This window comes from Gymnogyps californianus, unplaced genomic scaffold, assembly GCF_018139145.2.
Source record: "Gymnogyps californianus isolate 813 unplaced genomic scaffold, ASM1813914v2 HiC_scaffold_37, whole genome shotgun sequence".
Taxonomy (NCBI): domain Eukaryota; kingdom Metazoa; phylum Chordata; class Aves; order Accipitriformes; family Cathartidae; genus Gymnogyps; species Gymnogyps californianus.
Genome location: NW_026114257.1, coordinates 20,981 through 93,069, shown reverse-complemented (window position 1 = coordinate 93,069; position 72,089 = coordinate 20,981). Strand labels below are relative to the sequence as shown.

General features: G+C 42.2%; 1 protein-coding gene across 2 annotated transcripts; it reads left to right on the top strand.

The window, feature by feature from the left end:
- Positions 1-37,811: 37,811 nt before the first annotated feature.
- LOC127028617 (AN1-type zinc finger protein 5-like) lies at positions 37,812-63,513 on the top strand. 2 transcript variants are annotated; one of them, XM_050914339.1, is made up of 6 exons: positions 37,812-37,853; positions 43,076-43,233; positions 43,643-43,754; positions 44,571-44,668; positions 62,011-62,136; positions 62,418-63,513. In XM_050914339.1, the coding sequence occupies exons 2-6, from the start codon at positions 43,083-43,085 to the stop codon at positions 62,564-62,566; spliced, it is 636 nt and encodes a 211-aa protein (XP_050770296.1). In that variant the 5' UTR covers positions 37,812-37,853; positions 43,076-43,082; the 3' UTR covers positions 62,567-63,513. The 2 variants fall into 2 exon arrangements, with proteins under 2 accessions (XP_050770296.1, XP_050770295.1); XM_050914338.1 differs by having other exon boundaries at positions 43,076-43,239.
- The last annotated feature ends 8,576 nt before the right edge of the window (positions 63,514-72,089 follow it).

Sequence of the window (72,089 nt, the reverse complement as noted above, 5' to 3'; positions counted from 1 at the left end):
TGCTTATCACCCATAAGGTGAGGTGGATTAAGGTTTTCGCTTTGCTTTACTATGTAACACTGGTTTATGGTACGATAAAATTATCGGTCATGGGACTAATCCGTATTTGTACTCAGCATTGCCATTATCTCCGTACTTCGGGTGCCATCTAGCAGAAACTATTAATAATTACACCCTTTACCTTTTCTCCTCAGAGAGCCAATCTATGGGGGAGACACCTTCCTTCACCTTCCCCTCCTCCTCCAGGCTAATTACAGTAGCGTTTGAGAATTTTGAAAATTTTGAATATCCTTGGAATGTTGAAACTAACATGGTCCTATTGCTAGCAACTAGCTTGTTCCTGAATGTGGTTCAGGTCTTGTTCAGGGTTAAACAACTATTTAAGAGGATCACCCAGAGATCTGCCCCAAGGCTGGAGAGTTATGAGTGGCAGGGTGTGTGGGGTAGCATGGGCAAATGCCTAGGACGGTGGGCACCTCCAGTGTTTTGGAACTTCACCCTTGAACAAGTGCCAAATCCTGAAAAACTAGGAGAACATTTGGAAAAAGTATGCTGTCACCCCGACAATTCCCGGGAGACACAAATCACTGCAATGTGCTGGGGCCTGGCCCATGCCTGCGAGCCCTGTTCAACACTATCCAGGACCCTCAAAGGGAAGCGAAGGTCTCTGGATCCGACAACAAAAGGACAGGCACTGCAGCCACTCCAAACCCGGTGACAGGCACTGCGGTTACTCCAACCCCCGTGACAGGCACTGCGGCTACTCCGACCCCGGCGACAGGCACTGCAGCTGAACCAGAGAACCAACCCATGTCGGTATCAGTCGCTCCTATACAGAAGAAGAAATATATAAAAAAATCAGTTCGCTTAGTAAGGGATGAAGATGAATGAGGGCCATCACGAGAACAGGAGGAAGAGGCAGAACCAGAGGTAATCACCCGATCCCTATCCCTGAGTGAGCTGCGAGATGTGCAAAAAGATTTCAGACATCGTCCAGGTGAGCACATTATCACCTGGCTGCTCCGATGCTGGGATAATGGGGCAAGTAGCTTGGAATTAGAGGGTAGGGAAGCCAAGCAATTGGGATCCCTTTCTAGGGAAGGGGGCATTGACAAGGCGATTGGAAAAAAGACACAAGCCCTCAGCCTCTGGAGGCGACTTCTGTCAGGCATGAGGGCAAGGTACCCCTTCAAGGAAGATGTTGTATGTCAGCCAGGCAAGTGGACCACCATGGAAAGAGGTATCCAGTACCTGAGGGAATTAGCTGTGCGGGAGATGGTTTATTATGACCCAGACGATGGGCAGTTACCCACAGATCCAGATGAAGTCCACTGCACATGACCCATGTGGCAGAAGTTTACACGGAGTGCACCATCGTCTTAAGCCAAGTCATTGGCAGTAACGGACAGGAAAGACAAGGAGGGACCAACAGTGGATGAATTGGCTGGCCGACTCCGGCAATACGAAGAAAGTCTCTCTTCCTCCCTCGTCGCGGCTGTGGAGGAACTGCCAGAAAATGAGAGGCAATATGCCCTGTTCACTGATGGGTCCTGTCACATTGTAGGAAAGCATCGGAGGTGGAAGGCGGCTATATGGAGTCCTATACGACAAGTTGCAGAAACTGCAGAAGGAGAAGGTGAATCGAGTCAGTTTGCAGAGGTGAAAGCCATCCAGCTGGCTTTAGACATTGCTGAACAAGAAAAATGGCCAATACTTTATCTCTATACTGACTCATGGATGGTGGCAAATGCTGTGTGGGGGTGGTTGCAGCAATGGAAGCGGAGTAACTGGCAACGCAGAGGTAAACCCATCTGGGCTGCCGCATTGTGGCAAGATATTGCTGCCTGGCTAGAGAACCTGGTTGTGAAAGTACATCATGTAGATGCCCATGTACCCAAGAGTTGGGCCACTGAAGAACATCAAAACAACCAGCAGGTAGACAAGGCTGCTAAGACTGAAATGGCTCAGGTGGATCTGGATTGGCAGCATAAAGGTGAATTATTTCTGGCTCGGTGGGCCCATGACACCTCAGGCCATCAGGGAAGAGATGCAACATATAGATGGGCTCGTGATCGAGGGGTGGACCTGACCATGGACACTATCGCACAGGTTATCCATGAATGTGAAACATGTGCTGCAATCAAGCAAGCCAAGCGGTTAAAGCCCCTTTGCTATGGAGGACAATGGCTGAAATATAAATATGGGGAGGCCTGGCAGATTGACTATATCACACTCCCACAAACCCGCCAAGGCAAGTGCCATGTGCTTACAATGGTGGAAGCAACCACCGGATGGCTGGAAACATATCCCGTGCCCCATGCCACTGCCCGGAACACTATCCTGGGCCTCGAGAAGCAAATCTTATGGCGACATGGAACCCCAGAAAGAATTGAGTCAGACAATGGGACTCATTTCTGGAACAATCTCATAGACACCTGTGCCAAAGAGCATGGCATTGAGTGGGTGTATCACATCCCCTATCATGCACCAGCCTCTGGGAATATCGAGCGATACAGTGGATTGTTAAAGGCTACGTTGAGAGCAATGGGTGGTGGGACCTTCAAACATTGGGATACACATCTAGCAAAGGCCACCTGGTTAGTCAACACTAGAGGATCTGCCAATCAAGCTGGCCCCGCCCAATCAGAACTTTTACATACTGCAGAAGGGGATAAAGTTCCTGTAGTGCACATAAAAAATATGCTAGGGAAGACAGTCTGGGTTACTCCTGCCTCAGGCAAAGGCAAACCCATTCGTGGGATTGCTTTTGCTCAAGGACCTGGGTGCACTTGGTGGGTGATGTGGAAGGATGGGGAAGTCCGATGTGTGCCTCAAGGGGATTTGATTTTAGGTGAGAACAGCCAGTGAATTAAATTGTATGATGTTAATTGCTATATAATTTTGGCACTGTATGTTATTATTGTTGTAATTGTTATATGCTATATTAATGGTATTACAGTAAGAATTACTTAGATTAATGAAGAATGAACTTTGACAAAACTGAGTGAAGTGCAGTAGTGATGGAACCAGGACTGACTTCAGCATGCAACAATCCAACACTACACACCATCCTCCTGCTGCGCCCAATGTCACCTGCCCACCGCACCACACCAAAGCCCGATCCTGCTCTGCCAACTTTGCCCCATCCCTCCTGTCCAGACAGACTGTTATGACAGATGGAGCCCAAAGTCATGGACTGAATGAACTCAGCAGACATTTGATAGAGACTGTGGGAATGATATCTGTGTTTATATATTAAAAGACAGGAAAAGTGTGGGATCTGGGCATGACATAAATGGTATAGAATAAGGGGTGGATATTGTCCTGGTTTCGGCTGGGATAGAGTTAACTTTCTTTTTAGTAGCTGGTACAGTGCTGTGTTTTGGATTCAGTGTGAGAATACTGTTGATATAACACTCTGTTGTTTTAGTTGTTGCGAAGTAGCACTTATCCTAAGTTAAGGACTTTTCAGTTTCCCATGCTCTGCCAGCAAGCAGGTGTACAAGAAGCTGGGAGGGAGCATAGCCGGGGCAGCTGACCTGAACTAGCCAAAGGGGTATTCCATACCATGGAATGTCATGCCCAGTATATAAACTGGGGGGAGTTGGCTGGGCAGGGCAGATCGCTGCTCGGGCATCAGTCAGCGGGTGGTGAGCAATTGCATTGTGCATCACTTGTCTTTTCTTGGGTTTTATTTCTCTTTCTTTTTGTTATATTCCTTTTCATTACTATTATTATTATTACATTTTTTATTATTATCATTATTATATTTTATTTTAGTTTAGTTATTACACTGTTCTTATCTCAACCCGTGATTTTTACTTTTTTTTTCCCGATTGTCCTCCCCATCCCACTGGGAGGGGGGAGGAGTGAGCGGCTGCGTGGTGCTTAGTTGCTGGCTGGGGTTAAACCACGACAGGGAGGAAAGATGATCTTTAGTTATATAACTATCCACTGAGTCAATAAATGCAGAGATTAATCTTCAAAATACAACCAGTGGTTTTATTATCAATAATACATATAATGCCACGTCTTGATGAACATGTATGATAAATGATCAAAACTGGACTACCTGATGAGACAGTTCATGTCCTATCACCATGGATACCCAAAGTTTCTTAAAAGCTGAAGATGTTTTTGGATCATAAAGCAGAGAAGTGTCTCTGTAGGTAGCCAGGCCCCAGTTTTCCATAGCTCCTGATTGAAAGTCGGGGACAGCAACAAGATCTGAAAAAAACACAGTTAGTTACTTTCATGTGTAGGAATCCAGCATCATTGCCTAGTTCTAGTAAATAACTGAATAAAAATATCCCCACTAATGGTCTGATTTAGTGCCTCTTGAAATCAGCAGGAGTCATAACAGGAATGGAGCTGGACCAGGTCCACTGTGGTTAGGTAATGAGTAAAACAATCACCTATAGAGATCATTTCTATGAGACAAACATCAAGCATCAAGTCACTCTAATCATTTTCAGTAATCAAAAGAAACTGATTTTAACAGGAGGAATTAACTCTTTATAGTGTATTTTCCATCAAAAATGATCAAAACCAAAGTATTTTCCTCTATTGTGCAGTATCTCTATGATTACAAACAAGTAAGAGTTGTGCCAAAAGAAGCAGCTGTTTCTCTGAGAAACTAACAGATCCAAAAGCAGGTTATCTCCAACCTCTTTCTAACTACTTGTATTTGTTAAATTCTTAATGGATTCACCAACCTGTCAAAGATGTTGATTGGCAATTTTTTAAAGAATCCCCATGATAACTTATTCCTTAAGGATATCATTTGCCTTCTGTCCCACTTTTAGTCACTGACCACACACTAGCAAGACCCTCTGAAAAAATCCTTTTAAATAATAATAGTGGGAGTATGAGGATATAAATTATATATTTTACTTCATCACTTCCTTCATATTTCTTCTCTGTTTTGTCTCATTTTAGCAAAGAATAAATTCTTTTAGCAAAGAATTTATTCTTATATACTATATAAATAACAAATAGCAATAACGGTTTCAATATACTCCATCTCCCACAACTTCCTTTACTTCATATCAGGCATGCTGCTCATAGAACTGTACTATCTTTACAGTAACTTCCAGTGCATAGTAGACTTGAGTCAGCTTCTCTGGATTAGCATATACAGACACCTGTTATATAAACAGTTTCAACAGGGGCTAAAACACAGCACTGTAAAAGTTGTCCAGATGCTTTTCAACTAGTTTAACAGAAGGAAGAATATTGTTATCTCCCTATAGCCAGATGAAGAGCATCTCCAGATCTCACAAAGTAATGAGAACATGCCTATAAATAAACATGTTTCTGTTGATTCCCGTTCACGTTCTCCATTTTCAGTAATGCAGTTAAGCACCTATGTGACCTGCTGCTTACAGCCTGCATTTCTATAAAGGAAACTATTGGTTTGTCTCCAAAATTTTCACGAAAGAGACTGATTACTTTGGAAAGATGTCCTTTAGATTTTCATCATATGATCTAATTTTCTCTCACATTCCTGATTCTTTCCAACCCATCTTTCCATTTGTAGACAGGATACTCTATCACTTTCTGGCTAAGGAGGAAGGAAATAACTTTTTTTTCTGCTACTGCTGAAAATGTTCCTTGACAGCAGTGTACAATAGGATGTCCTGATACAAAGATTTCATTTAATGTCTCAGTTGTTAATGAAACAGGGTCATGGAATTTAATAAAGAAAATGGTAACTGACATCTAGCTGATTATAGTTACAAATTTACAAATTTTGTAGATACAAAATTATGAAGCAAAGAAGACATTCTCTAACAAATTGTATCAATTTTACAGTCATTTCTATGGAGCCTTAATGCTTTCATCCCTAGTAACATCTATGGGACATCTTTCTAAGTGAAAGCTCCCAGGTGCATTCAGAGCTGTTCTTCCATTCTAATTTAAACTTATAATTCCATAATAATGATATAGTACACAGCAGATTTGCCTCACTTCACAAATTTTTAAGTACATTTTTTGGCCTGACTTCTCTCAACACTGTGTAACTGCATTGATTTCAATGGGGATATTTCTGATTTACCTTAGTTTACAAAAGTGTAAAATGCAGTTCCCATATATTTACTTAAGTTCCTGACCCAAAATAATTTCTTGACTAAAAATAACCAATATTTTGGAAACTATTATAAAAAAGCTACAGAAGGGAAAAGATGTTGATAAAAGTGGATATATAGGATATATACAATTTCACATGTGATTTTTCTGAAAGTTTTATAAATAAATGTCATTAATCTTTACACCTATCATAATTCCTTCCTTCAGGAAGGCTTTTGACGCTGTCTCCCATAAGATCTTCATGGAGAATCTGATGAAGACAGTGAGGTGGACTGAAAAGTGGCTGAATGGCTGAGCCCACAGGGTGGTGATCAGTGACACGAAGTCTAGTTGGAGGCCAGTAAGTAGGGGTATACCCCAGAGGTCAATGCTGGGTCCAATCCTGTTCAACATCTTCATTAATGATCTGGATGCTGGGGCAGAGCGTACCCTCAGCAAGTTTGCTGATGACCCAAAACTGGGAGGAGTGGCTGATACACCAGAGGGTCATGCTGCCATCCAGAGGGACCTGGGCAGGCTGGAGAAATGGGCTGACAGGAACCTGATGAAGTTCAACAAGGGGAAGTGCCAAGTCCTGCACCTGGGGAGGAACAACCCCAGGCACCAGTACATGCTGGGGGCCGCCTGGCTGGAAAGCAGCTTTGCAGAAAAGGACCTGGGGGTCCTGGTGGGCACCGAGTTGAACATGAGCCAGCAATGTGCCCTTGCGGCCAAGAAGGCTGATGGTATCCTGGGCTGCATTAGGAAGACTGTTGTAAGCAGTTTGAGGGAGGTGATCCTTCCCCTCTACTGAGTGCTGGTGAGGCCACACCTGGAGTCCTGTGTCCAGTTCTGGGCTCCTCAGTACAAGAGAGACATGGACATACTGGAGAGAGTCCAGTGAAGGGCCACTAAGATGATTAAGGGACAGGAGGAGCATCTGTTATACAAGGAAAGGCTGAGCGAGCTGGGACTGTTTAGCCTAGAGAAGAGAAGGCTCGGGGGGATCTCATCAACTTATAGAAATATCTGAAGGGAAGGTGCAAAGAAGAAGGAGCCAGGCCCTTTTCAGTGGTGCCCAGTGGCAGGACAAGAGGCAATGGGCACAAACGGAAACACAGGAGGTTCCATGTGAACATCAGGAAACACTTTATTACTGTGAGGGTGACTGAGCAGTGGAGCAGGTTTCCCAGGGAGGTTGTGGAGTCGCCATCCTTAGAGATATTCAAAAGCCATCTGGACATGGTAACTGGCTCTAGGTGATCCTGCTTGAGCAGGGGGGTTGGATCAGATGACCTCAAGAGGTCCCTTCCAACCTGAACCATTCTATGATTCTATGAAAACCCCAAGACGAACTTTGTAAGACAGGAGCAGGTTTACCATTTCATTCACTCTCTTGCAAGTTTTTTATGTGCTTAAAAGAAAAACAAAGAGAAAATTAAACATGTTTTGACATGTTGGATCATTAGAATAGAATAGAATAGAATAGGAATCGTTCAGTTGGAAGGGACCTACAACGATCATCTAGTCCAACTGCCTGACCAATTCAGGGCTGACCGAAAGTTAAAGCATGTTATTAAGGGCATTGTCCAAATGCCTCTTAAACACTGACAGGCATGGGGCATCAACCACCTCTCTAGGAAGCCTGTTCCAGTGTTTGACCACCCTCTCGGTAAAGAAATGCTTCCTAATCTTCAGTCTAAACCTCCCCTGACATAGCTTTGAACCATTCCCATGCATCCTGTCACTGGATACCAGGGAGAAGAGATCAGCCCCTCCCTCTCCACTTCCCCTCCTCAGGAAGCTGTAGAGAGCAATGAGGTCGCCCCTCAGCCTCCTTCTCTCCAAACTAGACAAACCCAGAGTCCTCAGCTGCTCCTCATAGGACATGCCTTCCAGCCCTTTCACCAGCTTTGTTGCCCTCCTCTGGATGCATTCAAGGACCTTCACATCCTTCTTAAATTGTGGGGCCCAGAACTGCACACAGCACTCAAGGTGAGGCCGCACCAATGCTGAATACAGCAGGATAATCACCTCTCTTGACCAGCTGGTTATGCTGTGTTAGATGCATCCCAGGATGCAGTTTGCCCTCTTGGCTGCCAGGGCACACTGCTGACTCCTATTCAGCCTGCTGTCAACCAGCACCCCCAGATCCCTTTCTGCAGGGCTGCTCTCCAGCCACTCCTCTCCCAATTTATACTTGTGCCCAGCGTTACTCCGTCCCAGGTGCAGAATCTGGCTTTTTAACTTGTTAAATTTCATGCCATTGACAATTGCCCAATGCTCCAATCTATCTGGATCCCTCTGCAAGGCCTCTTGTCCCTCAAGAGTCAACAGCACCTCCCAGTTTAGGATCATCAGCAAACTTGCTAATGCTGCATTCAACTCCTGCATCCAGATCGTTGATAAATATATTGAACAGAACTGGCCCTAGAACTGAGCCCTGAGGAACACCGCACTGGCAACCGATCACCAGCCAGATGTAGCCCCATTCACTACAACCCTTTGAGTTCTGCCATTCAGCCAGTTCTTCACCCAGCACACCGTGAACCTGCTCATCCCACAGTTGGACAACTTGTCCAGAAGGATGCTGTGAGGGACAGTATCAAAAGCCTTACTAAAATCCAGAAAAACCACATCCACTGCCTTCCCTTCATCCACTGGGTGGGTGACCTTATCGTAGAAGGATATCAAATGAGTTAGACAGGACTTTCCCTTTGTGAACCCATGTTGACTGTGCCTGAGGATTGCATTGTCCTTTACATGCCTTTCAATAGCATCCAGTATGATCTTTTCTATAATTTTTCCAGGAACTGAGGTTAGACTAACAGGTCTGTAGTTCCCTGGGTCTTCCCTCACACCCTTCTTGTAAATTGGAATAACGTTGGTTAGCTTCCAGTCAGCGGGGACCTCCCAGGCTCCCAAGACCTTTGGTAGATGATCGAGAGGGGTCCTGCTGTAACATCTGCTAGCTCCTTCAGAACTCTGGGATGAAATCCATCAGGCCCCCTGGACTTATGAACATTCAGCTGATACAGCTGGTCCCTTACAATTTCAGTGTCCACAAATGGAAAGGCACTGTTCCTGCAGTTGGAGGTCCTCTGACTCAGGGGACCAGGCAGCCCAAGGTCTGTCAGTATTATTAAAGACTGAGGCAAAAAAAGCTTTGAACGCCTCTGCTTTTTCTTCATCCCTGTTAGTCAGGTGACCATCTTCAACAAGTATTGGTCCAATGTTTTCCTTGGACCTCCTCTTGCTATTAACATACTTAAAAAAGCCTTTCTTGTTGCCTGACACAACACTGGCCAGTTTCAACTCTAATTGAGCTTTGGCCTTTTGTGTTTTCTCCCTGCATATGTGAGGCACAGCTCTATAATCTTCCTGCAAAGCCTGACCTTGCTTCCAGAGATCATACAATTCTTTTCCTCCCGAGTTCCAAGAGGAGTTCCCTGTTCAGCCAAGCTGGTATTCTGCCCTGCTTGCTTGATTTGCAACACCATTGGATTACCTGCTCCTGTGCTTTTAAAAGGTGGTTCTTAAAAACTGACCAGCTGTGTGCGGAAGCAAAGCAAAACAAAAAGATTTATTCTCTACTTCCCATCAGCAGGTGATGTCCAGCCACTTCCTGGGAAGTAGGGCCTTAGTACATGTAGCGGTTGCTTCGGAAGACAAACGCCTTAATAACAAATGCCCCCCTCCCCTCCTCCTTTCTCTTAGCTTTTATTGCTGAGCATGACATCATATGGTATGGAATATCTCTTCGGTCAGTTTGCATCAGCTGTCTTGGCTGTGTCCCCTCCCAACCTCTTGCCCACCCCCAGCCTACTGGCCTTTGGAAGGGGAGTTTGGAGAGGCAGCCTTGATGCTGTGTGAGCATTGCTCAGCAGTAGCCTGGTTAATAACACCGGTGTGTTATTAACACCTTTCTAGCTACAAATACAAAGCACAGCACTATGAGGGCTGCTATGGGGAAAGTTAACTCCATCCCAGCCAGACCCAATACAGGAGTGTGTGTGTGTCATTCACTAGCAAACTTCAAACTGAACTAGCTGGCAAGTAGGAGGCCCTGGGTCTGGGCAGGTGTATCAGGAGGGCAGAGGTATTTGCATCTGTTTGCTAGCAAGCACCAAACTGGACTAGCTGGCGAGTAGGACACCCATGAAGCAGGTCAGAGGGCCTGGGATCTGGGCAGTGGTATTAGACAGACAGAGGGGGCCATGCTGGTACTTGAGGGATCCACGAATGTGCATGTGCTTGTGAATCTAGAGTGTTATGTGTGTGCTTTCACTAGTGACCTTCTGTCTCTACCAGCCAAAGAGGAGGAGGGGACTTGGTTGTCTATACTTATGTTTTATGTGAGTCCTGTATGTAGGTGCTGTTGAACGCAGCGCCTTGTCTGTGGCAGTCTGTGTGACTGGCTGTGTCAGTGTCCTCTGTGTGTGTGTGTGTGTGTGTGTCTCTGGAATATGTGCTCAGCTTCACTATTGGTTGAACCTGCAAACAGGAAAGCAGCAGCCGCGTCCCTGAGCCCAGGCTGGAGAGCCCAGGTCCCCAGGTGCACTGGGCTAGGCTCCAGCAGCCAGACAGGAGGAAGTCCTGAGCCCAGAGCTGCTGGAAGCAGCGTCCACTCTTAACATCCCATAACAATTATAGCTTCTGAGGAAGCTCAGTAGATGTGGACATTCAAAGTCTCTCTCTTAAAGATCTCTTGTGGGTACCCAAAGGTGCTTTCTGTACATCTTGATGCAACCTATTAAATGTCTCCTGGTCAAATTTTTGCAGGATGAGCTAATGCTAGGAGTGCATTTATGTGGAAATACTGAAGTTCAGGACTGTCATGTCTGTGTACTATTTTGCAAGTAGCTGCACTCTCTTGAGTTTAAGAAAGGAGAGCATGGAAGCTATATTTCTTATTCCTACTGGTGAGCAAGAAGGGAAGTGAGTAGGTGGTAGGGCATACCATCCCTTATTGTCCAATTCACAATATGTCATTTTTTAGAGTATGTTTTTTAGTAATCATTTTGACATGAGATGTATGGAAGAGACCTGCTAAATTCAGTGTCTCAATTGAACTGCATCTGCTTTGCATGTTGTGAGATTTCTAAAGGAAGTTTGGTATACAAGGAATACCAGATCCTACACGAGGGATTGGTGTTCATGCTGGTAGAAACCACTAGCAATTTCTCACATGACAAATTGACCTAGACTTGATTTTATTGAAATTCCTCTCTGGCAATTTCTAGGAGTTACGGGTCAGGACTTATTGCGTTAGCCAGTATATAAAGGCAAAACAAAAGATGGTCCCTGCCTCAAAAAGCTTACAGTCAAAGATGTCAGAATTACAGCCAGATGGGGTTGCTCAGTTGCCTAAGTGTTCTGATGTGTTTTGTGGACAATACAGTGAAGCAGACTTAAATGGGGACCTGAAGGAGAAGACCAATGTAGCTTTAGCTGTTTATGAAGTTCTTCCTCCTAAATATGAGGAATAGTGAGGGGGGAGCACAGGCATGCTTGCTCGGAAAAACTGAGAGATGGAAGACAACAGAAAAGACCAAAAGTCAAATTCTCATTATGAAATGATAGATGAGAAACTGTGAAGAGATTTGAAAAGGCGGGGGGGAGGGGGCAGGAACAGGTTGTGTTCAATAAAGACAAGCTAGTGGAAGGATGCCAAAGTAAAATAATAAACTGGGATAATGTTTTTGCAGCTGGAAAGATATTTGTGGCATTTGTTAGTTAGAAACAAGGGTATTACAGTAATAAAGGCATGATATGATTATGGCCATGATTAGTCTTAGTTCTGTGGATGCATTAGAAAAGGCTATGTCTTAGAGGTGTTTTGTAAACAGAATCTACGAGATTTAAGCATAGTCTGGCATTCTGATTCTCTCCCCCATCCTGCAGGGGCCAGTGAGCGAGCAATTGGGTGGGTGCTTAGTTGCTGGCCAGGGTCAACCCACCACAGAAGGTAAACCATTCAGATTAACTGTTCTGGATTTTAAAAAAATATTTGTAATTTAACTGAAATGAAATTTGGGATTAAATTTTAACATCTTAAAAGCATGATTGGTTATGAAGTATCAGGGTAATATCCTGCCTTTTCCTTGAAAAAGATTATAGCGATGATGAGTTGGATTACTCAAGGCAGAGCATTAAGTTAGTGGCAAGGAGCAGGATGGCTTTTGTTTAAGCAATGGACTTGGATCCAGCATACGAATGTGTGTCTGCCAGAGAGCTCATGTCATACTTGCCTCTGTTAATATTTGCTACCCACCTTGCAAAGTAATGAAGAAAAAAAAAAAAGAAAAAAAAAGTAAGTCTTTCCAATGAGCAAACAGAAGAAAAAAGCTGAAGGGCAGGGATAAATGTACCAATGCTCTACATCTACTACAGGCAAAATTCTCCACATTCCTGAATATCATATATGATAATCATTTTGTCTACTTACTCCACAATCTCAAACTTCTCTGTCAGCATCAAAAAACCCAGACTGGTCAGTGTGCTGATTTAAAACTCTTCAAGGGCATCCCTGACAATTTATTTTCAGAAGCTTCCTTTGTTGTCAGTCTAAAATTTCCTGGTTTAAGGCAAAACACGGGCATAAATAATGCAACCATAGTTAATATAAAATGAAAGAATATAGGGAGCAGTACTTATTTGTTTCTGTATTTAGCTCCAAACATTCATTTTAAAGCCCAATGGACTCTTTTACAGTGCATCAACAGCAACATGTTGTCCAGTGCCACAGAATGCAGAGACATTTCTGTAGAACATGGCTGCATCTCCCTTGGGGATCCACGGGACTTTAGGTACAAGTCTGTCTGAACACAGACACAGTCAGTATAAGGCTGAGAGAGAGAAAATCCAGTGACTCCCTTTGTTGTATCCTATTTGTATCTTTCTTGTACTTTGTACAAGTATTTGTACGTACTTGTACCTTGTATCATACTCATCAAAGTAAATTCTCACAAAATTTATCTAATTTTTATAATGTGTACAGTCACTGTATCCTTTGAAAGTATCTGTATACCATTAATATCAACTAATGCCTGAGGTTATATTAAGGTTTCATGATGAAGCCTTGTGATTAGAAGCACCTCTTGAAAAGAAATCAGGGAGGCAGTCTTCAACAATTCTGACAGTTAAAGGGAATGGAGTGAATTCAAGGAGTGAGTAACAATTTACAAGTTTCCAGCAGCTGCATTCCCAAGTGCTTCAAGAAAGAGGGTAGTTGCCTCCTAAACATCCGGGGGGTGGGGGGTAGTGTGTGTTGTTTGTTTGTTTGTTTGTTTTTGGTAGAAAATTAAAATGAGGCACAAACTTCTCCATGTAGGGAAAATGTTTTTACCATCAACACTTAAGCTATCATTGCTCATCCAAATGGACTGAATTTATGGTTCAGACAGGCAAACTTTGATGAATCTTGCTGAGTCACTCCAAAACCAGCTACAAGATAGCATGTCTACCTCATCCCTTGGCCTGTATCACATGCCACATGCCACATCTCTTTCAGTTTTCAATTTGGGATGTTAAAACTGCTGATGAAGGTGAGCTGTGCTAGCACGTTATGAACCAGAGCAGCCACAAAGCAGAGCAGGGGATACAAAGTCTCTTGTGTGAACTCTGCACTGAGACACTGCTGTCCTGGGTGTAGACAGCATCATTTAAATGGCCACAAGCGTTTGCTGAATGAGCAGGAACCAGATAGATTCCCATACATAGAGTCACATCTCTTAAAATTAGATTTTAAAAAATGCAATTACAAATGTAATCTTTCTCTGCTTGTGAGATGCAGCCACTATGAGACCAGTGGGAACCTTTTAAGAAAACTGTTCTCAGGTAAGCAGAAGATGGGGGCAGGAAGAATCTTCCTTCACTCACCCAAGCAAGTGAAGATTGGGTTAAAAATCACAAATTTCTTGCTGCTTTTGTTGTGTACCAATTAACAGATATTGCTCTGCTTCTTCATCAAATATTCTTTCACTTTTTTATTCAACAGGTAAAAGAATTCTTCGAGTCTCTGGATGAAAAGAGTTCACAGCTTCGTTGTGTCCAACAAGCTATTGAAACCACCAAAGACAATATACAGTGAATGGATAGAAATTTCAAGAAAGTAAAAACATGGGTGCAAAACAAAAAAATTTAATTAGGGCACCTTGTTTACATTTGTCAAAAATAACTGAAAAGCACTGAAAATTCAGGGCTGGAGGGAAAGCTCAATTTTATAAATTTGTTTCTTTAGAAAGAGTTCTAACATAGCCTAATCCTACTGCTCAGCATTTTTATATTTCATGTTTGTGGTTTGCTGGGAACAGAGCTAGACTGGTCATTGATCTCTTTCACCAGACAACAGTTTTAAGAAAAGAGAATTTGTTCACTGTACAGTGAACTAAGGAGTAGGGATGGCTGATTACTAGAAATCTAAAATTTATTTATTTATTCTGAAAAAAGCAGATGTTCATTAGAGACAAATAACCATGTGAAACTTTCCATCTGTGAATGCCTACCCTTCCTGTATTTTTTCCACAAAGGTACAACTAAACTTTAACACTGAAGTGCATTAAAGCCATGGAGCTGTGATGGGTTGACCTTGGCTAGCCGCCAGGTACCCGCCAAGCTGCTCTATTACTCCCCCTCCTCAACTGGACAGGGGGAGAAAATATGATGAAAAGCTCGTGGGTCGAGATAAGGACAGAGAGATCGCTCATCAATTACTGTCATGGGCAAAACAGACTCGACTTGGGGAAATTAATTTAATTTATTGACAATTAATAACAGAGTAGGATAGTGAGAAATAAGAACAAATCTAAAAAGCACCTTCCTCCCACCCCTCCCTTCTTCCCAGGCTCAACTTCAATCCCAACTCTTCTACCTCCTCCCCCCGAGCGGTGCAGGGGAATGGGGAATGGAGTTGCAGTCAGTTCATCACACGTCGTCTCTGCCGCTCCTTCCTCCTCACGCTCTTCCCCTGCTCCAGCGTGGGGTCCCTCCCATGGGAGACAGTCCTCCACGAACTTCTCCAATGTGAGTCCTTCCCACGGGCTGCAGTTCTTCAAAAACAGCTCCAGCATGGGTCCTTTCCACAGGGTACAGTCCTCAAGAAATGGACTGCTCCAGCATGGGCTTCTCTCCATGGGGTCACAGGTCCTGCCAGGAGCCTGCTCCAGCATGGGTTCTCCATGGGGTCACAGCTTCCTTCAGGGCACATCCACCTGCTCTAGCGTGGGGTCCTCCACAGGCTGTAGGGTGGATATCTGCTCCACTGTGGACCTCCATGGGCTGCAGGGGGACAGCCTGCCTCACCATGGTCTTTACCACGGGCTGCAGGGGAATCTCTGCTCCGGCGCCTGGAGCACCTCCTCTCCCTCCTTCTTCCCTGACCTTGGTGTCTGCAGAGTTGTTTCTCTCACATATTCTCACTCCTCTCTCCCAGCTGTTGTTGCGCAGCATTTTTTTCCCCTTCTTAAATATGTTATCACAGAGGCACTATCAATGTCACTGATTGGCTCAGCTTTAGCCAGCGGCGGGTCAGTCTTGGAGGTGGCTGGAATTGGCTCTTTCTGACATGGGGGCAGCTTATGGTGTCTTCTCACAGAAGCCACCCCTGCAGCCCCACCCCCCCACCCCCCGCTACAAAAACCTTGCTACATAAACCCAATACATCAGGTTAACATGACTAATAATGCAGGCACTGAATGCTGAATGGTTATCACATGCAACAGTGGCATACAAACCCTTTTCTGATATCTTACACACCTCGGTAAGAGGTTTAATGACTCAATATATACTGGAGAGAATCTGCAATTGCCACACTACAGAAATGTAAGTAAATAATTTCTGCTTCTATATATTACACACACACACAAATACATATATAGAGAGATTGATTACATAATGGATATGAACTTTCGGAGAGGTGGAAAGGAAAAATCACATAAGAATGTATGAAGCCTCCTACATCAAGATGGGGAACAAATGTTTTTAAACAACCTTTTTATATATTTCCACTATCACTATCAGGTAATCTGTAGGCAACAAGGTCATATTTTTCTTATTTTGCCTTATAATAGATTTTAATTTCCTTTTTTAATTTTCTATGAAATTAATCTGAATTCCTTCTAGATGATTAAGTATCTGTTCTACACCTTCATATTAGCCACCCCAATCACTATTCATTTAATAGATATATTACTATATCTTGCATAGCATTAATTTTTTGTAATTTATCTGAATCCTTCTCCCTACCTCCTCTTTGAAAACTCCTAATAAAACTTTTTCTTACAACATGCTGAAAAATTCCTTTGAAAGTTCCACTACACCACTACAACCTGTAAAGATCCACTACCACAGCACCAGCTGACAGTGTTGCCCTCATGGTTACTGTCATGGTATCACTTGGAAGGTAATCTTATTTAAGGGGATCTGTCCCATAGGAAGCTGTAGAGCTCTATATTTAGTTAAAAGCTCTCAAAGAAACCAATTTTTACTTCTTTCTATGCTACCCAGCTGAATTACTTACAACCTAGTAGTAACTGAGATGAGGAGTTTAAATGCTCCTGAAGAAAAAAAAAGAAAAGTTTGAGGACAGAAAACAGTCTAATAAATGTCTGCTGATAAGCTACTATGAGGAATGCCAAGCCATTCTCCCCTGTAAACAGTCTTTTCCTAGGGACTCAGACAGGGGAAGCAGAAAGGAGGGGCGGTGAGAGCACAGGGCATTCGCTATTGCAGCTGATCTTTAATGACTTAAAGTCATTATCCCACTCTACTCAGCGCTTGTCAGGCCACACCTGGAATACTGTGTTCAGTTTTGGTCCCCGCTATACAAAAAAGATGTGGACAGGCTGGAGAGGGTCCAGAGAAGGGCCACAAAGATGATCAAAGGACTGGGAAACCTGTCATATGAGGAAAGGCTGAGAACTGGGTTTGTTCAGCCTTGAGAAAAGAAGGCTTAGGGGAGACCTTATCACCATGTTCCAGTATTTAAAGGGTGGCTACAAAGAAGATGGAGACTCCCTTTTTACAAGGAGTCACATGGAAAAGATGAGGGGTAATGGGTACAAGTTATTCCTGGGGAGATTCTGATTGGATAAAAGAGGGCAATTTTTCACAATGAGAACAATCAGCCATTGGAATAATCTCCCCAGGGAAGTGGTGGATTCCCCAATATTGGACACTTGTAAGATTCGTCTGGACAGGGTGCTGGGCCATCTTGTCTAGACCGTGCTTTTTGCCAAGAAAGGTTGGACCAGATGATCCTTGAGGTCCCTTCCAACTTGGTATTCTATGATTCTATGACTGATTCTATGATTTATATATAAAGAAGGCAGCACAGTACTCCCTTGATTTTCTGGCTCCCTCAGAGATACAGTATGCCTTCTTTCATTATAGAACACTTTTTGCCTGAATTCCCAATATTCAGGATCTCTAACTGTCCAGAGTCTCCCCCAAAAGAGCCTCTACAAGGAGAAAGGAGGCTCCTTGTCCTTCCAAGTCCTTTAGCGCTCAAGTTCTGTAACTACACTAAACCTCAGACTGACAATACAACAAGCTTCTGACATCTACATAAGTTTTGGTAACTACCATACAAGCCTATTTTTAAAAAAAATCCACACAACCTGACTCTCATAAGTCCATTTTGGATTACTTCCTTTAACTGTGGGTTGCTTTGGTTTTCTTCTTTTGTGGGTTGAGCGAGTTAGCCAACAATACACAGCTATTAAAATCCCTGCATAATGTATTTGCTGTAGCCTGACAATCTGACTACAGAACAGGTTTCATCTCCTGATACAACACATGAATGCATGTCAGGCTTGGAGGTAAATATTAAAATGTTGCCTAGCAACTAGCATAACTGCCTGACACACAGCTCACAAAGAAGCTGGAGAGAGACTTGAACACGGGGAGGCACACCCTGTTCATATGAAAGGATGGTAAACCCCTGCCACAACTTGAGCCAAAGAAACCCTGTCAAAAAAAGGTTAAAATAATGAGATTTCAACTTGCCCTCCAGGTTGTGGGCTAGATAGAGAAAATCATCAGTCTTCTAGCAGAAAAAGCCAAGATTTTCTTGTGTTGTTAGAGATGCCCTAGAGGGCCAAACCTACAACAGATGGAAAAGTGAACATCATTAGCATTGACACTTGTTTTTCCTACACCTGCACCTGTGTGGGTTCTGCCCTGACAGAGGTACTGATGTTGGAAGAATCCACACAGGCCCTGATCTTGATTAACAAGGAAGGTGGCCTGCATGCCTTTGGAGACAGCCAGCCAAGGGTTTCCAGCAGAGAAAAGTGATAGGTGTTGTACAATTTTTAAGAAAGCAGCTTAGCAAGCTAGGAGAGGAGGCAAACTCCATGGCAAAACATCCAGGGACATAAGGAATTCACCAGCAAGAAGCAGAGAGATATTCACTACAGAGAAATCAACCAACAGCAAGAGACCCACAGAAAGACCACAGAAAGGGGAGAAAAAGAAAAGAGAGAGAAAACAGTTGTTCCCCCCCCCAATGAGACTGGCTGCCACTTCACAAAGCAGCAAGTATTCCTTCCCTACCAAAACAACTGCTGCCTAATCTAGATGAGGAGGAACTATGTTTGTTAAGAGTCTCAAAAGGCCACTCCTAAAATAAACCAGTTGCAGTCAGAGTCCCCCTTCTAAAGGGGACAGAAATAGTTCTCTGACAACTTGCTTGTCCACTTTGGAGATGCATTCCTTAAGCAGTCTACCAAAGACTGCTAAAGGCTCCTCAAGCTACCTGATGCTTATCCCATTCTGCTAATAATACTGCCAGATAACAAGCAACACAAAGCCTGCAGAGTCACAGCTGGTATTCTTATCAGACAGCATGACAAACAAACAAATGTAGGAACTGACTGAAAGACCTCTATATGCTGTTAGAGGATGCCTTTCAAGGAAGGACTGCTGAAAAGACATGGGATCTAATTTGAGAAGAAACACCCCTAGAAACTGATTTTTCAAATTAACAGGACAGTCTTTCTGCTACTGTTGAAAGAGAACAGTGACAAAAGCCAAAAAGTGGATTAATAAAATATAATAATAATAATAAAGCAATCAAAAATGGGTTACCTGATCTTACTGTTTATATCTGAGAGATGGGGGAGTAAAAGGGAAAGTGCAACAGGGGAAGAAAACAAAAGAAGTAAAAATGATAAACTTAAAAAGAAAATAATTTCAGCTATTCAGGGAATTGAATGCAGAAGCTCAGGGGGGAAGCAGGTGAAGAACTCCATAACAGCTCTCAGTTACTGAAAGCTGAAAATCATTCTAACTACACCACATGCAACACAGCAGGCTATCATCAACTAAAAATATTACTTTTGGAAATTCATGGAGGAGAAGATTCACACTACAGAAGGTCATTGCTTATCTTTAAGGAGCAGCCAGATAACAATATACCAGTCAGGTAACTTCAAAAACAGAAGAGATGCTGAAAATATTTAACAATCAATCAATATATAAACACTTAGATGATAACGAGAGAATCACAAAATGGTTGAGGCTGGAAGGGACCTCTGGAGGTCATCTGATCCAACCCCCCTGCTCAAGCAGGATCACCTAGAGCCAGTTACCCAGGGCCATGTCCAGATGGCTTTTGAATATCTCTAAGGATGGCGACTCCACAACCTCCCTGGGAAACCTGCTCCACTGCTCAGTCACCCTCACAGTAATAAAGTGTTTCCTGATGTTCACATGGAACCTCCTGTGTTTCCGTTTGTGCCCATTGCCTCTTGTCCTGCCACTGGGCACCACTGAAAAGGGCCTGGCTCCTTCTTCTTTGCACCTTCCCTTCAGATATTTCTATAAGTTGATGAGATCCCCCCGAGCCTTCTCTTCTCTAGGCTAAACAGTCCCAGCTCGCTCAGCCTTTCCTTGTATAACAGATGCTCCTCCTGTCCCTTAATCATCTTAGTGGCCCTTCACTGGACTCTCTCCAGTATGTCCATGTCTCTCTTGTACTGAGGAGCCCAGAACTGGACACAGGACTCCAGGTGTGGCCTCACCAGCACTCAGTAGAGGGGAAGGATCACCTCCCTCAAACTGCTTACAACAGTCTTCCTAATGCAGCCCAGGATACCATCAGCCTTCTTGGCCGCAAGGGCACATTGCTGGCTCATGTTCAACTCAGTACCCACCAGGACCCCCAGGTCCTTTTCTGAAAAGCTGAATAACAGATTTTTCAAGAATAAGGCCCTTTTTAGTAGGGCCTGTAGTGATAGGACAAGGGGCAATGGTTTTAAACTAATAGAGGGTAGATTCCGACTAGATATAAGGAAGAAATTTTTTACGATGAGGGTGGTGAAACACTGGAACAGGTTGCCCAGAGAGGTGGTAGATGCCCCATCCCTGGAAACATTCAAGGTCAGGTTGGATGGGGCTCTGAGCAACCTGATCTAGTTGAAGATGTCCCTGCTCATTGCAGGGGGGTTGGACTAGATGACCTTTAAAGATCCCTTCCAACCCAAACTATTCTATCATTCTATGATTCTATGAATAAAGCATGTAAAGACAATCTAACACTGATTTTTTTAATTTTATTTCTTTCAAATTAGCAACAAGCCTAATGGATAAGAAAAAAAGAAAGAATCTTGAGAGGAAACATCTTGATGTTACTGTAACTTTTTACAGTATTTTAGGTGACATTTTTCAGAAGTAAAACAGGGAAATAAGGTCTAGGTGACACTGAGTTACAAACTTGCATTTAACCTGCTTTCAAATTGGAAGAACATTTCAAGGGTGTTCCTGAAGGAATGGGCTTAGGTTAGGGCAAAGGCTGGGCTTAGGTTGTGTCGTGGTTTAACCCCAGTCAGCAACTAAGCACCACGCAGCCGCTTCCCCCTTCCCCCTCCCAGTGGGGTGAGGAGGAGGAAAGGAAAGAAAAAAAAGTAAAACTCGTGGGTTGAGATAAGAACAGTTTAATAACTAAAGTAAAATATAATACTATTAATAGTAATAATGAAATATAATAATAATAGTAATGAAAAGGAATGCAACAAAAAAAAAAGGCCCCATTTAAAATCGTTCTTCTTCCAGGTCACTTGATAGAGAGGGCTTACAATCATACTATAATTTGGAATATGCATTCTCCAAAAACCTACAACACCTAAGAAAGCTTGCGTTTCCTGTTTACTAGTCGGTGGAGACATAGCTGCTATTTTGTTGATCACATCCATTGGGATGTGACGACGTCCATCTTGCCATTTTATTCCTAAAAACTGAATCTCCTGTGCGGGTCCCTTCACCTTACTCTGTTTTATGGCAAAACCGGCTTTCAGAAGAATTTGGACTATTTTCTCCCCTTTCTCAAAAACTTCTTCTGCTGTGTTGCCCCATACGATGATGTCATCAATGTACTGCAGGTGTTCTGGAGCTCCACCTTTTTCTAGTGCATTCTGGATTAGTCCATGGCAAATGGTGGGGCTGTGTTTCCACCCCTGGGGCAGACGATTCCAGGTGTACTGGATGCCCCTCCAAGTGAAAGCAAACTGTGGCCGGCACTCTGCTGCCAAAGGGATTGAGAAAAATGCATTAGCAATATCACTTGTGGCGTACCACTTGGCTGCTTTTGACTCCAGTTCATATTGAAGTTCTAGCATGTCTGGCACAGCAGCACTCAGGGGCGGTGTGACTTCATTCAGGCCATGATAGTCTACTGGTAGTCTCCACTCTCCATTAGACTTTCACACTGGCCATATGGGGCTGTTAAAGGGTGAGCGAGTCCTGCTGATCACTCCTTGGATCTCCAGTCGACAAATCAGCTCATGGATGGGAATCAGGGAGTCTTGGTTGGTGCGATATTGCTGCCAGTGCACTGTTGTGGTAGCGATTGGCACCTGTTGTTCTTCAACCCTCAGCAACCCCACAACCGAAGGGTCCTCAGAGAGTCCGGGCAAGGTGGACAACTGTTCAATTCCCTCTGTCTCCAAGGCAGCTATACCAAAGGCCCACCGGTACCCCTTTGGGTCCTTGAAATACCCTCTCCTGAGATAATCTATGCCAAGGATGCATGGGGCCTCTGGGCCAGTCACAATGGGGTGTTTTTGCCACTCATTCCCAGTTAGGCTTATTTCAGCCTCCAATACAGTTAGCTGTTGAGATCCCCCTGTCACCCCAGAAATACAAATAGGTTCTACCCCTTTATAGCTTGATGGCATTAGAGTACACTGTGCACCAGTGTCTACTAGAGCCTTATACTCCTGTGGATCTGATGTGCCAGGCCATCGGATCCACACAGTCCAGTAAACCCGGTTGTCCCTCTCCTGCGCCTGGCTGGAGGCAGGGCCCCTCTAGTCCTGGTCATAGGATTCTCCACTCACTTTTTGTAAAAACGAATTAGTATTCCTTTTCATAGGATCGGGAGTAAGATCAGCCCTTCCACTCTGTCTGGCACACCGCTCACAGTGCTCAGCAGAGGCTGAAGCAGCATTTTTCCTGGAAGAACCCTCATTTGTGGTTGTTTTCCCTCGCAATTCCCGTACCCGTGCATCTAGGACCGAGGTAGGTTTTCCATCCCACTTCATCATATCCTCTCCGTGGTCAAGCAGGTAAAACCACAGGATACCCCGTGGTATAGACCTTCTCTCTCCTCTCTCTTGCCCAGAAGAATACCTTCTCCTAATAGCTGAGATATTGGTCCGTACAGGTGGGCGGCCAAACTTATCCTCAAATCACTGGAACTCTTGGGACAGTTTCTCAGCTAGTATGTCTGGCAGTTTCTCCACAGCCGCGACAAGGGAGGAAGAGAGACTTTCTTCGTATTGCCGAAGTCGGCGAGCCAATTCATCTCCTGTTGGTCCCTCTTCATCTTTCCAGTCCATTACTGCCAATGCATTGGCATACGATGATGGTGCGCTTCGTACAAACTTCCACCACATGGGTCATGTGCACTGGACTTCATCTGGATCTGTGGGTAACTGCCCATCGTCTGGGTCATAATAAACCATCTCCCATACGGCTAATTCCCTCAGGTACTGGATACCTCTCTCCATGGTGGTCCACTTGCCTGGCTGACATACAACATCTTCCTTGAAGGGGTACCTTTCCCTCATGCCCGATAGAAGTCACCTCCAGAGGCTGAGGGCTTGTGTCTTTTTTCCAATCGCCTTGTCAATGCCCCCTTCCCTAGAAAGGGATCCCAATTGCTTGGCTTCCTTACCCTCTAATTCCAAGCTACTTGCCCCATTATCCCAGCATCAGAGCAGCCAGGTGATAATGTGCTCACCTGGATGACGGCTGAAGTCTTTTCACATATCTCGCAGCTCACTCGGGGATAGGGATCGGGTGATTATCTCCGGTTCTGCCTCTTCCTCCTGTTCTCGTGATGACCCTGCTTCACCTTCATCCTTCGCTAAGCGAACTGATTTTTTTGTATATTTCCTCTTCTGTATAGGGGCGATTGATATTGGCACCGGTTGATTCTCTAGTTCAGCTGCATCATCCATTGCCAAGGTCTGAGTAGCCACAGTGCCTGTTGCTGGGGTTTGAGTAGCCGCAGTGCCTGTTGCCAGAGTTTGAGTAGCTGCAGTGCCTGTCACCAGGGTTGGAGTAGCTGCAGTCATGGGAGCTGATCTCTGGGTGGTATTTTTAAATAGTTGTTTAACCCTAAACAAGATCTGAATCACATTCAGGAACAGGCTGGTTCCTGGCAATAGGACCATACTAAGTTCAACATCCCAAGGATATTCAAAATTTACAAACTCCTCCAATGCTATTGCAATTAACCTGGCAGAGAAAGGGAAGATGTGGGAAGATGTCTCCCCCCATAGGTTGGCTCCCCGAGGAGAAAAGGTAGAAAGTGCAATTATTAATATTCTCTAGGAGATAGCACCCAAAGTACGGAGATGTCTCTTCCATAGATTGGTTCCCAGAGGAGAAAAGGTAAAAGGTACAATTATTAATAGTCTCCCATAGGCAGCTCCCGAAGTACAGAGGTGACCACAATGCCGAGTACAAACACCCGATTAGTTTCACGGCTTGCACTTCTATCATATCATAAACCAGTGTTACAAACAACAACAACATGATAACTCTAGCCCGGTTCCCACAGGTGATAAACAGCACAACAGGGAGCATATACTGCAAGTAGGGCATTACATAACGCAACTTCAAGAACCACACCACCAACTTTGAGAGCAAAAGAACCCACATTGTAACCAGTAACTATTAAACCAATACAATGAATGCTTATAACAAGTTTGTTTTAACACACTCTGATCAGATCCGTCGTTATCTCAACCCTTCGTGCCCCACGTTGGGCGCCAAAAAGGCTGTTGTGGTTTAACCCCAGTCAGCAACTCAGCACCACGCAGCCGTTTCCCCCTCCCCCTCCCAGTGGGGTGAGGAGGAGGAAAGCAAAGGAAAAAAAGTAAAACTCATGGGTTGAGATAAGAACAGTTTAATAACTAAAGTAAAATATAATACTAACAATAGTAATAATAAAATAGAATAATAATAGTAATGAAAAGGAATATAACAAAAAAAAAAAAGGAAGGGGGGGGAAAGGAAAAAAAACCAGTGATGCACAATGCGATTGCTCACCACCCGCTGACCAATGCCCAGTTAGTTCCCGAGCCGTGATCCGCACCTCCCAGCCAACTCCCCCCTGTTTATATACTGGGCATGACATTCCATGGTATGGAATACCCCTTTGGCTAGTTCAGGTCAGCTGTCCTGGCTATGCTCCCTCCCAGCTTCTTGTACACCTGCTTGCTGGCAGAGCACGGGAGACTGAAAAATCCTTGGCTTAAGATAAGCGCTACTTAGCAACAACTAAAACATCAGAGTGTTATCAACATCATTCTCACACTAAATCCAAAACACAGCACTGTACCAGCTACTAAAAAGAAAGTTAACTCTGTCCCAGCCGAAACCAGGACAGGTTGAAAGAGGTCAAATGCAACAACAAAGGAAATCGCAAAACAAATAACAGAAGCTAGGCAGGCAGCAAGAATAAGAAAAATACTTAAGGTTACAATACTACAGGTTGAGATATTATTGCCAAAAACAAAGAAAAAAGAATCCAAGGTAAGATTTGTTACCTTAAGTGATAAACATAAAATATGGGAATAAATTTCCTCTTGAGCAATGTTATTATTTCAATATTACTAACTTATAGAGTATATGATAGATAGGAGGGGGAAAAAATCACCTTCCACAATAAAACACTAAGGAATGATTTTATTCACATTTTTACTTATACATCCAACTGACCAGTTACTTTAAGTATGGCTGTGTACCTCAAGGCAAAACTTAGTCTACTGCCTGATTAAAGATGGTTGCTTCTTTATATTAATGGCTCTGTTCCTAACCTTTAATTAAAAGCATTTGCAAGATGCATGCAACAAATGCTCTTTGGAGAACTGTTGTGAAAAAATAATGGGTTAATTCACTTAAGTGTGAAATACCTTTTGAGTTAAATCTTTCATTTACTTTAATGGTATATTTAAAGGCTATGCAACCCTTATCTCCCTGAGTCATACAGAAGCCTTTTTACAAAGAGAAAGAGAGCCAAGAGTAGCATTTAGAGGACTAATGCATTTCACAACATTTTAAACCAGGCAATATACAATTTTCCAAATAAATTCACACCCAAGAATCAATATTATGATTTGTTGCATGAACAAAATTCCATCCATTTTCCATTACGCTAAGTGGAGTTCCAAGACACAATTTGAGCCAAAATCTGCATGTGTATACACAAATACACACACACACACTTAAAGTTACATGGTAGCTGAGGTATGCAGATTTAAAACTGGAAAAACATACCACCAAAACTGACTATTTACAGATACTGTAATAATACAATTTAGATAACAGCTGGATTAAAAATGACAAAATTGAGTGCTCCTACGGTATTTTCCATCCTAAATAATCCTGGAAATATCCTGTTACCTTTGTAACTACTGTTCTTATACATGAATAATTCAGCCATTAATTCATTAAGAAAAACAGTGACTTTTTAAATGGAAAAAAAAAAAAGATCAGTGAAGAGAACAATATTTATTTCTGAGATCTCAGACCCTCCATTAATTTTGCAGAGGTTTATATTAAAAAATTAAAATATGGAGTAGCAGGATATAAGATTCCAGTTAGTATCTGCATATTATTCAGATACTGGTATGTTTACATAAAAAGGACATAACGGACTTTTAAAGAGACTGGTCTGAACCAAGAAATGGAAGAGTCAATTAGCTCATAAAGCATTTTTTACAGCCTCAAGTGCTTCTAAATTTATTGAAGTTCACAACACATCAAGCCAGACAAATTTCATAACACTGACTTGCACTTCTTGTTTTCTTCTATTTTGATTACTAAAGTAAAATGTATGCCATTTTAGCAGAGAAAAGAAACTTGGCAATACTTAATCACTAAATTCTATATATCAATTAAAGCTGATATACCACACTGTTCAAATTTAAAGTAATAAGTTCCATTCAAACAGTGTTTTTTGAGATAACCTACTTGCACTTGAATTTGTTCACACTTTATCAAGTGTTATCAGGCACAATCTGTGATTAAGATCAATCATATTTACCACAATGAGGAAGTGAGGCTTTGTACCACCTAGAAACTAATACAACTGTCAAACCACCTTTAGGTTAGATGTTTGTTTTAAGATCTCTGGATTTCAGCAGCCTATGTCAAGTCCAAAGCTTAATACCAGTATGATGATGATGATGTCGCTATTTAGACTGAAACAGCTTTATGTTTAAACAAAAAACACCCCAAGGTGGGTGAATGACAGCTGATTTTAACTCATTTTTGTACCATTTGTCTCTTCCTAAACTTCCTACACCTCAGTTTATGCTTATATTCAGGAAGTGTGGGATAGCTGCAAGTTTTTCTACATATCACTCAAATGATGGGAAGAAGTTCTTGTCCACTCATTTCTTAATATATGCTATTATGTCTAATGTTTTCACTTTTTTTGTTGTTTGGTTGTTGATTTGTTTTGGGAAAAGTAGAAGAGAGTTTGCTAGTCGATCACAGAACACGCACAGTACCTAAGCATGAAGAACCTTAACATACACACAAATAGGCTGTTCAGTTTGATTTGTGAAGAAATTTACACTTAAGTATTTAGCATGACTTCTGCTCTATAACCTTTCTATACAAGGACAACTTCTATTTAAGGCCATTTCATGATTATTCTAAGTGATCTGGAAAGAAAGCTGGTATGTGCCTAACACAGAAAGGATAAGAGTTCATCTGATGCCTTCAGATTCTGTATGCATGCAAACAGATCACCTCTTTAATATCCCAGGCTATATGCTTTGTCTCTGTTAAATAGAGTTAAAAGCAAAGATTGCAACAAAGCTCTACTTTTGGATCCAGATTATACCTCTCCATTAAATTCAGGCTTTGTTTCATTGGGAAAGTTTTTAAACTCACAGCATCAGGCAAGTAAAAGCATTTTATTGTCAAACTTATTTTTCATTGTCAAAAATGTTCTTTTTCTTGCAATTTTGATGAAGAGTGATCACAGTATGGGTTACCTAACATGAAAGTTCACTTGGCTATGCATACAGAAATACTCAAGCCACATTTTTTTGATCATCAGATAAACCCCCCCACTGGGGATGCAGAAGTGACATGAAAAGAGTTTTCAAATAAATAATTTGTTTTAAACTCCCCATTCTCATTTCTGTTTAAAATATGATCTTTCATTATGTATTTTTGGAAAGCTATTTCCATCAAACGTATACACCAACCTGTAGAAATTCTGGAATTTTATTTCCAGTCATATTAAAATATTAGAAACAGCATATCAATACTATCATCGCTCTTCTCAGCTTCTCACTCTGCACAACAGAGCATTACAGTAACATATGTACTGATCACTGTAGCAGAGCTCTCCTTTTCATAGGTAGCTCAAAAATCCTCTTCTCAGCTCTATATTTTACTGTATAAAAATATGCTGCAGAAATAGTTAATATTTAGATGTAATTATAATAAACTGTTTTCATTTCTGTGTATTGTTTTAAACACCAGAATGTTACAAATCTATCTGCAGCAGCAAACTGCAAGCTCATAAGAAAACACTAGGAAAGCAAGCTATTAGGTGCCAGCCACATGCCACATAGAGCTGCTAAGTTCAGCTAGGATTTGTGTCACTTGGTCTCGAGCATTACCAAGGAACAGCATGCAAAGCTCTGCTTCAAGAGAACTGGAATATAAATGATGAATTACAAAAGTGTCGTGGTTTAACCACAGCCAGCAACTAAGCACCACACAGCCACTTGCTCACTCTCCCCTGGTGGGATGGGGGGAAGAGAATTGGAAGGGTAAAAGTGAGAAAACTCGTGGGTTGAGATAAAAACAGTTTACTAATTGAAATAAAATAAAATTTAAAAAAATAATAAATTGTAATGAAAAGGAAAATAACAAAGAGAGAGAAATAAAACCCAAGAAAGACAAGTGATGCAAATGAAAACAATTGCTCACCACCAACCAACCGATGCCCAGCCAGTCCCTGAGCAGTGGCCCCCCCCCAACCTTCCCTCTAGTTTTATTGCTGAGCATGATGTCATATGGTATGGAATATCCCTTTGGCCAGTTGGGGTCAGCTGTCCCAGCTGTGTCCCCTCCCAACTTCTTGTGCACCCCCAGCCTACTTGCTGGTGGGGCGGTATGAGGAGCAGAAAAGGCCTTGACTGTGTAAGCACTGCTCAGCAATAACTAAAACATCCCTGTATTATCAACACTGTTTCCAGCACAAATCCAAAACATAGTCCCATACTAGCTACTATGAAGAAAATTAACTCTATCCTAGCCAAAACCAGCACAAAAAGGAACCAGTATTCTTTAAAGAGAGGTTTAAAAAGATAAAAATGTCATTTAAAAGAGGACTTTATCATAAGACTGATGATTTCTGAGGTTATGAGCTTGATTATTTTTATTACAATAATCTAGTTAGGCAATATTCATAACAGCCAGTTAGTAGTCACAAGAACTAGTGATAGATACTCTAAATCAGAGATTGGATTTTTTTATCCCCAGTGCGCAGAAGCAAAAGGATATTATTAATAAAGCAATATGAACTGATACATACACTGTCACAATGGTGTTTGTTACCAAATGAGTGGAAAATAAGATAGGAGGATAAACAAAAAACACCAAATCAAGGCATTTCAATAGAATTTTGTTTTTAAAATAACATCTCAGGATAACACTGCATAACCTTCACTTTTTTCTTTTTTTCTTTTTTTCTTAAATTAAAAACATGCTTGTACTGGGTCTGGCTGGGATGGAGTTAATTTTCTTCATAGCAGTCTGTATGGTGCTATGTTTTAGATTTGTGACCAAAACAGTGTTAATAATAAACCAATTTTTTAGCTATTGCTGAACACTGTTTGCACAGCATCAAGGCCTTCTCCATTTCTCACTCTGCCCCACAAGGAGTAGGCTGGGGGTGGGCAAGAGGTTGGGAGGTGACACAGCTGGGACAGCTGACCCAAATTGACCAATGTGATATTCCATACCGTATGATGTCATGCTCAGCAATAAAACTGGGAGGAGTTTGCCAGGGGTTGCCATTGCTTGGGGACTGGCTGGGCATCAGTCTGCTGGTGGTGAGTGATTGCTTTTGCATCACTTGTTTTTCTTTGTGTTGGTTTGTTTTTGTTTTTTTTTACTTATTAAACTGTCTTTATCTCAATCCACAAATTTTCTCACTTTTGCCCTTCCAATTCTCTCCCCCCATCCCACCGGGAGGGGGGAGTGAGCGAGCAGCTGTGTGATGCTTAGCTGCCTACCAGGGTTAACCCACAACAATGCTCAAATCATTTTAGAAAAACCTCAACAATTTTACTGTTAAAACTTAAAAACGGATGGATTAAGGCATTTCTTATTTCAGAATCAACTCTTAACTCAGGAACTCTCAAACTTGCTGCAGAAGGGCATGCTCTGGTGGAATAAGCACATTGTCGTTCAATTCAAAGATACAAAATCTCCACCTTTTTGAGGCCTCGTCATGCCTCACAGAGATTTCTTCCTGGGGACCAAAAATTTTAGGTTTCTGGTAAGTTCAAGCATACTACTAAGCAAGGCATAAGAGTAGGCACACAGATTATTTATTCAAAAATCCATAAAGTTTTTGAGCCCTAAAGAGGTTGTGAGGGATTCACAAGGCCACAGACCTCTCTGCCTTCATACTAGGTTTTTCCTTTTGCAGTAGAGAGTCTTCAGGAAGTCCCAAGCCTCTACGAGTTCATTTTTTTCTAGCTCAGGAAAGCAACAAGAGCAGAAATATCAAATGAACATAGCACTAACTCCCAGAAAAAGGTGGTTCCTATACTTTCTGAGGAGAGGTTTGTTTCTCCTCTACCCATCCCCAGGACTCTGTGAGCCACTATCTGTAATGTAACACAACTTTACCTAGATTTGAAATTGGGAGTGTCCATTTAACATACAAAGTTACAGAACTAGCACTGTGAGAAAAGCTGGCCAAGGGACTCATGTGCAAGATAAGTCATTCTGAAACTCTAAGATCTGGATTGGAGTTTTCTGCTAGTCCTACATACCTGGCATATGCAGCAGCTTCCTTAAAAAAGAAATTTTTTTTTTTAAAGCATCATTTTACACAAGAGGCTGACTGTAACAAATATCTTAGTCTAGAAAAGAAAGTATCTTACATAGAAGAAATAATCATTCAGTATGTTTTATGTCAATTTTAAAAAAAATTGAGCAAATACAATAGCGAAAAAAGTAGTTGTCAAACAAGATCACAGATCAAGAACCAAATAGAGGTCTCTGCAATATTCAAGAACCTTTGTGTTATTTAACATAGTTTTCACTTTCTCCAAAGGGGGAAAAGGGATGATACTGATATTGCCACTTCTCACATGGAGCTAGATTTTTTTCTCAGTTTGTTTTTGAATCAAATTGAAAACACTTATGATTATGGATCAGCAGTTTTATTTTACAGTAACTATACTCAAATAATGGCATAACCTAAGCAACACCTACCTATCTAAATTTCTACTACTACAGAAACAACAATAATGGACAATTTAATGAAAAGTATGATTTTTGTTCCATGTGATTGTATGTATTTGATATTTTAAGCATCTTTTAGATATCAAATATAATAAACTCTTCTTGTTAATATGGATACTGATATCTAAACATACTTCAACCAAGAAGTTGCTCTTACAGATTACCACACTCTGACTATACAATATCCTGTATGTGCCATAGGCATACTGTTAGGAAAATCTCATTCCCTAACTATTGTACTAAGTTCTGTATTTGTATGTCAAAAAATTATATGGGTTTTTAAGGCAAGGACCACTTAGGCTGCTAGAAAAAAAAAAAATCCAGCACACCCCACAAACAAGCCTAAATGTAAATCTAAATTTTAAAATTATGCTCTTCCTTGTCCCTCTCCCCTTCAAAACTCCTCTTATGTCACATAAACCACTTTTTGTGTAACCTATAAAACATGTGCAGAAATGTTTTTCAGAAATGTTTTAGATAAGCATGATAAATACTTACACAGTTAGTATCAAAAAAGACTGTTCCCAACATGTTAAAATAATGTTAAAAGCAATTCACTACACAGTTAGTTTTGGAGTGCTTCAAGCCTCCAGATAAAAGGATCACATCAGAAGCACTGGAAGTCATCAGCTAGTGTTATTTCATCCCACAGAATTCCCATGAGAGAAAGAAAATGAGAATCAAACAAGAAATTAAATTAGCCTAAAGCAAGTAAGAATAGCTAACTTACTTGGTACACCTGGACTTTCTGTTTCCAGCAAGAATGTTATGATAAGGCTGTTTTTCAGTTTAGTGTCTGAACAGGCTATGGTTTCAGTTTTCACAAAGTGCTGACCAAACACTTTTTTGCCCTTGATGAGACAGCCATACTGAGCAGAGTACTCCCTCCACCCAGGAGGCACAGTTGCTCCACTTCCGTAACAGCCTGCTGGTGTCTGTGTCTGGGGGAGGGAAATTTAAATAAGCAGGTCCTGGTCATGAGGAATTGCCATGTCAATGACAATTGCCTTGTCAATTGCCCCCTTCCCTAGAAAGGGATCCCAACTGCTTGGCTTCCTTACCCTCTAATTCCAAGCTGCCAGCCTCATTATCCCAGCATCGGAGCAGCCAGGTGATAATGTGCTCGCCTGGACGATGGCTGAAATCTTTTCGCATATCTCGCAGCTCACTCAAGGATAGGGATCGGGTGATTATCTCCGGTTCTGCCTCTTCCTCCTGTTCTCGTGATGACCCTGGTTCACCTTCATCCTTCGCTAAGTGAGCTGTCTTTTTTGAGTATTTCTTCTTCTGTAGAGGGGCGACTGATACCGACATGGGTTGGTTCTCTGGTTCAGCTGCAGTGCCTGTCACAGGCGTTGGAGTAACCGTAGTGCCTGTCGCCAGGGTCGGAGTGGCTGCAGTGTCTGCTGCCGGGGTTGAAGTGGCTGCAGTGCCTGTCCTTTTGTTGTCAGATCCAGAGACCTTCTCTTCTCCTTGAGGGTCCTGAATGGTGTTGAACAGGGCTCGGCAGGCATGGGCCAGGCCCCAGCACATTGCAGTGATTTGTGTCTCCCGGGAATTGTCGGGGTGACAGCATACTTTTTCCAAATGTTCTAGTTTTTCAGGATTCTGCACTTGTTCAAGGGTGAAGTTCCAAAACACTGGAGGTGCCCACCGTCCTAGGCATTTGCCCATGCTACCCCACGCACCCTGCCACTCATAACTCTCCAGCCTTGGGGCAGATCTCTGGGTGATCCTCTTAAATAGTTGTTTAACCCTGAACAAGACCTGAACCACATTCAGGAACATGCTAGTTCCTAGCAATAGGACCATGTTAGTTTCAACATTCCAAGGATATTCAAAATTTTCAAAATTCTCAAACACTACTGTAATTAGCCTGGAGGAGGAGGGGAAGGTGAAGGAAGGTGTCTCCCCCATAGATTGGCTCTCTGAGGAGGAAAGGTAAAGGGTGTAATTATTAATAGTTTCTGCTAGATGGCACCCGAAGTACGGAGATAATGGCAATGCTGAGTACAAATACTGGATTAGTCCCACAACCGATAATTTTATCGTACCATAAGCCAGTGTTACATAGTAAAGCAAAGCGAAAACCTTAATCCACCTCACCTTATGGGTGATAAGCAGCAGCACAGGGACTATATACGGCAAGTGAGGTGATACATAACACAACTCTAAGAACGAGTGCCACAACTCTAAGAGCCAATAAACCAACATTGTGACCAGCGACTACTAAAGTAAAACAATGACTGCTTATAACAAATTCGTTTTAACACGCACTGGTCAGATCTGTTCTTATCTCAACCCTTCGGGCCCCACGTTGGGCGCCAAAAAGGACTGTTGTGGTTTAACCCCAGTCAGCATCCAAGCATCACGCAGCCGCTCCCTCATCCCCCCCCCCGTGCTCCCAGTGGGATGGGGAGGAGAATCAGGAAAGAAGGTAGAACTCATGGGTTGAGATAAGAACAGTTTAATAACTAAAGTAAAATATAATACTAACAATAATAATAATAATAGTAATGAAAAGGAATATAACAAAAAAAAACAGAAGAGGGGAAAAAAAAGGAAAAAAAAACCCAGTGATGCACAATGCAATTGCTCACCACCTGCTGACCGATGCCTCAGCAGCAATCTGCTCCCCCTGGCCAACCCCCCCTGTTTATATACTGGGCATGACGTTCCATGGTATGGAATATCCCTTTGGCTAGTTCGGGTCAGCTGTCCTGGCTATGCCCCCTCCCAGCTTCTTGCACACCTGCTTGCTGGCAGAGCATGGGAAACTGAAAAGTCCTTGGCTTAAGATAAGCGCTACTTAGCAACAACTAAAACATCAGAGTGTTATCAACATCATTCTCACACTAAATCCAAAACACAGCACTGTACCAGCTACTAAGAGAGTTAACTCTGTCCCAGCTGAAACCAGGACACTCGGGCTTTTGACAACCCAGCTGTCCCATCAATAGATTTCCAGTGTTGCAACAATTCATCTACTGGTGACTTCTTCACTATACTTTGTCATCCTCTCATTATTAAAAAAAATCACCTCCTTACCTCCAAACAAGATCCACACCCCACTACCCCCATGCCCGAGTATCTCGAGGTGAACTCACCCACAGGCCAGCAGGGCAGATCGTTGGGGTCTGGGCAGTAGCGAGACATTGGATCAGGCGAGTCAGCTAAGTCCCACCTGGGTTGCCAAACTGTCACAAAAATTTCACAACTGGCCAGTGCTGACCGAAGAGAGAGGCTAGGACACAAAGTATAGAATTACAAGAGTAATTCTTTATTCATGCGCATGAGGTGTCCCATTCAAATTAGGGCACCCCGAATGCGGTTTTACACATGGTTCTTATACCTTTCAAGCATTCAGGTACAACATGATTTGGCCAATCACTACTTAACACACACACACTACTATTTTGTAAAGCAACTATAATTCTATGGCATCATCATCCATCTGCTTCTTTCTTGATCTAGATATCCCTGGAGTTGGTCTTGCTACAGTTACTTATTTATGATGCCAGATAATGGGAGGGTTTCACAGAGGTGTTTGGAGGGGCTAGGATGCTGGCATTATCTCGGTAGTCCAGGGATATCCTTTCTTCTTCATGGATGGCTTTAAGATTCTGAGAAACAAAAGGTCCTTATCTTCAAGGTAGGGGCTGTCCTTCTCCTCCTTGCAGTGAGCTGGGGCCCTTAGTTATGCTGACTTAACCATGCTTATGCAGTATACAATGTAAAAATATTCATCTCTTAAAAAGCTAATACAATTTCATACTATTAGGAAAGTTCATACAATTTCATACTATAAAAACTAATTGGTACAATCGTTATGGAATGCGATTTTCCTAACAAAGCTCTTCCTGTTGCTCTTGACATTCCTTGCAAGTCTCAACTCCAGCTGAGCTTTAACTTTCCTGATATCATCCCTATATGCCTGGGCAATGTTTCTCAATTCCTCCGCTGTAGCCTGTCTCTGCTTTCATCCTCTGCATGCTGCCTTTATGTGTTGGAGCTCCATTATTAGTGCCCTATACTTCTGCAGAGCTTGCTGTCCTTCAGCACAGTATAATTCCATTTACCTGAAAGTTTTATCTATCTCTGATAGAAGCTTTTGGGTCTCAGGAGACATCCCTCTGACAAACAAGGAAAGAGGTCAGCTCTAGAAGGCATGTCAGGCAAAAAGAGTTTTTTCTAATGATTTCAGTGGTGTACTTCCCGTAAAGCCATACCTTCCAATTCTAGATGTTTTCTTCAGATTAAATGGTTTAGAGGCCCATAAATATATGCCCCAATATACTGTAGCCTCAGAAAATCAACAGAATATGGTAGAAACTGCATTTAAGCAAAGTTGAATTATCTAGACCATTTATCTAAATCAGCTCTGAATTTTACAGATCTTCTATTCCTAAGATACATGTATTCATGTAAGCATGGTATGTTTATCTTCCATTTCCTAGAAATACTACCTTACAAATATTTTAATTGCCTTTAATTTACTATGACGAAGTAATCATTCTCCTATACCTACTAACGGTGTTTTGAAACTATAAGCTACCCTGTGCGGCTCCCACAGTGAGCAAGAAGTCTGAAATAACAAGCTTTATTCTTTCCTTTGATTTCTTTTTCCTCTTCCCATACTCTCCAGGCTTGCACGCCCTTCTAACTCCCTCTCTCCACAGTGATGTAACCTGTCTCTCTTACCTATCTAGGTCAGTGTTACGTCCTCTGAACATGTAGTTTTATCAACATCCAATAGACACAAAGTCTGATCTAAAGTTTGGACATGCAAAAATATATAAATATTTAATCTTGAGGTTCAGTGACCCACAAATTTGCAAATCTGAATGCAAGTCAAGGTTTGGATTTCAAGTTCACCCTATGTTTATAGGTGGTCACAACCAATAAAGTCTGTAAGACAGCAAACCTTCAGGTAGACCATAGAACAAAGAGATTTTATCCCATATACAACAAATCCCTTCCTGTCTCAATTGTCTGGAAAACATATGTTTCAGTCTGATATCTTTGTATACTATAGAGATTCCTTTGCTTTTAGTAAATACAGTTTATAAACACTCAAAATTTAAGAATTTTAAATCAATAAAACTCACAAGAAATAGAATTTCTTTATACTATAATCTCACAGAAAAAAATCCACCATCAAGCACAGAATTATCCCATTTCTTTTAAAACTGACTTATCACTGCAGGCAATTCATTAAGTCAGATAATCTATTAAAAAAAAAAAAGTAGCCAACTAGTGCCTTAATAGTTGTTTAGGTATAAAAGTATAAGTAAACAATAGCCAATGAATCCAGAAGATAACTAAAAAAGGAGTGCAAGGTTAAAAAAACAAATGGCTGCTTGTGATGGATGTACCCACTCTGAGTGAACAGTACTTTGGTTCAGGCATCACTGACAAGTAGGCCTGACTGAAATCATCCCTGATGTGCAGACCTCGAGAATTGTGCTAAGCCATATCTTCTCAGAAACTAAGGAGTTTAGGCCATGTCTTATCAGGAGCTAACAGTACCAGCCTGAGCTGGGACTAGACAAAACTAAAACTGCTACAGCTGCACTCCTGCACATACACCAAAGGGGGGGGGTTTGACTACAAGTCAATCATTTTATGCTATAAATATCTGTAGCCCCCCCAAGCCCATTGAGCTCTCCTGTATGGCAGCAGGCTGTATGGTGGTGATCTCCTCCTTGAGCAGGGATGCCTCTTAAGGTTGAGAGGCCAGCATCTGATATCTATAACGAGGTAAGCAACATTTTACATTAGGCCTAAAAGTATATTGTATGCTAGCAACATTTATATATCCAGCTATAGCTTAATTATTAGAAGTGTAGTAAGTAGTAGAGTGTTTGACCACTGTCTAAATCATCATTTAAATAATTGTCAAATCACTGTTTAATTACCATTCAATTATTGCTTAATCACCATTTGATTACCATTTACTTTTCATTCAATCACCGATTAACTATCATTTGTTCATCGTTTAATCATTAATAAAACCCTTTTAGTTAACCCCACAACGATGACTTCTCTTAATAATTCACCTGTGACACCGCTGCACGTGCAAGTTTAAACGGAACCGTTAATTAGGGGCGGAGGTGTCTCTTATTAGGGCAAATGGATGAGGGAAGGCTTTGTTATATCTATCTCCTTGCGCATAGCCTCTTCCTATTCATGTAGGCGGGGTGAAGCCGCGCGAGACAGTTGTCACTGCTCTGGACACAGCTCCTTCCGCTTCCCCGCCCCCCTGGAGGGCAGACAACGTTCTCTGACTACGCGTGGAGTCTCTGTCCATTCCTTGTATAGTCCCCAGTCTCGGGGAGGGGGAGGTTGGTGACTCTGCAGGCGATGGCGGCGGTACCGTGAGCCACCTCGCGTGTGCCTCGTCCTCTCTTCCCCCTCCCTAGCCGTCTCTGCGTGGGAGCGCGCGGGCGTGCAGGCCTCAGCAGCAGCCAGGAGGTGGAGCTGACGCGGGCGGACCGGCGGGTTCGGGTCCCTTCTTCCTCTGCCCTTCTTCCTCAATTCTTTCTCTTTCTTGCACCTTCCTTTCGTTCTTCTCCTGCGCGTCTCGCGTCTCGTTCCGCGCTGCTGCCGCAGAAGAGAAACGGTGGTGGTGCCGCTAGCTTTGTGCCCCACGCCCTCTTGCCCTTCGCTCTCCCAGAAACAGTCCAGAGCCACCTGCAGCGCCTCCGACATCGGCCGTGGGGTTTCTCGCTCCGCTCCGCCCCCCCCCCCTCCTCCAGGAGCAGGTACGTGAGCGCTGAGGGGCGGCTGGGGGGGATGCGGGCTTGGTTTCTGAGAGCTGTTAGCGCGGTGGCGGTGTGCGCAGAGGAGCGGTGCGGGGGGCGCTTGGGCCTCCCCGCGATGTTTCCGCTGCCTTCTGCGAGGCGAGGGGTAGCAGGGCGTCCTCTCGTCTCCCCCGGTGGTCTCCTTCCTCTCCCTCTCTGACGCGGAGGGAGGCCGCGGGCCGGGCTGGTGCACACCCCACTCCCCCCTTAGTGGGGCAGACAAAGGGAGCGAGACAATGAGGCTTCCTCAGCCCTCGCTGGGAGAGGGGCGGTGGAGGGTGAGGGGAGCCGCGCGGTAGCCGGTGCCGAACATGATTCAGAGGTTTGTGGGAGGCCCCGGCGCGGCGGGGAGTGCCCCAGGCTCCACGTTTCCGGCTTGGCACCCCCTCCTATTTTTTTTTTCTTTGCTCCTTAGCTCGGCAGCCTCCGGGTCTTTTGTGTTTCTGTGTCCTGGGGGGGGGGGGGGGGGGGGCGGCGACTGAAACGTACCACTGAGCGCTTGACGGTGCCTCCCCTTTTGTCTGACTCATTGAGCTGGATTTAATTGTCATTGGGAAATGCCTGGTTTTGATCCGTGTTCTTCGTATTTACTTAGTCATTTTGCTTCACCTAGAACACTGTTAGAGAGGTGTATACCTGAAACATCCTTGCTATTTGTTTGGTTTTAGGTTTTTTTTTTTTGTGGTCCACTTCCTAGCTGAGGATATTCAGATAAATAAGTATTTATTTAACTAGCCAGTTTAGCCCCATCGCTGACTCAATTCCAAGGTTTTATTATTGATTTAAAATTAGTTTGCATTTGTATTCCCTTTATTATATTAAGTATTAGGATAACTTAAGTGCATTTTATTATGCACTTCACGCAGTGCATAAGTGTTAGGATTCAGTTGTAGTTTATTGGAAGTGCACTCTGTGCAAGACAGAGCTTATTTATATTGATCATCCAAATAATCTAAATATCTGCCGTTATTAAAGTTGACTATGCCTCAGCTCAGTTGTAATTTGGAACTAAAAAGATGTCTTAGTTATGAGACTTCATTAACTTTAATAATAATAATAAAGTATTTATGTTCCCCTTTTAGTTTAGCTGGGTAAACTTGCCAGTAACTATGAAGGTCAATGATGTAAATTACTGTTTGTGTTAACATGCTGAATAAAATAGCTCCTTTCTATATTGGGAGGTCAGGGTTAAACAGGGACATCTCTGAGGGTTAAGACTTCCTCCTTTTGGGGGTAGAAGAGATTTTTTTTTTTTTTTTTGCAAAGGTTTGGTTGTAACCACCTAACCAAAAGGTTGGGGAATGTATTTGTAAGGCTGTGAGAGAGTAATCATCTCTTAGGTCTCTGATCATGGCCAGTTGTTTTCTGTTCTTGCTGTGAAATAGAAATGAAAATGTCTATTTGAGATTACTACCTCATGATGCTGCATTTTCTTGATTGAATTTAAGTATCTGCGCTCCCTTTTCCTCTAGAAAAGAAGCTGTAGTCATGTTAATTGAATTTCATATTTTCCTCTTACAGTGGGTGTATGCTTGGCCGCTTCAGTTCCATGGGTTGTTGGAGTTGGCAGCCTTCAGAGATATAAATAGAAACTGATTTGAGAGGCCCCTGTTGACAAGGTTTTGTGTCTGAGCCTTGAGCTTAGCCTGTCACTCTGCAGCCTTGTGACAGGCAGAAGCTAATGCGCTCATGCATGTGACCCAACTTTCTGAGAAAAGTTCAGGAAAGCAGATATGTGATGGTATTGCTAGTTTTCCAGGGAAATAGAACTGAATATGTAAGGCCTTAGGTAGTTACTGATCTTAGAAAAGCTCATAGGGAAGAACTGGAGAAGTCTGTAACCTGTCTCTTCTGAAAACTTCACTTTCGCTGTTGGTTCAAAAGATTAAATGGCATATTTTAGTGTCCTGGTTAGTAGATCAAGTTCTAGAAAGTGTATTATAACATAGTCAGGTGATACATGGACCTTAAAGAGTGTGAAAAAGCACAGTTTCTTAAGCATTGGATAACAACTTGATCTGTCAATTAGGGGCATGTATTTCAAGTAGTGAAAGACTGTGATGACAAAGGAGCCATGAAGATACTTGTTTGTAATATGTTAATATCAGCATGTTGTGGTTTAACCCTAGCCAGCAACTAAGCACTGCACACTGCTCACCCCTCCCCTCTCCCAGTGGGATGGGGAGGAGGATCAGGGGGGAAAAAAAAAAAAGTAAAACTCGGGGGTTAAGAGCAGTTTAATAATTAAAGTAACTAATAAAAATATAATAATTGTAATGAAAAGGAATATAACCAAAAAAAGAGAGAAATTAGACCCAAGAAAAGACAAGTGATGCACAATGCAATTGCTCCCCACCTGCTGGCTGACTGCCTCAGCAGTGATCTGTTCCCCCTCCTGGCCAACTCCCCCCAGTTTATATACTGGGCATGATGTTCCATGGTATGGAATATACCTTTGGCTAGTTTGGGTCAGCTGCCCTGGCTATGCTCCCTCCCAGCTTCTTGCACACCTGCTTGCTGGCAGAGCATGGGAAACTGAAAAGTCCTTGGCTTAAGATAAGTGCTACTTAGCAACAACTAAAACATCAGAGTGTTCTCAACAGTATTCTCACACTAAATCCAAAACACAGCGCTACACCAGCTACTAAGAAGAAAATTAACTCTATCCAAGCTGAAACCAGGACAATAGACAAATGCTGCTGTCAATTATAGTTGTCATACTGTTGAGATATGGTTACAGCTTGTAGTGTGGCTTGAAGTTATAAAAAAATATTTCTTTATATATAGAGTCAATTAGCATTTGGTATGTTTGAGTTAGCATCAGCAGACAAATATCCCTTATTGTGGCTGCCCTTAAAGAGGAAGGCAGTAATCTAGAATTTTCACTAAAATGTCTCCAAGTGCCATAGGCAGTACTTCCACTAAATCTAAATTTTTGGAGGACAAGCGCAATATTCTTATGTCCTCAATTTGTAGTAGATTGCTTGATTACTATATTCCAGTTTTATTGCCATTGGGATCTAAGGATTTGGTTACTATATCAGTTTTTCTACTAGCCTTGTTTTGCAGAGCTTAACTACCAGTGAAGGTGAAGTATTTTTATTCCTAACTTTTGCAGTTGATGGCAGAGATGAGGGTTAGCATTATCTACCTTTGGGAGGTGCAGAAGTCTGCCTATATCTTTAAGACAAAAGATTTAACTGGCTTTTTTGAAATGTGTAGGCTGTGTAAATGAATGTGTTCAACAGTCTAAAATTGTTTTATTTTTCTTGGAAGAGTAAGATCTGGTCTAAGCTTATTCCAGAAATGCTTTTTGATAATCTGTTTTGAGGGCCTGTTGTACGCATGTTGTTGCCAGTTAATATTCAGTACTGGGCTTCGTATGCAATTTAAGCAGAGTTAGAGGTCTTGTTATGGAAACTTCTCCTAAAGATTTAAAATACAGTTTTAAAATGACTGCCCATACTTCAGTGACTTTTGTTCTGTTTAACAAATGTGTCGTGAAAGTACGAACTGCTAATAATGGGATTAGCATCAGAATGATGCAAGATCAACATTACTGAAAAAGTGGAGTTCTTTTTGGAGTTTGCAAAGATAAGCTATGCTAATTACCAGAATTGTTTAGTAGACCCAAACTTGGTCTTGCTTATTCTACCCATCTAACTGTGTGGTTGGTTTTTTTTTTCCTACCCTGTAAGTGCTCAGAGGTTGGTAATGAAGTTTTTGTTGGCTGTTGAATTCAATTTGGTCATAACCTGCACACACAGCTCAGTGTCTGACAAGTATATTACTTCTCAGTATTACTATGTATTGGGTTTGCGTGGCAAGGTTTTGGTAGCGGGGGGCCACAGGGGTGGCTTCTGTGAGAATCTGTTAGAAACTTCCCCTATGTCTGATAGAGACAATGCCAGCTGGCTCCAAGACGGACCCACGGCTGACCAAAGCTGAGCCAATCAGTGACAGTGGTAGCACCTCTGGGATAACATATTTAAGAAGGGGAAAAAAATGCTGCGCAACAACAGCTGGGAGAGAGGAGTGAGAATATGTGAGAGGAACAACTCTGCAGACACCAAGGTCAGGGAAGAAGGAGGGGGAGGAGGTGCTCCAGGTGCCGGAGCAGAGATTCCCCTGCAGCCCCTGGTGAAGACCATGGTGAGGCAGGTTGTCCCCCTGCAGCCCATGGAGGTCCACAGTGGAGCAGATATCCACCTGCAGCCCATGGAGGACCCCACACCAGAGCAGGTGGATGCGCCCGAAGGAGGCTGTGACCCTGTGGGAAGCCCTGTGCTGGAGCAGGCTCCTGGCAGGTCCTGTGACCCTGTGGAGAGAGAGGGGCCCATGCTGGAGCAGGTTTGCTGGCAGGACTTGTGACCCCGTGGGGGACCCACGCTGGAGCAGTCTGTTCCTGAAGGACTGCACTCCATGGAAAGGACCCATGCTGGAGCAGTTCATGAAGAACTGCAGCCTGTGGGAAGGACCCACATTGGAGAAGTTCATGGAGGACTGTCTCCCATGGGAGGGAGCAGGTGAAGAGTGTGAGGAGGCCCCCCCCCCCCCCCCCCCCCCCCCCCCCCCCCCCCCCCCCCCCGAGGAGGAAGGAGCGGCAGAGACAATGTGTGATGAACTGACAGCAACCCCCATTTCCTGTGCCACTCGGGGGGAGGAGGTGGAGAAATCAGGAGTGAAGTTGAGCCCAGGAAGAAGGGAGGGGTGGGGGGAAGCTGTTTTAAGATTTGGTTTTATTTCTCATCATCCTACTCTGGTTTGATTGGTAATAAATTAAATTAATTTCCCCAAGTCAAGTCTGGTTTGCCCATGATGGTAATTGGCAAGTGATCTCTCCCTGTCCTTATCTTGACCCATGAGCCTTTCATTATATTTTCTCCCCCTGTCCAGTTGAAGAGGGGGAGTGATAGAGCAGCTTTGGTGGGCACCTGGCATCCAGCCAAGGTCAACCCACTATGCTATGATAATGCTTTTTACCTCCCTTAGAAGTTCGTAACAATGTTACTTATCAATGCAATTGAAGTATTGAATTATATATTAACATCCATATAGCCATCTTTAAAAATGCTGATCCACTTTTTGTGGGCAAGGTAAGTAGACCTACTTTAATTCTATAACCCTGTAATTGATTTTGGTGAAATGCCGGTTCCTAATGCCATTCTTGGTTTTATTTACAGCATTGAAATGGCTCAGGAGACGAACCAGACCCCAGGGCCCATGCTGTGTAGTACAGGATGTGGATTTTATGGAAATCCTAGGACAAATGGGATGTGTTCCGTTTGCTACAAAGAGCATCTTCAGCGACAGCAGAATAGTGGTAGAATCAGCCCAATGGGTAAAGGTTTGAGTCTTTTTATTTTTTTTTGTCTTGAAAACATAATGTATAGGTGATGAGAGGAATCGCAGAATGTATTTCAGGAGATCTTCCGATAGCTGCATACTAAAACTATGAATATCAAAGGGAATAATACTTTAAATCACAGTAAAAATAAAAATGCATTTTTGTGTAATATATTCTGGCCCACTTGGTGTTGAACCTTAATTTGCAGTTCTACTTACCCTCTGTTGTAAGTGTGTTCTTCTGCAATCCCTGTATTTTGGTCATTAACGATATAGTCTGTCTTTTAATTAAGAAGATGCAGTAGAATGAGGAATGATTGGAAACGGTTCATAACTATGCAGAACTACTTAACTTGTGTTCTATACTTTGCTTATAATTAACGTCTCAAATTTCTGTTATATAGGGACAGCTAGTGGTTCAAACAGTCCTACCTCAGACTCTGCATCTGTACAGAGAGCAGACACTAACATAAACAACTGTGAAGGTACTGCTAGTAGCACATCTGAAAAATCAAGGTAAGATTATAGAATCATCTAGGTTGGAAAAGACCCTTAAGATCATTGAGTCCAACCGTGAACCTAACACTGCCAAGTCCACCACTAAACAGTGTCCCTAAGTGCCATGTCTACACAGTCTTTTAAATACTTCCAGGGATGGTGACTCAACCACTTCCCTGGGCAGCCTGTTCCAATGCTTGACAACCCTTTTGGTGAAGAAATTTTTCCTAATATCCAATCTAAACCTCCCCTGGTGCAACTTGAGGCTGTTTCATCTTGTCCTATCACTTTTTACTTGGGAGAAGAGACTGACACCCACCTCGCTACAACCTCCTTTCAGGTAGTTGTAGAAAGTGATAAGCATCCTTTTTTCCAGACTAAACAACTCCAGTTCCCTCAGCTGCTCCTCATAAGACTTGTGCTCTACACCTTCACCAGATGAAGGTATTATTTTGAGGTTTGAATGAACTGTGAGTGTATAGCAAGTTAAAGTAACATTGCCATAACCTTGCCCTATTACAGGCCCTATTACAGTGAGTTTCTGCAGAGGAAAAAGGGACACTGCACCTGACAGTGCTTTATGAATCTTTATAAATGAGAACTAATTAGTGTTTGGTGTTGGACTACTGCATTTACAAGGACACTTCTGGTTTATCTGGGGAAATATTTGCTACAGATTGCCTAGTTTCTTCTAGGGAAGAGAGATAGAAGTACAGGTCAGGAATGTGTATCGATAATAACTGATCAGGTAGTCTATTGATGGATTTTGACAGTTTAAGCTCTTATTATGAACTCAAAACTAATGTAATTACCCATTTCACTGTACATAAACAGAAACGTGCCTGTTGCCGCTTTGCCTGTAATGCAGCAAATGACAGAAATGAGCATTTCGAGAGAGGAAAAAGTATCACCGAAAACAGAGATTGAGCCAGGTATGTTTGCAGAGTAACACTGGGTACAACTGACTTAACAGAAGCTGACAATTTATTTACTTTCTCTTAAGTAGGCATATCCCTTTGTGGTGATGGTCTTGAGGAACTGTTAATTATGGATGCTTCTTGAGTATTAGTACCCTCAGAATCAAGAAAAATTACTAGTGCCAGAATATAGTAGATAATTTGACACTTGAGGAGCATTTTGGCTATCAAACCTTCATTTTTTAAAAGACACTTAAATTGTATCTGGGTGCAAGATGTTCAATTTTGAAGTCAGTGTTGATTCCTGTATGAAATCTAGCAGTACAGTTCCTGCTGACTCATGGCAATCAAGATGGTTTGTTGCATTTGAAGAACAGAGTTCTTAATAAATTCTATTCTACAGAAGAATGAGAGTGGGGGAGAAGGGAATACTTGATTTAAAATACTAACAAAGACTGTTAAAGGTTCTTGGACTAATTGAGTAATCAGTAGATATAACCAAAACATTGTTCTGTGGATATAGAATACTTATGGCATTAATTGCTTAGTGAGAATGTTCAATTTAAAAGTTTTACTCCTGTTCAGGAAGGTTGTAGCTGTAGCATTTAAACTTTGAAGTGTAAAGTATTTCTTGGTGAGAGGTGGGAGGGACTGCTTCCCTACCTATTAGTGAGTGATAGAATTCATGTTTTATATAGCAGTTTATTCAAATGGGTATCTTAACGTACTTGTTTGATATCTGTACTTGTTTGATATTAAAACTGCCAATAGGGATTTGTCATTTTGCCAACTGTAAAGGGCAATCTTCTGTTTCTGTTGACTCAATATCCATTTTCTCATAACAAGGCAACTAAATGGTAGTGTCACACAGCACTCTTTATTGATTAGAATGGGGGGGGGGGGGGGGAATCCCTAAAAGCAACTCAAGATGATAATCTTGCAGCTTGAAACTCAGAGTTGAAACCAGTCAAAGCTCTGTTAAAGCTCGTGTAGAGATCATTGGGAAAACTACCATGGAATTTAAATGTTTGGAAAAAAACTTCTATAACAAAATTGTCTTCCTTAGTACATATCCATAAATTCTTGAAACAGTCTTCAGCTGCTCTAAAAGTAGAAGTTCATCAAGTTGGGGGCAGATTTTAGCACAGAACAGTGTCCTTATACATGTCCTTATATACTATTCTTAGATTACAAAGGGTTTATTGGACATTTAAGATATACTAAGTGTTTGCTGTATTCACTAGTACATTGATCCTGTAAGTGTCTTGCAGTCAAGAAAAGCTGGCCTCAACTTTTTATAAATCCCTATTGTGTTTGGGCTAGTTCCATAGTTTTTTTTCTTTCTCTTTTCCAGTAGCATCCAATATGTGCTGTCTCTTGAGGAGGAGCTGAAACAATAGTAGAGTAGATAATTCATGTCACCTCATAACAACAAAGCTAATACTTTCTATGAGATGTAATTCTCTAAGATAATGCCTGTCATGATGTTGCTAATGAAAAGACTATTTAGTTTTATCTGTAGCCTCACCCTGGCAGTTGAATTTCATAACTATCTATCAGATGGTAGATCAGGAACAAACAATGTAGCCTTCAAGCAAAGTAGGTCTCTTTTTTTTAAATGTCTTCAGCACTATGAAGGCTCATTCTCTTCTGCAAGCCAGAAAGTTCTAAATAGTTAGGTCTGGACAATTGTCTTTAAGTCTGTGGACTAAAAGTATACTTTCTTGCTGTTGGGATTTAAGCATCTGATTCTAGAAAGTTCTGAAGTTGACAAAAATGAAGCTTAACAGGCTTGTTTTTTCTCTTGTTTTTCCCGGGTTGAGGTTGTAACCTGGATTCTCATTCAGAACAAATCAGGTCTGAAGGCAATTAATCATATCTTAGCATTTGAAGGAAGAAAGGCACGACAGATGTAACTGGCCTAGTTGGTTGTAATTTAGATGTCTAACATGCTATATTTTCTTGTAACTTGTAATTTCTTAGTTCAACTTTCTTGCTTGTTGTAGTTTTGTAATTGAATTGTGGCACGTGTTCAGTCCAGTTGCTTATCTGATGAACTGTTCACAAGTCAGTGAAATATAAAGACCTTTATATCAAAACTCCAATTCATAATTGGGCATTAGTTATATCATGCATTTTATAGGCTTTTGATATACTTCTACACTTTTTAATTAAGGATTGAATTCTAGTCCAGTCTTGAGCAAAGTCAGAATATACCTGAAGCTTTCTAGAGATATTGTTCATATTTGTGGGGTTTTTTCCACACTAATTTACAGGAATTAAATGCAAAAAACCTTATCTAATTCCTTTACTTTCCTTGTGTTGATTATTACATCAGAGCAATACCATTACCAAGTTGGTGAGGCATAGTAGAGGCCTTTAAGAAACCTGTTTTGTTTTAGCAGGTTTTTAAGTGGCAATAAAAGATCCATACAAGAGAGCTGACTTACATATTGAGCACTGAAACCAAACTGTTCTGAAAACAAGTATGTTTAAATAATCATATTGTATCAAGTCATAGCATATTTCTAGCATTTTTATTGCTTTTGTGGGTCACTACCTTTCTGAATGAGTCTTCCCGTCAGGTCTGTCAGTGTTTCCAGACTTAATTAGTATCAGCATGCATATCAAAAACTTTATTTTTCTTAACCCAGTAATAGCTTTGGTTTAGAGAGCAGTGTGGTGAGTTATCACTCTGAAGCCACAGCTGTGGAATAGTGCTGCCTGTAAAGAAAGTGAACTGGAACTTGAAATGCGTATGGTCTTGTGTAAAATAAGTGTTAAAAAATCTTCTCCAAATATTGTTAATTTACAGTCTTATTCTGTCCACATTGTAGGTTACCCTTTCCATTCCTGAAAGTTGACATTTAATGAAATTCATGAGATGATGGTTAGCTCACTTGTCTTTTGGCTCTGTACCAAGCCAATATGATGAGTTATTTTAATGTTAAATGCCACAGCTGTCCTACATGCAGGTTGAGACCCTGTTATGGGTTGCCCTCACTTATGTTATGGATAAAACCAGTAGCTATGATATATACAGTGTGTGTTGCAGATAATATTCTGAGTAAGATGCTGAATAGACAGCTATCTTATGAGATATTGAAGGTTCAAGATGATAAATAGATTATATTGCTTGGTTCTTGTTTTAATAACTGATTCTGATTTTTTTTCAAATATGGCTATAGTATTTAACTGTGGGTGCTATCTGTAGACAGTTCCTTTGTGGCTGTCAATAAAATCATCAGATATATCAACTTTGTCTTGTGTTCAAAATTATCTTCCTATTTCCCATGTCTGCTGTAGCTTGAGTAGATGTCCCTGATTGAAACAATTCTGAAATGGAACTAATAATCTCTTCTAAGTCTGGAAGCTGTCTACCTTGAAAAATAAGGCTGAGGACCCAACTGCTGGTCCTGTGCTTGTTGCCGATAGGCTGCTATTGTATCTTTTTGAGAGATGCGCAACAGACATCAAGTCTTGATGGTAACCAAATTAAACCATATTTCAGTGTGATACTTAAACAGGGGTATCTGTTATATTGATGTAAGAGTAAAAATATTCAGTGTGCCTGTTAGAGTTGGGCATGTGGGAGATTAGTTACATGCTGCAGAATAGTTTTATCCCAGTTCTTTGGCATCAAATTAAAAATGCAGTTTATTCTTTAGCCTCTTATCATGGGCACCTAGATCAGCATAGCAATTGCAGTTTCTGAAGAATAAAATATTTATTCTCAAGCTTGATAAAGCATAATAAATACTGTCCATCTTATTTTCAGTGACTCAAACTTTATATACAAGTCAATTGTGTTAATGTGCAGCGTAAGGATTACGTAATCTGTAGTATAGTTTTCAGTTCTGGTACTGCAGAAGTGCAGTATGTCTTTCTGATGACTTTTTGGGTGCTCTTTGTCTATTACCTTTATTCCTTCTTCTGTTTTAATTTTCCCAGTTCTTCCATGGTGGGAGTTGGGGATTACCTTCATGTAAAAGTAGTTAGAATGCTTAAAACAATTTTTTTTATGCTCTCGAGCATTTCACTCTTCACTGGCATGCTTACTGCTTCCTAGTACTGTGGAAGTCAATGCAGTTTGTTAAACTGCTAGGGTCCTATTTTGGATAATTTGTTTGGGTATAGAGGAAGCTTCCAAAAACCTTCTTGGTATTACTTTGGTAGCCCTTTCTGGTTGCTTTAAATATGGGGAGGTGTAGTGGGTTGACCTTGGCTGACTGCCAGATGTCCACCCAGCTGTTCTCTCACTCCTCAGCAGGACAGGGGAAGAAAATAAGATGGAAAAGCTTGTGGGTCGAGATAAGGACAGGGAGATCGCTTACCAATTACAGTCACAGGCAAAACAGACTCAACTGGGGGAAAATTAATTTATTGCCAATTAAAAAAATAGAGCGAGATGGTAAGAAACAAAGACAAAACTAAAAATGCCTTCCCCATGCTCCCTTCTTCCCAGGCTCAACTTCACTCCTTTATTCCAGACTCTTCTACCTCTTCCCTCTATTCTGAGTGATGCAGGGGGAATGGAAGGTTGCAGTCAGTTCATAACAGTTCCTCTCTGCTGTTCCTTCCTCCTCACACTTTTTCCCTGCTCCAGTATGGGTCCCTCCCACAGGATACAGTCTTTCATGAACTGCTCCAGCTGTATTGGTTTATGTAAGGAAAGCCACTGTCAGTTCTGAAAGTCTAGTTATTACAGTGGTTATGACTTTTTCAGAAGAAGTCTCACAGAGTCACTGTGGCTTTAATACTTTGGGGTCAGAGTAGCATTGTTCTTCCTGTTTGTAGGACCTTTCTGTGTATAGGTTGAACAGCTGTCATGCTGTGGCTTGTGGCTTCCAATCATCAGTGACCTTGCTGTTCCCCCTCTGTCTGTTTTAAAGATGCATCTTATTTTCAGACTGAGTGAAGTAAACCTTCCCAAATTTACAATGCAACACTTGTATTTGTGCTTTTTTTTCCAGGCACTTCTCGTACTAGGATTATGTTGGTCCTTATTCTAGCAGAATTATGATCATAGAATGGTTTGGGTTGGAAGGGACCTTTAAAGGTCATCTAGTCCAACCCCCCTGCAATGAGCAGGGACATCTTCAACTAGATCAGGTTGCTCAGAGCCTTGTCCAGCCTGACCTTGAATGTTTCCAGGGATGGGGCATCTACCACCTCTCTGGGCAACCTGTTCCAGTGTTTCATCACCCTCATCATAAAAAAATTTCTTCCTTATATCTAGTCTGAATCTACCCTCTATTAGTTTAAAACTGTTGCCCCTTGTCCTATCACAACAGGCCCTACTAAAAAGTCTCTCTCCAGCTTTCTTATAAGACCCCTTTAAGTATTGAAAGGCTGCAGTAAGGTCTCCCTGGAGCCTTCTCTTCTCCAGGCTAAACAACCCCAACTCTCTCAGCCTTTCCTCATAGGAGAGGTGTTCCAGCCCTCTGATCATCTTTGGCCCTCCTCTGGACCTGCTCCAACAGGTCCATGTCTTTCCTGTACTGAGGGCTCCAGAGCTAGATGCAGTTGTCGTGGACGAGTGATTTAGGATCCTTAAAGAATCTGTGAAAGTGCAACTTAATAGAGTTTGATGGCAAGGTTCACTCTATTACTTACTACATGGGAGAAACATACAAAGGAAAATCGAGTTAGAATCGATTTAGAATGATTTGCACAGAGATCGGAGATGCAAAAAGGTAAGGGAGACCCTCCCGTTGAGTCATGAGGTACAGAATGGACCCCCTTGCTTTCTAAACTCCTGATGGAGCTTAGGTGCGGCTATAGCCAAACTTAGTCTCAGACCTGGCCAACGGTTTATGGCTAAGAGATTCAAAGGGTAAGGAAAACCTCCCGTTGAGTCACGAGGTTCAGAACGGTCCCCCTTGCTTTCTAAACGCCTTCTCAGAGAGGAGTCTAGGTGTGGCTGGATCCAAACTTAGTCCCAGACTTGGTCAACGGTTTATGGCTAAAAGGGAATTATATGCACACAATCAATCCTTTATATCACTTAGTTAGGATTTCAAAGTTTAGCATGCTATTAATCACTTACCGATCCGTCCAGGTGTCCGGTGTTAGTTCGCTCCAAAGTTCGAGCCCTCGGTTTCCCAAAACAGACTCTCAGGCATCGAGTCTTATAGAAATAAATAATTTAATAGAGTGATACAGCAGCAGGGTCAGCTCGAGCTGGGTGCCCCCAAAGGGGAGGGGGCAGGGAGGAGAAGGAGAGGAAAGAAGGAAGGAAAAAGGAACCACGGAAGAGCCTGAACAAAGAAATCCCTGGGCAATTGAACCACGGAAGAGCCCGAACAAAGAAATCCCTGGGCAATTATACCCTTACAGACTATTCACCCGCCCCTCGCGCATTCTTCACACTCTCTCTGCGCATCTTCCACACACCCTTTGGTCCAATAGTGATTCTGGCCTGACACCTTCTGACTCCCTTATTGGATTCCTTCACTGTCTCCAGACAGGCCGTTTGTTGTCTTGTCGAGTTGCAGGTGCTGTTGACGGTTGTAGCCTTGAAGCCTCCTTATCTTCTGATTTACGCTGGCTCTGGAGGCCCCTGTTTTGACTAAGTAAGTACACGTTCAGTAAATCTAAGTGAAAATTTACAGCTTGCGACCCAAGATTTCAGCAAATCTAGCTACTCATGCTAGGTAAGTAAAGCTAAGCAAACAGCATACTAAATCACACAACATTATAACTCTAAGTGATTCATTCTATTTAAAACTTACTTATTTAAGCTAAACGACTAATATCTCTTAACATTGAGAGGCGTCCCTGCTCAAGGGGAGAGTTGCCTGGCGTGCAGTCCAGTTGCCGTCCAGGGAGAACTCAAATTGGGCTCATCCAACAATCTGTCGCTGGTAAAAGATCTCGTTGCTGGAGATCACCGCCATGCAGCCACGCTGCCTAGCAGGGAGAGCTCAAAGGCGGCTCACTTAGGCTGTCATATTTATGGGATAAAGTGGTTGGCTCGTAGTCAAATTGCATACAATGGGAGAGGTATGCACGAGACTCCTTGTACCCACAACTTTCACTGTGTTGCTCTGCTCCTTTGTGGGTTTCCTAGAGGAGTTCTTGGCCCAGCTACAGCTCAGGCCTTTACTTCCTTTGGAGCCTGTACCAAACTGCTGCTGGTTGGTTAAGGGGGGTCGAGTGCATCCGTCACAGCACCTCCCAGGATCGATATGATGTTCCCTTTAAGAGAAAAAGGTGCCCTGACTAACAGTGTGGATTGCATTCCTGAGGTAAATACCTTTGAGTCGGGGCTAGTGAAGGCAGGGTTGTAAATACCTTATTGAATAGCCAATTCTCTCAAATATTGCCCCCGCCCCCCCCCCCCCCCCCCCCCCCCCCATCTATATGCTTCCGTGTCACCATTCTGTCATTCCAATCAAATGGGTTTTCCATTTGCCCGAGTCCTTTTTAATCGTTGCGTCACCATTGAATGTTGGGAAACTGCTCCCAGACGCACCACTTCTTGGGGCTCAGTTGTACACTCTCCCCTACTTGGTCCCACACTCGCAGTAACCACTGTCCCATTTTCTCCCTGGAGTTCTGCCGATTATGAGTCTGCCACATTCTGCAGCTCAGCCTGAATGTAGTCCCGCGCTGATATTGTATGCTGTGGTGCCCCAGGGGGTCCTTTTGCTTTATTAATAACCAAGGGGCGCACAGGGATTGCTCTACTTGTTTTCATCCTTGGACCCTCCAGTCCATTCCTCAGCAGAGGAATCCCAGCTGCTGCTGTCCTCGTAATCACTGGGGTAACTGACTGCTCGATCCCTATGCCCCCATTGCCCAGTGTGGGCACTGTGACCCTTCCTCACTGTGTGTACTTAGATTTCCAGCATGTCCCCCTGTACCTGGGCTTCCAACCTATCCAAGCACCACTGGGTCTCCAAACTTTCGAGTTGCACTTGCCATTCCTTGTTTTTCTTTCGTTCATTTTCTAGGGTTTCCCACAGTTGCTGTAGGCAAGTTAACAATAACCAGATACTACAGAATATATTTATCAAAATCATTGCAAGAGATGCAGGTCTGGGTCTTCTGAAACATATTTTGAGTAGCTCTGGTCATGGGAAATCTCCATATTCATATTTTACAAAATGCATCACCATCTGGGCATTTTGGACTAAATCGTTAGAATACAGTTTTAAAAGTTTTTCAAAAGGTAGTCCCTTGTTACGGTCATGTAGGAAAAAGACACAGTGGTATCTGCAGGCTGTGGAGAGGGGATGCTTCAGTTGTGGACGTTTGCTGGTCTTGGAGAAACATGGGCCCTAGGGAACCAGTCACTTGAGTAAACACTTAGAAATGTTTCCTTGGCGTAGGGGTCTGCTGAAAAAAAAACAAGAAAGCTGTTCAGCGTCCATCTTCACATCTAGTCGAAGAGCATGTGTCTTCTCTGGTTTATTTCTGTCACGTTGTCAAATATACCATGCACGATCATATTAACGGTGGTGGTCAAGGCCCCTGCAAAGAGTACTTCTCCTCTCAGGTTTCCTGTTTTAATCGGGAATAGTGATCAGAACATTCTTTGTCTGGAGACAGGTCAATGGTGAACAGGGTATAGCCATGGGTGAACTCTTCCCTGTCAACCAGCAGGGAATGGTCTTTCATATGGCAGCCGATTGTCTGAACGAGCTGCATGTATAATCTCACACAGCAGCCATTCTCGAAATCAGGCTGCAGCAGTTTTGTTTGCGTTTGTTCACCATCCACAGAGGGCCACAAAATTTATATCATAATGTTTAAAGTTGTAAAGGTTCTTCACATAATTGCCACTAAAAGTGTCATTATCTACAAATTCAATCGCAACAAGCTTGGGTACCTGGCCCAGAAACAAATTTTCCTGGTTGCTGACATGACTGCTGGACGGTATGCTGAACACTTTCATGCCCACCCGGTCCACCAGCTATTTAGTGTTGGCCACAAGTAATGCCTCAGCATGCCCCAAAGGCACTCCAGGCACCACCCGCACCTTCTTCATAAACAGCTCTGGCTTATCAGTTGGTCCCCCAGCATAACGTCCAGCTGGCTGAAAATAGAGGCCAGTGGGTAATTCATGAGACCCACGGCCTCACCAGCTCTGAGGTTTGACCTTTCAGCTTTTACGGTCTTGCAGCCAAGTTACAGCAGAGTGTTGTTCAGATCTATGTAATCTTTCCCACTCCCAGCTATGAAAAAGTCCAGAGGTGCAGACTCTGCAATAGCCAAAAGTGGAGGTGCCTCAGTAAACAGGCTTTTCTCAATGCTGGTCTGTGTCAGGGACACTTCAAACAAATCCAGCTCAAATTTGGTACGTTCTTCTGAGCAGCCATGAATGGAAACCATCCGTTTTAAAATATATTTCTTTTTCTAGCGGTAACACAGGACCTCTTTCTCTGGGATTTCTGTTTCTTTTGCACGGTTTGGCCCGGCTTGTTCTTTTTCTTCTTCCTGTCCTGGTCAGACTGTTGTCTGGTGCCACACTTCCTTTGTCTTTTACAGGGGTGGGGCGGACCTTCCCTCTGGGGGCGTGACATGGCTCTCTTTCTTTTAAGGCTTTTTCTTTGAATATAAGCAAGTCCCGAGCCCTCCTCATTTGACAGCATTTCCAACTTGTCCACAACAACCTTGGAAACGTAGCCAAACACGTTTTTTGCAATATCTTGAGCAGTGCTTTTAATGTGTGGCGTAACAATTTCCAAACACCTTTTCAAAAGTGGGACGGCCTTTCTAAACAGGCTACAGACTATACCTCCAACGCCCACACCATACATCACAAGAATACATTGAAAACTACGGAGACCGTTGCCAGCCTGGGCTCTGTAATAATTCACGTACAAGGACGGGTCCCCATAATTTTTTACCACTACCATTTTGGTGTGCTTTCTTAAAATAGGCTTCTGGGGCTGAAGATGCAGCTTGACAATCACCTTCCCAAAGGAAAATGAGACGTGCTTGTTCTGGTCAGTCTTTATTTCAGTGCTGTTCATGTCTATGTGCTGGCAGTTTACCAGCAAGTAGTGTGGCTTATATGTCACCATAATGATCTCATCGTTATTACTGCCAGTCGGAACACAGCGCAATAAAGGAAGTGCAAAGTCCCTGACAAGCTGGTGCTCTACAAGGTGTCCTGGTCTTGGCTGGGACAGAGTTAAGTCTCTTCTTAGTAGCTGGTACAGTGCTGTGTTTTGGATTTAGTGTGAGAATACTGTTGATAACACTCTGATGTTTTAGTTGCTGCTAAGTAGCGCTTATCTTAAGCCAAGGACTTTTCAGTTTCCCACGCTCTGCCAGCAAGCAGGTGTGCAAGAAGCTGGGAGGGAGCATAGCCAGGACAGCTGACCTGAACTAGCCAAAGGGGTATTCCATACCATGGAATGTCATGCCCAGTATATAAACAGGGGGGGAGTTGGCTGGGAGGCGGAGAAAATTAACTCTGTCCCAGCCGAAACCAGGACAAAGGTCCATGTAGAGGTAGAGTGAGTTAAACCCTCCAGTGATGTCCACCACAGAGGGAAATTTCTTAGCAGCAGCCCCCAGAGAAGTCCCCAAAATATGTGCTAGATCCCCAGTTGTAGAAAAAAGTATAAGGCTTCTCATCCATTTTGAGCTTTCTTTTCCTTATGATGGGGTCATAGACCAGGCCCACTGCTGGAGAGTCGACAGCTGAAGCTTTGTTGTGGGGGTTAATAAGATGGTTCATGTGTTCCACTAACATGGGGAGGGATGGAGAATAGCCTTTCCGCAAAGTATACCGCCATGTCTTGCGCTGCAGCGCTATTTCAAAGATGGTGTCTTCATTGATGTTATTCCAGCTGTGTGTATTTCCAACACCCCACCTCCCACTTCCCAGAGAGCTCCAGGAGTCTCACCAGATGTATGGTGAAGTTCAAGCTGTTGTTTTGTGGGAAGATTTTGGTGCTAGCATTGCTGGGCAGCGTGATGTGGAAACCTCCGTCTGCCGTTCTTCTTTTTCCTCCTGCTCCACTTCCAGTCACTTGATGTCTTGGACTTGGGAGACTTCTATCCAACTGCTAAATTTCTGGGGCCAGCCACGGCACTTCACCAGCAGCTGTTTGCTGCTTCTATTCCCTTCTGCAGAAATGATCTTCTCAATTTTGTAGATTCTGTCCTTGTCAGCATTCACTTTTTGAAGTTCTTCAGGGTAAAATGTCCCCTTGATTGCTTTGCAACCATAGTATATTAAGCGGTGCACAGGTATCTGTCCCCTTCTCACAATTTCAGCTACTATGAAAATTCCATCTGTGAACCTCTGCTCATAACCTTTCTCAGATCTCGCTTTTGTTCTGGACACCCTGATGTGGTCTCCTTTTTTGAGCAGAGGTGCAGATTCTTTCATTTTAAGCACACCTGCATATACAGTTTTCCAAACCCTTGCAGAGTTTGAAGGGTTCACATCCACATGCCTGGCTCTGATAGTTCTGTGGAAGGTATGGTTATAGCTTTTTATAAACTCTGATAACACATCAGTGTAGCGAAAAGTGGTGTGTGCTGTAAAATATCTCCACATCTTGGGTTTGAGTGTTCTGTTAAAACACTCTATGATGGAGGCTTTTACTTCGTTATTAGTAACAAAATGGTGAACATTACACTGCTTTAAAAGCTTGTTTAAAGGCTGGTTTAAAAATTCTTTTCCCTGGTCAGTCTATAATTTCTGAGGCTTGCACCCCCTGCTAAAAATTATTTTTAAAGCCCTGGCTATTTCAGAACCTGTTTTGTCTTTTAGACCAATGGCCCAGGCAGGCTTGGACAATATGTCTGTCACCATTAAGATGTACTTAACGCCATCATTGTTTCTGGAAAACTGTTGTATATCCACCAAGTCTGCCTGCCATTGTACATCCACCTGTGCCACAATCACCCTGTTTCTTTTAAAATGCTTTCTTGCAGCCTTGTGTAAGCTGTAAGCATCCTTGCTTGCAAGCCAGGTTGCCACTTGGCTTCTGTTCAGATTGGCAATTCACCTTTTAGCAGCTTCAAAAAGGGGATTTGTACCTGTAGCGGTCACGGTCATGACCTATGAGGGTTACCCGACCCGCAGGTGTGTAAAGATTGTGACCATGGGGTTCTCTGGATTCTGCAAGGAACACACAAGGATACAGAGGTCTGGGTTTCTGAGACTTTCTTTATTACAAATTGCTACAAAACTACTATTAGTAAAAACATATATATACACGCATATATACTGCAAGTCACTACAAAATTACCACTAGGAAAGCAAGTGTGTGTGTGTATGTATATATATTACAAGAGTGAAGCAAGTATATACTTATGGACCTTTACCTGTGCGTGCCTATACATATTTTATGTGAGGTGTTACCAGTGCGACACTCACCAAACCGCTCCCAGAAGTGGGGCTAATGGACGACGGAAAAAGTCTCACTTCAAAGATGATCCGCGTCACAGAGTCTGGAGTCAGCCAGGCGTCCCCAGCGAGGGTCTGGTCTGTCTGAGAGATCTCATGCAGAGAGGCTCTTGCAGAGAAGCTCATTTTGGGTAGGTAGGTAGCGAGTTACTTTTTATACCTTTTTAGTGTAGATACGTAAGTGGGTGTAGGACATCAGTTCCCAGAATAGTTGTTGCTGACTCCTGTTTTCCTGGAAGGTCACAGTTTCTTTGTCCTGCCACCCATCAAGGTTTCTTTGTCCTGCCAAATACTCCCCATCAAGGAAGTTTCCTCTGAGCTTATCAGGGATGTCTCAGGGCTCTGGTTAAGGAGATATCCTTCTTTGTCAGTATGTTTACTGGGAACACAGCAGTACTCCAGGTGGATTCTAACAAGAGTGGAGTAGAGGGGCAGAATCACCTCCCTCGACCTGCTGGCCACGCTTCTTTTGATGCAGCCCAGGATACAATTGGCTCTCTGGGCTGCAAGCACACGTTGCCAGCTCATGTCCAATTTTTCATCCACCAGTATCCCCAAGTTGTCCTCCTCGGGGCTGCTCTCAATCCCTTCATCCCCCAGCCTATATTGATACTGGGGGTTTCCCTGACCCAGGTGCAGGACCTTGCACTTGGCCTTGTTGAACCTCATGAGGTTCACATGGGCCTACTTCTTGAGCTTGTCCAGGTCCCTCTGAATGGCATCCCCTGTGCCTGTGATGTTGTTCCTGATGGTACTGCATTTTACAATGCCTGTGGTTAACTTATTGTTGTCTTACTTTATTAATAAATTAAAAAGTCATGCCCGGTTCTGAAAACTTCTTTTGCTCCCAAGTTCTTCAACCTTGTAGCAGGAGAATTGGTCTCGTAAAATTAAAATGAAACAAACCTCATCTGGTAACCTGAGCCAATGATTGGCAAGAGAAATAACCATGATGATGGAGAGGGCTACGTGCCAAGAGGAACTCTGTTAAGGTGATAAAACATGTTCTGGTGGTAAAAGGCTTTGCTTCATATGAATAGGGTTATTGGTACTGAGGAAGCAGGTCTGCAGGTAACAGTAACAACCATTTTCCTACCATTGCTTCAGCTTTTGTCTAGTGACTTATTCCATAGCAATCACTTAGAGTACTTTGCCTGATGATTAACATAGTATGATTTCTGGCATAAAATGAATTTAATATATTGAGGAATGGCATTGTAGTTGCCCAGTTAGATTTGGCTTGTATGCTAGAGGGAGCCTTTTGTGACAAGCAGTTGTCAGGGTAATATCTGATTAATTTGGCTCCTAATGTCATGCCAGAACAACTAAAAATTATAATATTTCATTTGAGCTACAGTTTGATGAAAAAGGGGTTTTTGTTCTGATGTGTGTCCCTGTTCTAGCTGTTAATCAGAAGCTACTTTGAGGACTTCATTATTAAAACTCATTATTAGATCTAACTCTGCTGCAATAAAAGTGGGAGGATACCTCCTTTCTGCAGGTGTTATCTGTGTAGAGTAATAAATTGAACACTTTAATTCTGATTTAGGAGGCCCTGCACCATTTCCTTGTCTTGGGACCTTTTAGTTGCCCATTTCTGCACATTACCTGCTTTTCCTTTTTGGAATGTATTTTAGTTGTGGGGGAAGGATCCTGTTCAGCAGCTCTTTTGGGAAATAGACCTTTGCACTTAGGATATTATTATTGCTTTATAATTCCCATGTTGCTGGTTGTGGCAGTGAATGCTTGTCAGTTTATATGGAGGAGGAAGTACATTTGTAGTAGTTGGTAACGTTTTCCTTTAGATGGATTTGTTTTTAATCTTTGTTTTGTGACACAGAATGATCTACTAGACTATCTCTTTGCCTTGATGGTTCAGTGAGCTCAGATCAGGTCACTGCTGCACTTGCACCGCTTCTTGTGAGATTCGTCCTCCATTGGTTCAGGTGGTTCCTGCTATAGTAATTCCTATAACATGCAACTCAAATCATGGGTTACAACAGTTTAAAGGTATATCCACTACAATCTCTACCCTTGGTCCCTTTGTACCAGGCCATAGGGTTTAACATTGCAATGAACTCCTCCCCTTGCCCCTGCTCTGACTTGGATTTATCCACGGACCACAGTCCCTTAGGGGTGTACCTGCTCCAAGTGGAGCTTTATCTATGAGCCACAGTCTCTTCAGGGTATACCTGCTGCGGCACAGACTTATCCACAGCCACAGTCGCTTTGAGGTGCACCTGCTCCAGCGTGGCCTTACCCATAGCCACAGTCCCTTCAGGAGTGTACCTGCTGTGTTGCAGACTTATCCACAGCCACAGATGCTTCAAGGTGTACCTTCTCCAGTGCGGACTTATCCTTGGGCCACAATCCCTTCAGAGGTATACCTGCTTTGGCACGGACATATCCATGGCCACAGATGCTTTTGGGTGTCCTGCTTCCACGTGGACTCATCCACAGGTCACAGTCCCTTTGACTTGAGTTCACACTGGAGTTCCAGCCTGTCCAGTACAGCAGCACAGGAACAGCAGCAATGCCCTGGCCATCTGCCAGCCCATGTGCATGGCCATTGCCATTATCAAAATGTTCCCAGGCACAGCAGAGTAAGATGATAAGTAGTACAGCAAGCAGCAAAAGCAAAAAGCAGCCGCTGATGAGCACTAGACTCTAATACACAGTAAGGCAAGCAAGCCCCATAGCAAGCACAGGAGCCTGCTGATTAATAGCTAAACAGCAATAACAGCTATAAATTTGATCTAGCACATTCCAATCAAATATGTCGTTATCTTGAACCCTTCGAGCCCCACATTGGGTGCCAAAAAGGCCTGTTGTGATTTAACCCTGGTAGGCAGCTAAGCAGCACACAGCTGCTTGCTCACTCCCCCAGAGTGGGATGGGGGAGAGAATTGGAAGGTTCCCTTTTTCCATCTGCTATGGCTTACAACTAGCATTTAACTTTAAACAGACTGGCAATATAACAAATCTAAAAGGAGCTTGACCATGCTTCTTGGTTTGGGAGATGTTTAGTCAATTTCTTAATGCCATAGCTAATGCCTGTCAGCTAAGGTGTGTGGTATCCAACAGGCTTACACTGTGGTGTCAGTGTTTTTAACCTGATTTTTTTGGTCACAGGCTCTCAACTAGATTATCTGATACTGAACACTACTTTCCTTGGGTTTTAAAGACAAGTTTAAAGGATTATATCTATTCATCTAGAAAATATTAATTATCAAGACAAAAGAATTGTTATCTTTAAAAAAAAAAAAAAGCAGCTGCAGAAACTACTCTGAAAAGTATTAATAGCAGTAATGATTGTAGTGCTGTACCTTTGCTTTTTACCAATAGCATGCTTAAATATGGAAAAATTATTATATATCCAAGATTGGATGGTATTGTTATCCTCAGACTTAGCAAAATAGTGTTGACGCTGAACTCATCACACTTTCTAGAAAAATCTATAGAATATGTCAAAAAAAGTTAAAGAGTTTGAGTTGTTCCTTAGGACTGTTACGGTTATAATATTGTATAAGAAAATACTGTTTTCCTGTATAAAACTTTTTGGGTACGAGCACTGAAAATTCCTTGTTACCTCTGAAAGTTTGTCACTTCTGAATCTTGTTTACAATCTGGAATATGAACTACTGACTGGAGGCTCTCTTTGTTAACTTCTACAGTGAATTGTGAAATGGGGCTTGGATCTGTGAGGCTTTGTGTTAGTAGTAATAGGCATATGAACATAATACAAATAAAATTTTAAAAGAGCAGGTATTAATAGTAAAGATAATTTAACTATAAGGGGTTCATGTTCACTTTTTATAGAATGCAGTGCTTACTGATCCAAAAGGTTCTTCAACTAAGAAATCCTATTTGTGTGCATAAAGTTGGTTACAAATGAGTCCTTTAAGCCTATGTTCTCAATCATTAATTCTGGAGTGTATTTTATAGTTTGCTCGTTATCTTTTAAAACAATAGATATAATCATACAACTGAGTGTCCAGGAAAACTGAACAGGAACAAACTCCTTGGGTTGTATGTGTTAGTTTGTATACAAACATACCTCCCTTGACTTTCCTCTGCACTAATTTGAGTATAAAAAGGATTTTAAAAACAACTGATGAAAAATTAATTTTTCAAGGAAAACTAACAGATCCACAGAAGTTCACAGAAGGACCCATTTTTATCCTGCAGAGAACTTGAGTAAAATGTGACAAGTTTGACCAAAAGCGTTCATGACAAAGGCAATTGAAAAATAAGTCATTTTGACTCTACCTGCTTGATCATTAAGGTTGAATATAGTACAAGGATACAGATATCCAATGTAAATATGTACTTTTTTTTCTTTACTGAAAAAAGTGTCTGAAACAAGGGCTCTTTTGAGCTGTGTGGTTTGTAGTAGTATGCTTGATGTATCACAGAATCAGTGGTTTGAAGCTCAAGAATGTTAGCTGTTGTTCTGGTTGACTCTGAGGTTTTAGATCATCTGACTTGGCAAGTATAGTGGCAGAGTAACTTGGTACAATGACAAAAAAGCATTACTGTAAATGTCATTTGTTTCTAAAATATGTTCCTATTGACTATTTTCCACAAGTATCCCCTCTGTTCAACAACTTTAACTGTGACAATATTGTTATTGTCTTGGATTAATTTAAACTAGATCATATGACTTTTAATGTTGTGTGTACATGGAACTTCTGGAGTGCTTTCCAAGCTTTTACACCTATATGGGTGTATACAGGTGATAACGCTAGGTATCCTGTATTTTCTAGATGATGGAAAAGTGGGGAAAACTTGATCATTTTCTGTAGGTATTCTATTAACTTCCCTCTTATCTCTATTCTACTTAGTACTTCAGACAATAAACTTCAGGGTCTTAGTAGAGGGGAATTAACTGTTAATAAATACAAGCATGCTACTGAGTAGCTAGTGAAGTCAAGAAAAGGAAAAAATTAACCTTTATTTCTTTTGCTTGCTTTAACAGTTGTTACTCAACCAAGCCCATCAGTTTCTCAACCTAGTACTTCACAGAGTGAAGAGAAAGCTTCTGAACTGCCTAAACCAAAGAAGAACAGATGTTTCATGTGCAGAAAGAAGGTTGGCCTTACAGGTATGAGAGCACTTTGTCAATATTGAACAGATCTATATGATTAGTTGCCTCTTACTAGATTAAATTTGTTGAAATATCTGTAGCCATTAAACTTGCTTGCTGTTTCAAAATCCATAATGTTAGATCCCTTAATAGAGCTGATATTTGGAAATATTCATTTCACTTATTCTGTTCGTTAAAGTAGATACACATACCCCCTTTGTACTGACTAAGCCCTTAATTTATAGCTTGCTTAAGTCTGAAGCTTCCTAGTGATGTTGCTCTTCCTTTTCTTTGTACAGGATTTGATTGCCGATGTGGAAACTTATTTTGTGGACTTCATCGTTATTCTGACAAGCATAACTGCCCATATGATTACAAAGCAGAAGCTGCAGCAAAAATCAGGAAAGAGAATCCAGTTGTGGTGGCTGAAAAAATCCAGAGAATATAAACTAGCCTACTTGTGAAAAGACTGACTTTTATTTGTTTTATTTTAATATATCCTAGGAAAGCATTAAAGAGCAGATGCATGGCCATTTTCCTTTGTTCTCCAAAGTTTTAATTTTAGCCTTGTCTGTCTTGATATTTCAGAATGTTTGGGTGTTTGTTACAGGCAGAATTGAATAGATACAGCCCTTGAAAATGTATATGCTCTCCTCAGAATATGATTAGATGATCAGAACCTGCACAGGAATACACATGCACAGAGGACAGGCTCTAGTTCACATGCCAAACAGATGTATACTATCTGCGTGTTTGCAGCAGATCTGTCTTTTGAGATGTTCAAGGTGTATAACACTAGCCAAAGACTATGTGCCTGTTAGGGAGAAGGATATGTCAGAAAGGTTGGCGGTCTACTTCTATCATTTAAAATCTTGTTCTACTTTTAGTTTCCACACTCCATTGTTTTCCAGCAGAATGTAAGCCATGTAGAGGGCTCTACCTTCCAGTAAGATGAGTGTTGGTGCCATATTTAATAAGTTATTTAATAATTGCAGTGGGAAAAATGGAAAAAATCAGATATGTATGAAAAGAAAACTATTTTGGAACAGATTACATTAACTTTAGAATCATGAAAATATTTTCCCAAAGGAAATGTCCTGTTAGAAACTTAAGAACTGGCCTGCAACAGTTGTCTGCTTTTCCTTGCATAGCTAAAAATGTTGTGTAGCACAATATTGTGCTAAGATTGACTTACAAAACAAGCACTACATATGTGTGGGTTTTTTAGACGTACCACAGCAGCTCTATCAAGTGACACATGCATCTGTGTAAGTTGCAGAAGTATTTGAGCAGTTTATTATTCATGTACTTCTTAAATTCAGTGTGTTCTGGGCTCAAAAGAATATTAGGAGCTTTTTTAAATTAAAAAAAAAAGTTTTAAATGTAACAATTGCACATGCAACAATTGTTGGGTATGGAAAACCATACCCAACATGACTCCTGTAGACTTAAGTGGGAGCTGGAACCACTCTTGGAGGGCTGCTTTATCATTTTTAATTGTACTTGGGTGTAGGACTGTAGTGTTCTTGGGTGTATTGCATGGGCTCTGTTATCTACAGCTTTGTATAATAACTAGAAAGGGCAGTATAGTTCACTGATGCTTGTCTGGTAATATCACTTCTGTATTATAATGGAAGGGTTTTTTTGTGATGTATGAAACTTGTGGGGTTTTTTTATATAATCAAATATAGTGTAGACTAGTGTTGTAGTAATGCCTCTTCTCATCTGTAAATAGTTGTGTATGTACACAAGATGCTACTTCTGACTTTTATTGCAGTGTTCAGTCTTAGTTTTTTAGTTCACTATTAGAAGCATCAGGCTTTTGCTTTAACTTTGTTCTTTCAATTTAGTTATCAGATATGCAAACACGTACAGATAGTTCATACTTGGATATTGCACATAATCACACTATCCAGCATCTATGCTCTGTTGTATTATGTAAATAATAAAAATCATGTACAGAAGGAAATACTTTTTGTGATAGTTCATTGGTTTTAGTTACTGCTGTAACTTGAAAGTGGCCCTGTGGAGGTTGGGGTACAAAGCTAATACTAGGTTTGTATAGATTTTTTTTTTTTTTTTTTTTTTTTTGCTTAAACCTGTCTGTCTAACCTCCTTATTTCTTATTTTGACATACTGAGTTGTTTAAGAAGACTTGTTGAGGTCAGAGAAGCATGAACAGCTGGAATACAGGTAACTACTTGATGACCAGACAAAGATGTCAGCAAACAACGTGCTTAAAGGGAATGAAGGAAATATTAGCAGTGAACTTTAAATGTTTGTGGTTTGTTGTGGGTTGTTTTTTTTTTTTTTTTTTCCTTTCGGCTACAAAAGTTATTTCCAGTGGATCTGTTTTAATACAGCCAGTATACTGACTACATTGTTTTGTTCAAATCTTCACCAGCAGGCCTGGGCAGAGTTGTCAGGGTTTGTATCCAAATATGGATGTCACATACGCCAGACATACCCTTCCCAAGGAGAAACAAAAGTACGGAGCACACAGCACATGTTGACTTGGAAGAAGCTATCTTCACTGCTGAATAATACATAAAAATTGTTTGTATCAGAAATGTATAATGTGCATCCCATCAGTCAGCTAGTACTAACACTCAAGGGATAAGTTATTACTGCTGCCACTATATATACTTCTGATAAGGGATCAAGGGCGTGTTCTGGGCCTTCATGTGCCAGGATGAATTTTATTTTTTTAATCGTGGAACTGTTTTAAAGCATCAAAATTATCATTTTCCCACCTTTTTGTATTAAAGTAAAATCAACTCAACTGCATCATAAAAAGCTTGTTTGGTTTGGGGTTTTGTTTTGGGTTTTTTTGTTTTGTGAATGCACCTTGGAACTGGATATTTGAGGAGAATGTGTCCAGATTTGCAATACTGTCAGGGCAAGAGTATTTTAGGAAGGATAACCATGCTGATACCAGTACTTAATGATTCTGATGGTGTCTCTCGCATTCATTTGCTTTTTTAATCTGGACAAAGGCTTGTTTAAATAATTTATCTTAGTAGATCTGAGGAGGAAAGTATGGAATGAGAAATCCCTCACTGTTCTATAAAATCATGAACTGTATCATATGTAAATTGTCCACAGGTGGGATATGAGCCTGTATTCAAAACTAAGCTTTATGAATTATTAACACAGAATATAAGGTCTATAATCATTCAGGAGCACTAATTCCGTTGAGGCTCATTAAACATTCAAAGAGGGGGAAGGCTGTTTATTAAGAGTGGGTACTGACAAAGTGTGATAAATGGATATTTAAATTTTGGTGCAAACAGTGTGGTACATATCCCTTGGCAAAAAGAATATAAATATAGATGCAGAACTCTTTGGGTTTTGGTCATTTGGTCTTTAAATTTAAAGTGACGAATGCTTACAAACAGTATACCCATCTTCCAAGAAGGCAATGTGATTGCTTAACATGATACTAGTCCTTATTTAACATTTAGCTGTTAAACTGATATGTATTTAACTTGTATATAAATATGCTGTTATAGGAAGAATCTTCCTGTGCCCCTGGCAAGTTTACCAAACGATAGGGACTTTTTAGTTAGGGCATAAGAAAGAACATATAAACAAATGAGTAAAAAAAATAGCTAGGTGACTAAGAATTACTTACTCTTATCTCTTAAATGTCTAGCTAGGATTATGGCTGCACAATAGTGGGTTCCATAGGATTCTGTGCAAACAAACCTGAAATTTGGAGGAAGAACAACAGGCTTCCTGTGGTGTTTTCAACCAGTTGCTCTAAGGTTGATGAATTGTCAGATGATTAGGTTGGTTGTGGTGTATAAGGATGTAATGAAGTTAAGAAGCCCTGACTACATCCTGAGACCTTGCTGGTATTTGACCCTTTGAAAATGTGTTTTTGATAATCATATATTCTAAACCTAAATATTACAGCTTCACAGGCATTCTATTTCAGCTATAATTTTTTTTATTCTTAATGATTCAGAAGCAGGTTTGGCACTTCAGACAGATATATGAAGCATATTTTACTCTGTGTCTATAGAATAATAGATGAGCTTTCTTCCAGTATTTCAGGTATCTCTCACCAACTGGGAATGGAAGATGTAATGTTAAACCATGTAACTGATTTAAAACTTTACTTTTTGTTTATGCAACTGCATGACACAGAGAATTGCATGATAAAACATATATAAATTGTTATGCTCTTCTACATGCATTTCTTAAAATAAAAATCAAATTAAGATGTTTAGCTTCTAGATGTTGCTATTGACTATTTCTACTTTTTATTTGTTAACAGTGTATTTGACCACATACAATTCTTAACATGACTCAGGGTTAACAAGTTGATTGTCATTGATTAACCCCTTCTTGATTATATAAATGACTCACTTAAATGCCATGAGGCTTTCTGTGTGTGGTATATTTAATGTACTTTTATTCATAAATCAGGCAAAAGAGAATGAGGATAGAGTTTCAGTATAAAGTATGTGATGGCAAATACATGGCAAACATGCTTGTAAAGTTTTCTCTTCAGTTTCATTATTTCATTTTGCATTAAGATAATGTAACTTTTTTATATGCTTTACTGTACAGGAAATGCTAAGGAACAGATTTAAATTTCAGGCATTATCTTTAGCTTTTCTTGTTTGAATTCAGACCTAAAAGCTACAATTTGTTTTTCTTCTTTCCATAATGAAAAAAATCCCAACAAAGTAGATGGAAAATTTTCCATGGCATGCTGTTACTTCTTACAGCCAGAGAAATGGCAGGTGTGGGATCTTGCATTGCTGAAGAAGGCCCTGTAAGGATATTGGGAAGGTGGAAGTCTGCTCCATGAATGAATAACTATTACTTAGTATAAGTATTTCAGCAAGGTGTCTCTCTTCCTCCCCATAGATGCCTTAATAAAAGGGTTACTTTTGATGCGGTTACAGATATGAAGTGCCTTTTTCCAATGCGTTTCATATATGGAACAGGATCTCCCCTAACAGCATAAACATCCTCAGAGAAGGTACCAAATTACAATAGTACCTCTACATGAAATGCAAACAGTAGAACTGTGTAGGGTAGAGCTTTCTCCCTTAAAGCACCATGAAGTTGGTCTAGTGTTTGGGTTTTTTGTTGAGTCCGTTAGAAAAAAGGTGCCCACCAAGCTGCTCTCTCACTCCCCCTCCTCAGCAAGACAGGGGTAGAAAAAATGATGAAAAAGCCTGTGGGTTGAGATAAGGACAGGGAGATCACTCACCAATAACCATCATGGGCAAGACAGACTGAGGGAATATTAATTAAATTTATTGCCAATTAAAAATAGAGAAGGATAGTGAGAAACAAAAACAAAACTCAAAACACCTTCCCCCCACCCCCTTCTTCCCAGGCTCAACTTCACTCCCAACTCTTCTGCTGCCTCCCCCCATTCGGAGCAGCACAGGGGGGATGGGGAATGGGGGCTTGTGGTCAGTTCATAAAGCGTCATCTCTGCTGCTCCTTCCTCCTCACGCTCTTTCCCTGCTCCAGTATGGGGTTCCTTCCCATGGCATACAGTCCTTTATGAACTTCTCCAATGTGGGTCCTTTCCACAGGCTGCAGTTCCTGCTAGGAGCCTGCTCCTGTGTGGGGTCTTCTATGGGCTGCAGGGTGGATATCTACTCCACTGTGCATCTCCATGGGCTGCGGGGGAATCTGCTCTGGCACCTAGAGCACCTCCTCCCCTTCCTTCTTCACTGACCTTGGTGTCTGCATAGTTGCTTCTCACATTTTTCTCACTCTTCTCCCTCACAGCTGCTGCAATGTGGTTTTTACCCTTTCTTAAATATGTTATCACAGAGGTGCTACCAACATCACTGATTGGCTCAGCTTTGCCCTGCGGTGGGTCTATTTTGGAGTTGGATGGAACTGGCTCTGCCTGATATGGGGCAGCTTCTGGCGTCTTCTCACAGAAGCCACCCCTGCAGCCCCCCACTACCAAAACCTTGCCATGTAAACTCAATACATTCTACCCTTCACCTATGTGAATCACTGTTGTGGTTTAACCCCAGCCAGCAACGAAGTACCACACAGCCCCTGGCTCACTCCTCCCCCATCCCAGGGGGATGGGGAAGAGAATTGGAAAAAAAAAGTAAAACTTGTGAGTTGAGATAAGAATGGTTTAATAACTAAAATAAAATATAATAACAAAAATAATAATAAAATATAATAATTGTAATGAAAAGGAATATAACAAAAAAGAGAGAGAAATAAAACCTAAGACAAGTGATGCACAATGCAATTGCTCACCACCTGCTGACCAATGCCTCAGCAGCAATCTGCTCCCCCTGGCCAACTCCCCCCAGTTTATATACTGGGTATGACATTCCATGGTATGGAATACCCCTTTGGCTAGTTCAGGTCAGCTGTCCTGGCTATGCCCCCTCCCAGCTTCTTGCACACCTGCTTGCTGGCAGAGCATGGGAAACTGAAAAGTCCTTGGCTTAAGATAAGTGCTACTTAGCAACAACTAAAACATCAGTGTGTTATATCAACATAATTCTCACACTAAATCCAAAACACAGCACTGTACCAGCTACTAAGAAGAGACTTAACTCTGTCCCAGCCGAAACCAGGACAATATCCACCCCTTATTCTATACCATTTACGTTATGCCCAGATCCCACACTTTCTGATGCATTTCCAATTAATCACCATCCGTTTTCCCGTCGTTTAATATATACATACAGATATCATTCCTGTGGTCTATGGGCAATCTCTATCCAATGTCTGTTGAGTTCATTCAGTCCATGACTTTGAGCTCCATCTATCATAACAGTCTGTCTGGGCAGGAGGGATGATGCAAAAGTCCGCTCAGTCGGCAGAACAGGATTGGGCTTCGGTGTGATGTGGCAGGCAGGTGACACTGGGCACAGCAGGAGGATGGTGTGTGGTGTCAGATTGTTGCATGCTGCAGTCAGTCCTGGTTCCATCACTACTGCACTTCACTCAGTTTTGTCAAAGTTCATTCTTCATTAATCTAAGTAATTCTTCCTGTAATACCATTGATATAGCACATAACAATTATAATAATGATGACATACAGTGGCAAGATTACATAGCAATTAACATCATACAATTTAATCTATTGGCTGTTCTCACCTAAAATCAAATCCCCTTGAGGCACACATCGGACTTCCCCATCCTTCCGCATCACCCACCAAGTGCACCCAGGCCCTTGAGCAAAAGCAATCCCACGAATGGGTTTGCCTTTGCCTGAGGCAGGAATAACTCAAACTGGTTTTCCTAGCATATTTTTTATGTGCACCACAGGAACATTATCCCCTTCTACAGTGCATAAAAGTTCTGATTGGGCGGGGCCAGCTCGATTGACAGATCCTCTAGTGTTGACTAACCAGGTGGCCTTTGCTAGATGTGTATCCCAATGTTTGAAGGTCCCACCACCCATTGCTCTCAATGTAGTCTTTAACAATCCATTGTATCGCTCGATTTTCCCAGAGGCTGGTGCATGATAGGGGATGTGATACACCCACTCAATGCCATGCTCTTTGGCCCAGGTGTCTATGAGATTGTTCCGGAAATGAGTCCCATTGTCTGACTCAATTCTTTCTGGGGTACCGTGTCGCCATAAGATTTGCTTCTCAAGGCCCAGGATAGTGTTCCGGGCAGTGGCATGGGGCACGGGATATGTTTCCAGCCAGCCGGTGGTTGCTTCCACCATTGTAAGCACATGGTGCCTTGGCGGGTTCGTGGGAGTGTGATATAGTCAATCTGCCAGGCCTCTCCATATTTATATTTCAGCCATTGTCCTCCATACCAAAGAGGCTTTAACCGCTTGGCTTGCTTGATTGCAGCACATGTTTCACATTCATGGATAACCTGTGTGATAGTGTCCATGGTCAGGTCCACCCCTCGATCACGAGCCCATCTATATGTTGCATCTCTTCCCGGAGGGCCTGAGGTGTCATGGGCCCACCGAGCCAGAAATAATTCACCCTTATGTTGCCAGTCCAGATCTACCTGAGCCATTTCAATCTTAGCAGCCTTGTCTACCTGCTGGTTGTTTTGATGTTCTTCAGTGGCCCGACTCTTAGGTACGTGGGCATCTACATGATGTACTTTCACAACCAGGTTCTCTAGCCAGGCAGCAATATCTTGCCACCGTGCAGGAGCCCAGATGGGTTTACCTCTGCGTTGCCAGTTACTCCATTTCCATTGCTGCAACCACCCCCACAGAGCATTTGCCACCATCCATGAGTCAGTATAGAGATAAAGTATTGGCCATTTTTCTTGTTCAGCAATGTCTAAAGCCAGCTGGATGGCTTTCACCTCTGCAAACTGACTCGATTCACCTTCTCCTTCTGCAGTTTCTGCAACTTGTCGTATAGGACTCCATATAGCCGCCTTCCACCTCCGATGCTTTCCTACAATGCGACAGGACCCATCAGTGAACAGGGCATATTGCCTCTCATTTTCTGGCAGTTTCTCCACAGCCGAGACGAGGGAGGAAGTGAGACTTTCTTCGTATTGCCAAAGTCGGCGAGCCAATTCATCTACTGTTGGTCCCTCTTCGTCTGTCCAGTCCATTACTGCCAATGCATTGGCATACGATGATGGTGCACTTCATACAAACTTCCGCCACATGGGTCGTGTGCATTGGACTTCATCTGGATCTGTGGGTAACCGCCCATCGTCTGGGTCATAATAAACCATCTCCCATACGGCTAATTCCCTCAGGTACTGGATACCTCTCTCCATGGTGGTCCACTTGCTTGGTTGACATACAACATCTTCCTTGAAGGGGTACCTTTCCCTCACGCCTGACAGAAGTCACCTCCAGAGGCTGAGGGCTTGTGTCTTTTTCCCAATCGCCTTGTCAATGCCCCCTTCCCTAGAAAGGGATCCCAATTGCTTGGCTTCCTTACCCTCTAATTCCAAGCTCCCAGCCTCATTATCCCAGCATCGGAGCAGCCAGGTGATAATGTGCTCGCCTGGATGACGGCTGAAGTCTTTTCACATATCTCGCAGCTCACTCGGGGATAGGGATCGGGTGATTATCTCCGGTTCTGCCTCTTCCTCCTGTTCTCGTGATGACCCTGCTTCACCTTCATCCTTCGCTAAGCGAACTGATTTTTTTGTATATTTCCTCTTCTGTATAGGGGCGATTGATATTGGCACCCGTTGATTCTCTAGTTCAGCTGCATCATCCATCGCCAAGGTCTGAGTAGCCACAGTGCCTGTTGCTGGGGTTTGAGTAGCCACAGCGCTTGTCATAGGGATTAGAGTAGCTGCAGTAGCTGTCGCCAGAGTTTGAGTAGCTGCAGTGCCTGTCGCTGGGGTTTGAGTAGCCGCAGTGCCTGTCACCAGGGTTGGAGTAGCTGCAGTCATGGGAGCTGATCTCTGGGTGGTATTTTTAAATAGTTGTTTAACCCTAGACAAGATCTGAATCACATTCAGGAACAGGCTGGTTCCTAGCAATAGGACCATACTAAGTTCAACATCCCAAGGATATTCAAAATTTACAAACTCCTTCAATGCTATTGCAATTAACCTGGCAGAGAAAGGGAAGATGTGGGAAGATGTCTCCCCCCATAGGTTGGCTCCCCGAGGAGAAAAGGTAGAAAGTGCAATTATTAATATTCTCTAGGAGATAGCACCCAAAGTACGGAGATGTCTCCTCCATAGATTGGCTCCCAGAGGAGAAAAGGTAAAAGGTACAATTATTAATAGTCTCCCATAGGCAGCTCCCGAAGTACAGAGGTGACAACAATGCCGAGTACAAACACCCGATTAGTTTCACGGCTTGCACTTCTATCATATCATAAACCAGTGTTACAAACAACAACAACATGATAACTCTAGCCCGGTTCCCACAGGTGATAAACAGCACAACAGGGAGCATATACTGCAAGTAGGGCATTACATAACGCAACTTCAAGAACCACACCACCAACTCTGAGAGCAAACGAACCCACATTGTAACCAGTAACTATTAAACCAAT

Coding starts and splice junctions, on each gene's coding strand:
- LOC127028617 (XM_050914338.1), top strand. CDS start 43,083: ATGGCTCAGGAGACGAACCAGACCCCAGGGCCCATGCTGTGTAGTACA. Junction 44,669..62,010: donor GAAAACAGAGATTGAGCCAG/GTATGTTTGCAG, acceptor TTGCTTTAACAG/TTGTTACTCAACCAAGCCCA. Junction 62,137..62,417: donor AAAGAAGGTTGGCCTTACAG/GTATGAGAGCAC, acceptor TTCTTTGTACAG/GATTTGATTGCCGATGTGGA.